The sequence below is a fragment of the Anser cygnoides genome, chromosome 2 (assembly GCF_040182565.1).
Source record: "Anser cygnoides isolate HZ-2024a breed goose chromosome 2, Taihu_goose_T2T_genome, whole genome shotgun sequence".
Lineage (NCBI taxonomy): Eukaryota > Metazoa > Chordata > Aves > Anseriformes > Anatidae > Anser > Anser cygnoides.
Genome location: NC_089874.1, coordinates 14,244,193 through 14,316,281, shown reverse-complemented (window position 1 = coordinate 14,316,281; position 72,089 = coordinate 14,244,193). Strand labels below are relative to the sequence as shown.

The window sequence follows — 72,089 nt, the reverse complement described above, 5'->3', positions numbered from 1 at the left end:
GAAACAGCCATGAGAATCCTTTTGTCTGTGTTGTTACTGGAGGTGAAAGAAAAGACAAAGAGCAATATAGTTTTGTTTCCTTAGAACATGAAATAAAGGTAGCTCTGAAAATCCAGAAGTAGGTCTTCAGTTAGAAGAAAGGGACATAATTTTTGTTTGCATCATGAATTATAATATTTTCCAAATTTTTCCATTAACTGTCTCTTCCCCCTCAAGTCATGAATGAACAGAACATGCATGGTAATTCTGCTGTCCTGCATAAGGTGTGATTCTTGTATTCATTTAACATTTGTCCTCTGCCTTAGGAAACACACAATATGAACAAGATCTGTACTCTTTTGTTCAGACAGGAATAGAACCATTCAAACTAGTATGCAAAGATAATAACATGAGTGAGGATCTTCAGCTACCTAATAATGAAAGAAGACATTTTATAAGACCAGAGAGAAGCAAAGGATTAACTTTTTTTAAAAAAAAAAACAAATTAAAAACCTTTCTGACCAAATCCAAGATTAATTTTTCAGGAAGAGCAATATCAAAGAGAGTACTGGAATCAAATGTTCTTTTTAATTCCTTAGTTTGTTTTTGTACAGAAACTAGGAATTGCCCTTATTTGCTGCCTCAGCTCCCATGTAGTACCAGAGGACCAGACTTTTTAGGCTCAGCAGGCCAGGAATCTGACAGTAGCAGTGATCATTAACAGTTTTCTTTTCCCTAAATTGCATTTCTGGAACTGGATTCCCCTGTGGAGCAGGAGTTGTGAGCTAGTGTCTATTTCCTGGCCTCCTCTGATGTAGGGAATAAAATGTTTCTTTGAATGTTTGTTCTTTGTTGAGTGCAGCATGGAGACATTTGAGAATCAACAGCTCCTTGTGTTTACAGAAGCAGTCACTTCCCCACTGCATGCTGTCCAGGAATTACCACGCTAGTCAATTTAGGGTAAATTTGCAAAGTGGTGCACAGGGAGTCACACAGTTAAATCCCATTGATGTTAATGGGAGTCGTGCAGCTAAATCCCTGCACATTGCTTTGTAATTTACCTCTTTGTGTTTCTCAAACCTGCTGGCTCATGACTAATTTGTGTCTCTAATAGAAAAGCTCTAACATGTTTTTGTCGTATATGGAATGAGCACGGTCTTTCTATTATTCACACTACATCTGCTGTATAAAGTAAATTTCAAAGTACAGACATTCTCTCTAGTAACTGATGTCTTCATGTATTTATCTATGTGGCTTTCCTATAAGTTATAGAATAGTGATAGTTAAACTAGCATCAGTCACCACAGTCCTCAGAACCTCAACTTTTTTTTTTTTTTTTTAAATTATATCACTACAATATATGGAAGCTAAATTAATCTTATTTATAATACAAAAAATAAAAGATTTGTTTTAGTGAAAACACAGTATCTTGAAAACTTGTTTGATAATCTTTGAAAATGTTTTAAAATTATTTGTTGGTCACCAGAAAAGTTTGGGGTAGACATTCTAAATTATTATTTATTTATTTTTTGGAAGACAAGTGCTTTTCAGTTTATTTGTGGGAAGGAACAATTGCAGAGTTAGACAGTGTTGCTGAAATGAAGTTAAAAGAATGAGGAGGTGGCAAGATACAGGCTTGAAAGTACTTTGCCACAGTGCACATGTATGTTTCACTTCACGTTATGTTGATGACTATCACTGAGCGTATTTCCACCACAGGAGTATGGTGCAAAGCTCCTCCAGTTAGCCGTGAGATGGTCAAAATATCCATGTGCGTAGCCATGCAGGTATCAAATGTATAAAAAGTTGTGTTGATACAATACTGCAACCATACTAATTAGCTCTAGCTTCAACAAAGTTAATTACCTCAGTTGCAGCACCCTGATGATGTGGCAATAAAGCTTCAAGATAATAAAGTTCAAGAGCTGGCTCAGGTAGCACTCTCCAAAGAGTCTACACCGCCCTTCATTGTACGGTGTAGACAAGCCAATAGAAAAGCTCATAAGACAATGAGTAACTTTATCTTCTGTGAAAAGTTTGGATTGTTCCTTGTAAAAGGGGCTTAAAACTTCACCATGAATGCTGAGAAGGGAAAGAAAATATTGCCTCATTTATATTGCTGATTCATCCACTGAATGGAAAGCAAGTTATGAAATTATATCATTCAAGAATATGTCATCAGACATATATGCAGAGTAGATAATTGAGGTGGAATAGGCAACCTGAATTAGAAATTCCATAACTGCCCTGTTGGTCACTGGAAAGTCTGAGAAATACATGTTAACAACACAAATGAGTCTGATAAACCTGCCATCATCAACAGATCTACCTGGAGGTTGCTATCATTTGGACCAGTCATCAAATGGAAGTAGGATGTATGTATACCAAGAGGTTTCCATGTAATTACTTACCAAACCAATATTTTTGGTTTAGTCTTGGGTTTAAGTCTTTGCTGCTTGGCAGGCAGCAACATTTAGTATCTGTCTTTTTGACTAAATCTTGAACCAATCCTGACTCACCACTCTGTTGTCTACTATCACTCCTTTGCTATGTAATTAACAACAGTCTTTCATCTTCAGCTCCACATGGCCTAGGCCACTTCGTGGCTACAACAGATGAAAGGCAGGAGCTTAGGGACAGGCTGCTTGCCTACAAGAGGCTCACATTAGTATCAGCAGATTGAATATCATTTGCAGGAGCATCTCTGCTTTTAATTGAAATCCTAGACTATCTGCTGCAGCACACAGAAAATAGAGCAGATTCTTATAATTTTCTTCTTCCAAGATTTAGAAAAACATTACTGAGTGTGTGACTATTGAATTTTTAGAAAGACTCAGCATGGACATGTTCTTATAGGCGTGGTAGATTTGGAGGGTTGACCTTTTTGGTCCCTCCTCATCTTGCAAAATTCCAGACATGGCTTCGAAGTGCAGAAACATAAAAATTTGTCAAGGAATTACTTGTGGAAATGTTCTCACGTGGGAAAAAGTACTTATTTGTCTCTTACCCTCATTTAAAGAAATTGGTATGTAGGTCTGGCTCAGACTATGTCCCTTTTCCCTCCCCCTGCCCTTCTTGATCTCCCTCCATTCCATGTACATCAGAATGGATGGTCCTAGCATGGAAAATACTGAGTGGTGTTATAAAGTTCAGGAAATTCATAAACAGCAAAAGAGGATTTTTTATAAAAGGAACTAAGGTAATTTGAAGCAACGTTATTGAAGCATTATTTGAATCAACTCTCCTTCAGATGGTTTTCTAATCAAACTGCAAACTAGTTAAAAAGAAGCTTAATACACAAAGTAGTCATAGCAGCTGGGAAAGTACTCTTGTGAGTTTGTATGTGCATGCAACCTAGACATCACCTGATCTAATACTTCAGCAGACTTTTTTGATTAAGGATTGGTTCACCTTTTTGAAGCCAGAATGAGGAGGAATGCTGACTTCTCTTACTGGATTGAGAAATTCTCTCTCTAGCTCTTTGCTATTTAAAATGGTGTCATGCTAGTCACTTGCAATTGCTAAAACAAATTACTCGTACAGAAGTTTGTAGTTCACACCGTGGTTGTGATGTCGATGGGAAAATATTACCTGTGTGACAGGAACCACTGTTAATAAGACAACTGCTCCATAATATTCTCTTCTCCACAGACATGTGTCTGGTAGAACTCACCCAACTTTGAAAGAGGCTTTATCTGAAGGCTAAAAGGCCTTTGGGAAAGCTGTGGAATGGAAGGAAACCACACAGAGAAGAGACTGAAGGTCATCTATATAGCTTTATTTTGTGTTATGGGTTATTCAGAGGGTAGCCAAGAACATGGAAAAAGAAAGGGAAAAAAATAGGATAAAAGTTGTGGAAAGTTGGAAAAGCAGGGTAGGGTTAACCTCAGCTAATGCTGAATGTGTTTGTCTATAAACAGATGTGTCTTTCTGAGTGAGTTACCCTAAGCTCTCTTTGTATACTCATTGGAAGCAAATATGATCTTTGACTTCCTTTTCAGAATAAACAGAAATACCCTCTAGAGGTGTTTGTCTGTCTCCATTGACTGAAGAATGAGTGAGTTGCTCACCTCATGGGTGTAGAATAATCTCACTCATCTTTTTTTTTTTTTTTTAAAAACTTTTAGTGTATTTTAAATTTCAAAAAATGCAGGGAGGTTAGAAAAGAGTGCATGTGCATTTTCATTCACCCTTGTAATACACAAGTCAGACAGTAGTCCTACACAGTAGAAAGAATTGCAGTCTCATTTTTATTTGGATTAGAAAATGAGCTATAAACCTTGGTATTCTTGGTATTTTCTGGCTTCAGAAAGGCTGCGGGCATATGGGACTAACCTTTCTGATGGTGTTTTGATTTTCCTGTCCAACAATGTGATTTACTGAGATATGGAAGAATTTGACATATCTGGGTCCCCCCAAGCATCTGGACAGAGTAGACACAGCTATTATGGTTCACTGAATCCTGGTTTCTGTATGTTATATCCTTCTACTTGGTTCTGAGGATTGCATCATGGGGTCTGGATTTGTTAGTCTCTGTGTGCATCAAATCTATTCATAACAAGTGTTTTTGATTGACATCTAAGCAGCAGTGATAAACTGAAAAAGAAAAACTGAAATGCAGACTGCTGACTGGCTGTGTTTCTCGGCATTGCACCAGCTTGTTATAACAGCAAAATCTGCTTTAAGAAAAATAAACAGTAGGAACTTTACAAACTTCTGGTTCAGTGTTCTGAAACGAAAGTTAATGTTCTGATATGGTGCAGTCATGGAAAAAAAAAAAGAGGGAAAAAGTTCTGGTTGAAAAATGAAAGTACAACAGGGTTGCAATATACAAGTAAGCAGGAAAGAGATGTAAAGCAGGAGACTAAGGGAGGCTTGGCAGCAAGAGTATATTGTTGCACTTTTTTTTTTTTTTTTTGTATTTTATGATTGCAATTACAGTTCAATTGTAGTTATGTGACCAATATAGGTAAGCTACAAATCCAGAGAGATAATCCTAGCCACAAAGGGCTTAAGTCAAAAGGGTGACAAAGACTCCAGGCAGCTTGGATCTTACACTAAATTGCAAAGGATTGGAGTTGCAAGACAGGTCCCTTCCCTGTCATTTATTTTGACTGGTGTATAACCTTCTGCTGTCACATCTGCATTTACTAGGGAGTCCCCAGCTTATCACTTCTGTGCCCACACAATAAGATATTCAGATCCAACAGCTCAAAATAGTTTAGTTTTGTGCACAGGTTATTAAAAACTGTTTAAGCTGATATTAATATATGATAATAAATATCACTGGAAAGGTAGACGACTAATCAGAGAAGCTCAAGTTATTGATGAAAACCTCTGACCAGAAGAGTTAAAATCAGTAAAGAATTTCTTAAATGTGTCAGGAACAAACAGCAGTTTAACAATTGCATAACTTTGACACTAGATAAGGGTAGTAATCACAACACAGAAAAGGAAGTGTTCAACAAATGTTTTTTTGATCTGTTCCTGAAGAAAAGCAGGATGATGTATTCCTATGATAAAGCATTAAGGAAATACTTTCTGTTGAGCCAGCAGATAGGGAGGACCATAAACATAAACAATATAAGTTAAATATTTTTCTGAAATGATCAGGACTGGCACCCTTGAATGCCAGAGTGAGAGACTGAACAGTTTGTTTCACTTATTTGCAGATCATGCAACTCTAGGAAACTTCAAGAATCCTTCAGAAATCTTTAACACGCTGTAATTTATAGACTGGTGATGTGAGCAAAGTTACTGATCTTTGTCAAAACTGTAGAAACACTAATCTGGAAAATAATAAATGTAAAGTTAAAAGATGGTATGAAAATAATGCAATTTGCAAGATTTTATGAAAAATAGGATATGTAAAACTTGGAATCTGTTTCGTCAGATTGCAGCTATACCTGATAAAAGTAAATATCTTGTCTAATGTAGGCATCTCACTTGCACATATGTTTTAATGAAGTTCTTGGTGAAGTCTGTGAGCACCTACATACATTCTCTATGTAACAGCAGAAGGATGTGGAATCCTTTGTAAGGCTCTAGTGGGAATTGCCATCCATCAGTGTAGGCACATACATCTAATTCATCTCTCAACTTTTATAAGCAATTTTATGTTTAATACAAAATAGTCATCTAGACTTCTACAGAGAGATATAGTTGCCTTCAGAAGACTACTAATCCCGTCCTAAAATCCAAATTAGAGTATCTAAAATCATCTGAAGGTGTACATCTCTCCTTCCTTGCCTGGGGAGCCTGGACAACTATTTTAGTCTAGATATCCAGTTTCAAAAGAGAAATTAGCCTGACATAGACAGTATCTCCCTTTCTTCATAGGTGCTGTTTCTACAATGATTACGAAGGTATTTTAGAAGCAGTGGTTACTAGGCAAAAGCTGAGATCATATATTAATTAGATTGGACATGCTTTGTGTTGATCGATAGTTCACATATCCTTGAGGGCTTTCTGATCTATTTTAAATCATGAAGTTTTGAGAAACTGCTCAAATATATATTAGCTACTTCTCCTCCCCAACATTTAAACAAAATAATAAGGTACATTGTGTCCTAAAATATTCAGCTACACCACACTCTATTTTTAGACTCATGGCTTTCAAACAGAAGTTATTTATAGGTTTATTCAGCCACAAAAGAAGGTGAAAGTGTTACAGACAGTATACAGAAGTATGGAAACCATCAAGAAGAAAAGAATGAATAACCTAATGTAGTACTCTGTAAATGAAATTAAAAAATGGCTTGCTGGTAGATCTCCAAATGTTACATATGGGAATCCATCATCCTGTGATGTGTTCCTAGGCCAAATATTATTTAATACTTCTGTCAGTGATATGAAAGAAAGTATAAAATAAATGGTTGTAAGACATATATATCACAAAGACTAGTAGAGAAGTTATTAATAGGATAAATAAATAATACACATCAGTGTGAACTATTTGACTAAGAAATACTAGAAATATTATTTTTGATGCTACTGAATAAATAGTCACACATCTGGGAAGAAAAAACACAGGCTAGTTTTACAATATGTCAGACGATGCTCTGGAAGGTAAGAAAGATCTTCTACCTTTGGGTAAAGACCTGTCTGAACATGAGATTTTACCATGATGCAACAAGGAAAGAATTATCCTTGGATAAGACTATGGAAAATTAAGCAGAAACAAGAAATGGTATTCTGCAAATGCAATATGCGTTATCCCTGGTGTAATATTAAGTCTCATTCTCATATCTATTAGAGAGATTAGCAAGATGGATAGAATTGGAAGAGTTACAGTGATGATCCTCTGCCTGATTAGGCTCATGATCCAGATCTGGTTTGCAGATTTAAAAGAAGTGGAAGACACAATTTGATTGCATCAACCAGTATCTTTGTAAGGAAGGTGAAACTGAATCATAAAAAATGGCTTAACCTGCCCCCAGTGGTGGGGAGAAAGCTAACAGTCAGAAGCTTTCATCAAATTTAGAGTGATGAAAGAACTAGGAGTGAGCTACAAATATTAGCAGTGAGAATAAGTAAACACTAGGCTAATATTGTGTGAGTTGCAACAGATTACCTATCACTAGGAATGTTGTAAAATTAAGAGTATGTGTCTTAATAAATGCTTTAATTCAGACAGACACCATAGAGTTGATGCAGAATTTACCAGATGACTGTCTGTTCCCTTGATACGCGTGTCAGATCACGTAATCACAACTGTTCGTCTAGGCTTCAAATCTAACAATATTTATAAACATCTTATAAAGGGTAATATATATCAAGTTACCTTCTCATTAAATGCTCTGTTCTCTGAGTTCTTTGCTTCTTGACCTGTACAATCCTTTGACAAGATAAAGTCATCATCTCAGTTCTTAGATGAAAATGTCTGTTTTTGCAGGCCTTTCATTGTTCATGTTCATTTCTGTGCACTTTTTTCTTCCTACTGTAATAAAAAGCACTGAATTTCTGGAGGGGTAATGAGATCTATTAATGTAGTTACAAAAACTTCTCCAGTATCAGTCCCACAATGAATTCCGTAACATGTTATTTGGGACTAAATTTAAGCACCTCATGCTTTCTTTTGTCCTTATTTCAGTGTCAGTTTAGCAAAAAAGCAGTCTCATAGAGGAAAAGGGCTCTACTGTACCTTTGTGTATAATACATTTAGAGCGAGGGATTTTAAAGGAAGGATTTATGCAGTTGTAGAAGAAAGAAAAAAAATTGAAAAAATGTGTTTCTGCTCTATGATATTAGATTAATGAACCTGCACAAGCTAATTCTCCTGAGACCAAGGTGAAATAGTTTCTTTAATGTCAGTCCCCATTACGAAAACAATGTGACTCAAAATATGATTAAATAAAGTTCTCGTTAGTAACAAGTCAATAAAAGTAGTAGCAAAAGCTCCAGCAGAAGAAGCATCAAGAGTGGTGACATAGATTATTGGATAAACGATAGTAAATAGCATTACTACAATTTAGAGAAAGTTGGGCAGGACTTCTTTTTTAAGCATGCAGTGTCTTGTTAAATTCAACAGCGCCTAATCTGTTTGTCTTTTTTTTTTTTTTTTTTTTTTTTTCTGCCAGTCAGCTCTGGAATGAGAGAAAAATACTAGTCTTTACAATAGGCTATGAAAGAGTTTCTCTGAATGTTAGTACGAATACCATGAGCACAAGAGGATGCTCAGGTTGTCTGCTCTGTCTTCTGCTCTGCTCTTTTTACATCCTCTGCAACTCCGAAGTTAAGTGCTGATAAATAGTGCAGTTGTTCACCTTTACACAGGCAGATTACTGGATGGCAAAAATGAAAGAAGCTCCTATCAAAGACCACGGGTCACTTAATTTGCTTGGGGTAAATTAAAGCAGAGAAATTGTAGTTGAATTTAATGAGTATGGCTCTCTCTGAAGCTCCATGCATTAATGCCACCTGGTATTGTTCATAGTTTGTGCCATGAGACAGGGTTCTGCTTAGCTCAGGGCTCTGCTGATGTGTACTCCACTTTACAGCACAGACTGGGGATGGGATTGCCACCTTAGGTCTCATCTGCAGCTTTAAAATGATTAAAATTTGGCAATTACTGTTAAATAGCTTTGCGGCGCTACTTTCTGAAGAACCTAAAACAGCTGCTGAAACAGAGCTGTTTGCATCACTCCTTGCTAGTCTTAGATTGTAAACTAAGTATTGAAAATGTTTCCATACTACCTAGCACAAATGGATGCTGGTCTGGGACTGTAGCTTCTAAGCACTACCATGCTGCAAATCTCATAGCTCCTGATCTGTAGCATGTCCTGGGAGAAACAAGCTAACTCCCAATAAAGAACTCTATAGCATTTTGAAAGGAAAGTAAAATGTGAGAATAATTTATTTATTTATTTATTTATTTATTTATTTTGGATACAGGAAGGCAATCCTTCCTTCTCACAAAACATTACATTTTTTCCATTTTTTCATGCATCTCTTTTTCTGGGTTGCAGCCAAGACTGAAAGCAGAAAATAAAAGTATGTTTACGAGAAAGCTTTACTTGTGATTTTCTATTCAAGTGTGTAACCACAACAACAGGAGTCAATTCAGCTCACCCTAACAGCTTGGAGAGTGCTGGTACTAAGCCTCTACATGTTACAAGGGATGCAAACTGCCAGGGAGAAGTGGTGACAGGAAGAAAAAATATGCAGGGTACAAGGTGTAAGAGCAACTGAAAGCAGATGAAAAAGAAGAAAGAAGCGAATGTTTTTTCTCTCTCCTTCTCTTTCTTTTGCTTAGGCAAAACACCTGTATTCTTAACTAGGCTTGAGTAAATAGAGTTGGAATCAAAAGAAGGAGTTTGTTCAATGTCTTGTTTGCTTGTTATACACTAAAATCTTTACATCCTGCTATTTGATGATAAGGAGCCATGATACAGGAGTATACTAGGGAGTCTAACTCAGACTCTTTCAGGAGACACTCTGAATCTCCACCATCACACAGATACTCTGCAGCTCCTTTGGGTTCCTCAGACAGTGCGGTGAGTCGTTGCTGGCCAGCAGGGATGTGTGATAGAGGAGCACTGCCATGCTGGTGACCTGGAAACTTCAGAGGCCTCTGGGGCAGCCACCAGAGCCACTGAGCAAGCTCTTCACTCCAGTCTCATGAGGGGTAAGAACCTGTGCATGGAGGAGCACTGATAAAGAAGAAACCAGGCAGAATGGACCAAGAGAATTAGTGTCATAAACACAGAACGGAGTGCCATGGCTGTGAAAGGCAGCATGAGTTTCAGAGGCAGTGATCAAGAGAAAGAAACTAAAACAAGCCTCAGGCATCAGTCCTTTGCAGTGCTGAAAATTTTTTAACAGTTTTGTATTGTTCAAAGGGTGGTGTAAGCATGAGGGGATGGGGAATTCCACCTTGCTGTGGCTGGAGCTGTGCGAGATGTGTAGGCACCACAAAACACCTGAGTTTTGCCTTTATGCCATTGTTTGTATGAAGTGGGAAGATACTTACACTTGGCTCCTGTTCACCTTCAGTAAGAAACATATTTCTGCAGGCAGCATTTGAAAAAAATGAGGCTCCATTAGATAGCGTTTGGTTTGGGGGAAGATGAGGATGGGGGATGAGGGAAGTGAACAGAATTCAGGGAGAGGCACAAAGGAAAAGCCAGCTGTGGAGACTCTTTATGTTTAATGCTAAAAGGTATTGTGTATTCAAAGCATTCAGACACAGTAAAGAATTTGATATCTCAGGAGAAAAAGTGCAGACAAAATGGATATTCAGTCACATCTAAGTGGAAACATATTTTTGTGAGCCATGGTGTTTGTGCACTTCAGTCTTCCTTAGTGACTTCCCTCTCACAGTACCAGCCCATTACCTATGAAAACATGTTCTTTCTTTCTTTCAGATACTTGGAAAATTGAAAGGCATGTGTCCAGAAAAATGAAACCTATTTCTAACATTTCTGGAGGTATGTGTGCCCTTATGAAAAGGAAATTGAAGACAAAAGAGAACATTGAATAATGCTTCGAGCATTGAAGAATATTGAACACTGAACATTTAAGATTAGAGCTCCATTTTGGGAAAGGGATTGAAAATTAGAAATTTGGCTCCACTCTGTATTGAAAAGATGTCAATTTTTAACCTAGATGGTCTAAAGGAGATCGGATAACTGTTGTTGAGTAAAGGCACATTTTTTTTTGCCATTTGCTATGGGGTGCAGGATTATAATGACTTTGCAGATTCAGACACCTGAATTTAGGTGCATATGTGTGTTCACCTGTAAATTGGGTTTATGAACCTCTGTTACAGAGGATGGAATTTCAGTCTGCAGTGCATGGGACTTTGTCACTTGTTTGTCTCACCACAAGGCAGATGTCTGCACCTCTGAAGCTGAATGGCCCTCACGTCTTCACTGACTGCAAGGGCTCAGGTTGGGTTTCAGACACCAGGCATTGGCCTCTCATGGCATGAAAAAAAGAAAATTATGTTTTGCTTGATTTCCAGGTGCTTCTCCAAAATTGAGGCTATTCCTCCTAAGGTCTTTGTCAAATCTTCCATACATGTCCGGAAATCTGCGTATCCTCTGCCATCTCAAACAGTCTTAGGTGTCTATCTTTCAATATCAAAGTCCACCTGAGAGCACCCACCACTCCCCAGACTGTCATGGTGGCTTAGGTGCACACATCTGAATCTGCAAGCTGAAACTGACCATAATAGCAATCTTGCTAGACACAAGCTTCAGTGCTGTTTCAGGCACCCTAAAGGTATCAGAGCCATAAAAGTGAGGCTGGCTGACATTGCAAAACATTTCTGGAAGAACTGTACTCTTCTGGACTGATCATGTCAGCCTGAATGGGATACTCTGCATGCTATATGCATACACTGTAGATATTGAAAATCAGGTGACATAAGTCTCACCCACACAAAAGTCTTGTAATAGGACAACTAAGTGAAGATGCAATGTCTTTAAAATTGTTATTGACAAAAGCATTCTGAGGAAGCTAGCTGTTTTTCAAGCTTAGGAAATACTGTGTATTGAAACTGAGCAAGTAGCTTAATGGAATAGAATGGGTTTAGTTTCCGTTTATTTTTAATTCTCCCAAATGTTTGTTTGCATATTCTGCAAGAGTGGAACCTGGGATCGTTGATACAAATCTTTATATGTACAAGTGAAAGGACCAGATAATTTCCATCTAGTAGAAAATATTATCTGCACCTCAATAACCAATTCAAGGACCTGACTTCTTTCTACCAGTACTAGGTACCATATCTGTTTTCATAACCTTTATGCTACAAAGTTCTCCTCTTCCAGGTTGAAATAAGAATGAATTGTCTGACTTTATACAGTATTTTTAATTAGCTTTCTTCAGCTTTCAGGCTTCTCTGTGTACATAACTGCATTCTCTTTCCTCCTTGCTCTTTCAGCCAAATGCTTGGTAGTGTAGTTTGTATAAGTTCACTTATGCCAGTGTAACTTTGCTGATTTACACTGGCTGAGGGTTCCCCTTGGTTTGGCAAGTTTAATCTCATTTCTGTGATTATTATTGAATTATAGCTTTCACTAAACTTTACAGTGTCATAATTTGGAAACACTGAAAAACAACACTTTAAAAGAATAATAATCAGCAATTCTGGCTTCGTCTTTTTTTCCACTTTAAGCCCTGGCCCATAAGTGTCCCATTGACAAGAATCTGTTGCAAGTGTTTTCATTGTTTTCTCTTTGCTTTGTGGTGAGCTAAGTGTTTCTGAATTTCCTGGGCGGATGCTTCAGACAGTGACATGCTGAATCTGGTTTTATCAGTTTTATTCTGTTTAAACTATTCTAAATGCAGCTTGAGGTATGTAGCCATATTATTATTATTATAATTATTATTATTACTATTACTATTAAGATTCCTGTCACTCTTTTTATAGCTGTTATTATCAGCATTTGGGAACTACTGAATGTCAGTTCTGTATTGAGCATAGCTTAGCATAACTCCAACCAGTGTAGCCAGGAGCAGCCTTGGTTTTGGTTTGGCTCTGGTTTGTAGGGCTGGTGGTGACACAAATAATGCAGAATTCCATCTGTTGCAGTATTCGGAGAGCTTTTTTTCCAGGGGACAGATATTTTAGTAACAAGACACATTGCTTTGTTAGTTGAACAAAACACAGAGAGGCTTTCACAACACCTACGTGTCCTTTCTTGTTCCAGAAACTCCTATGAGCCAGAAATATTTGTTGCAATGTGAAATGTTCTGTGAGATAATGATAACTTTGCAGAAATCTGGAAATGCATAGTGGGACAGGAGCTTTTCTTTTCACGAGCTTATGTTTATAGATGTGTTCAGCATTACTTAATAAAGAATATGATAGACTTTATGATTCCAGGTCTTACAGAGTTCCGTAATGGCCCCTTAGTTTAACAAATGGGAGAGGAAAAGTTTTGAAGTGCAAGAAGCACTAATTAAAGGAGCAAACATTGGATATGTTCTGCTGAAGGTTTAAAGCATGACCTAGGGAGCACTGTTTTGTTGGTTAGCATCACCCCATGTGGTTGCCCAAAGGAAAGGTACCACAACCCCACCTCTTCAGGCAGCTCAGTACAGAAGGCAGCACTGTGAGCTAGAAACTCTCCAGTCCTATTTGCACAGAGATGTACCTGTTCCTACTGCCATTCTGGGAAGATGTGCAGATTAGCTTGAGCATGTCTGTGTGGCTGAACATGGATCACATCAGGTTTGCACTCCTCCAGTGTGAGCTGCTGCAAGTGATAACTTTATCAAGGTTGTGTGATATAGGAGAGATTTGCAACGGTGTAATGCTAGGCAAACACAGCCATACACCTCTAGAGCACACAATGTTGCCTTGATGTTCCTGCCATTTACCATCAAAACCAGTGCTTTTAGAGACATTCCCCACTGTTGGTTGACAGAAGGCCTAAAAGAGCAGGCAGAATTTTAAAATACATTGCAGTTTTTAAAGGAGTATGTGTTTATATGTATTTAGTTGAGGAAAAAGATCAACTTATATTAAAGATTCCTTCCCAAGTGTCATAAATGGCACTTTTTCAAAGCACTTCTTCCATACCTTGCAAAAGGTATTCTGCAATCCTCTCAGTTTCTCAGTGCCTGTAAGTCTAACAATTGCTCATTTTTGCTGGGCTATTGGAAAAGCTAACTCATTATTACTTCACAATCCTCAGATATAAAGCACTGTGTAAACATGTGCTATTAACTACACCTATTTGTTATGCAAGGCAGGGCTGGGAATTGTTCCATAACCAAATCAATTGCACTCCACATTTTTGATTCTGTGATATGTAGCTATTGGTTTCAAGGCTACCTCAGGGCTTTCTAAATGGCCTTGGTCAAATATTTACATCAACTCCATTAATCTTTCTGTCTGTCTTTATAATTAATTGAAAAATTATTTCCCTATGTTGCAACCTGTTCTTGTCCCCAACAGTTTAGGTACTTGGCAGAACAGAATGATAATCAAAATCAGTTATCAACAAAAGTTACTTCCATCATCTTCTCTGTATTGCTGGCCAAGGTTAGAGCACTCAGCAATTGTAAAAGTGTTATGTTAGCTGTAAGCTCCAGAGCCAGATTAATGTGGGAGAATCGAATCAATATCTGTTTAAGATCCCTGCAGTTGTTCTTATGCTAATTCTTTTTGGGGTGAGAGAGTAAAGAATAGGGTGGTAATCATCAACAGGACCAGGACTTCCCAGGTTGTGGGCAGGTGTTACTGCAGCTCCTCTCGGCAGAGATGACACTGTGAGATTAAAATGCCAAACTTTAACAACAGAGACATAAACAGGCCAAAATTGTATCAAGATACCTGGTGTTTTTCTTAAAGATTCTGAGGTTGAAGTCACCATTGGCTTTGTGCTTAGTTTTGATAATTTAGATCATGCAATCAAGGAACTTGTGTGGTCTAACACTATGAATGAACTCTAATTTGGGTGAAACAATTCTAACATTCTTGTCTGCTTTTCAGACAGGCAGGAAAAGGAGCCCCTTTTTCCTTCATTATGAGATAACTAATTTGGCTACATAAGGTTGTAGAAGAGTGTGCTGTCTGTCTTAGCTAGCTCACCTGAATTTAGACTGTTCACCCTTGTGCATTATTATGGCACTTGTACACTCACCACTGAAGAGCTTTGGGAATGCTATCAATCCCATATGAAAGCCTATTCAATCTTCCCATGCACAGACTCAGCAACTCTGAATCTACAGCACATGCATGGCAATTGATCTCAGCATAAATAATTATTATAAAGCTCAGTACTGGGTACAAGATGAGAATCTGAACTGGAACGAAATTCTCTTTACCACTGATGTTTTGTTGGGCCGTGTTTATGACTGTGCTACAGAAACAAGTCTTGTTTATCATTCTTGGGTTATATAAGAATTTTTTAAAATTCATATTTGATATAATTTTCCATCTATATTATTGTTTTCATATCTAATATCTTAGCTGGACAAATAAATATATATTTAACTCTGCCTGAATTCTTCCTCTGACTGAAATCTTGAGATTGGATCAACTCTCAGAAACAGAATTCCTTGTATTGAAAAATTGACTTAGCATCTCCAGGTCATCTTTAATTGTTTTATGAGCTTATTGCTGGCTAGTTCAATTACTGACAACAGAAAGTTCCTAATTACTTAATCAGGAAGGCCAACATTCAAAATGAAAGATAAGAGTGCAAGGAAGATGATCTCTAAAAGCTGTTAATCAACTGTAGATATTGACATATGTGCTGCTGTGAACTTGGCAAGCTATGGTATGTGCACTGATGATCATAAAGATAATAAGGTTAGTTGCTTATTTAAGCCAAAATGACAAGAACAGACTTGATTCAACTGAAATAACTTAGCTATAAAACTCCAAGTATGTGAGAATGACTCCATAGAAATGATAGTTCTGAACGTGGTGTTCCTTTTTGTAAAGAATTGACAGATTCTGGTCACTTGCAGAACAACTTTATGTAGGTAGGGTTGCCAACTCATTTGATTTTTCTTGCCAGTTTCTGAGTAGTTTTTTTTTTTTTTTTAAATAACACCCTGTGATGAATGCTGAATTGTAGCTCTTGTTAGCAAAGACAGTTGCTAGCCATTCTCTTGTGGAGAAATTTTGAAGTATTCATCCAAATCCATGCCAGTAACTAAGAATACAGAACAGAAATAAAATGTCATTGCCATTAAACTACACCAAAATATGAATCTTTAATCATGTATTTTTGCAATTTCTTGATCAGCTATGATATTAAGCTTTTCTTCTGTAAGCATCTCAATGAGTCTCTCATTGGTTCTCAAGTCTGACTTTTTCTTCTCTTTCATGGCATTTTCTATGGGTGTCAATATTTACAAATCACACCAGAAAGCCCATATCTTTTATGTTGTTGTTGGTGTGCTGTTATATCCAAAGCATTGACATCAAAACATTTTTGAAGAAACATGGTTTAAGAAAAGACAAGAACAACAACAACAACAAAAGGTAGTTTCATGCCCCAGCTGTCCACCTTTATCATAATCTGTCTTCCCTTATAAATTTTGAAAGATGTAGGCCTCAGAAGTATGAGGTGATCACTGACAACATGACTCTCAGTAGTTTCAACTTTCAGTTAAGTAATCAAATACCTCTAGACATTGGATTACAATATAAATTATTAGACATTTGAAGACATGTAAAAATCCCTATCATTGACCCTTTTAGGAAGATTTAAAAATATTTATTACTTTGCTGATGAGGAAGAACAGCTTTAAATTCAGTATACTAAGCTCTTTGTAAAGTAAATTATACATTGAAATAAACCACACCACCTGTTCAGATACCTGCTGTGCTCTCTGGTATTTTTGTCAGATATTACATACGGCTTACCATACTTGAAGTCTCGTGTGATTGAGCTGTGACTGAAAAGTGCATTAACACAGAGGAATGGAGAGAAAAAGGTGCTGAAGTATTAGAAAAATCTCTTTTCTTTGTATTCATAATTGTAGCTGTCTGCTTTCCTGATTATATTTTTGCAAATTACTTAGCATAATTTAGAAAAAGGAAGATGAATTATCTTGTGACTTGCAGAAATTAATAATCAAAATCTCACTGCAAAGTCTTTGTTACTAGGGTCACTAGAGCAAAGGGGAACCAAAAAAGACTTTCAGGTTGAGGTTTCAGAATTTCCTCCTGTTGTTGGTTCTCTTGAGGCAGTGAAGTTATCATGCAACCAGTGCAGGTCAAGGTCTAAATGGCATATTGTTACCTCAGGCGTTCTTATGTACTAAAAGACTTAACCAAGCAAAAAACAAAAACAAAATGACTATCATAGGGAATCTGTCTAATCTGAATGGAAATGGAATTTGTTTCTTTAAAAGTGAAATAATCTGATCAGAAGCCAACATATCAAAAGAGTGAAAAAATTACTTTGTATAGATTGCTGAATTGTAAGTCGATATACTGAAATATAAATACATGAAAGGAAAACAATTCTGCCATTACAGTAGGCACCACAGAGCCTGTCAAAAAGATAAGACCAAAATAAGCTAAATATTTTTTCTTTAAGACTCAAAAAAAGGGTTTATTGCATTTTAATGTTTGTGATTAATGAGGTAGAAAGCAGATGCTCTATCAGTTAAGTAGAGATAATATCATCAGCATTCAGAGTTAGGAATAGTTTATTATTTCACAAAAGCTTCATGCCCTTCTGGCCTTGCTTAGGAACTTGGCAGGATATGAAATGAAGATGAATGATAGTTTAAATAGAGTTCACCCTTCCTCACAAGAGCTTATTAGTAAAATAGGAATACAAAACATAGGCTTGCATGATTACTAATGTGCAGCACCTCCTGTAATATACATTGTTTTTTTGAATAATTGATTAAGAACAAGTAGGGCAGATCTCATTATCAAGGTCTATTGATTTTTTAATTTTTTTTTATTTTTTTTTCTGCTCACAGGCTGTTGCTAAATCATTTTCCAATTATGTAATAATGTTGTGAGTATAGGACAGATCTGGATGGAAGTCTTAATAATTCAATGAACACAGCAGTTTTTTTCTAAGTGGAGGAAGACAAGAAGGTAATGTGGAACCAGCACAGGATGGCTGATGTAAGTAAGACTATGGACACGCAGCCTTTAAAAGGAAGAAACATGGAAATGTTTATGTTTTAAGGTGGAGTATTAAGCATCTATTTTTTGTTTATTCTTTTACTCTGAGAAGGTGCAGCACACAGATCCTCTCACTGAGAATTTTTAAGACCAGAAACACTGTTTTGTATTAATGGCCAGATAGTGTTACTGTCTGAACACTTGATGCTGTGGAAACAAACAAACAAACAAATAAAACACCCTTGCAGTTAATCAAATATACTAGAAAGGGAATAGCTTAATCTATAATTGCAGCCTAGAAACCTGGTTATTGATACTAACAGAGTATATAAAAAGTCCCTGAGCATCACTAATACTTCCATTGTATTTTGGCAACACCTTTTAGCCCAGAATCTCTAAACATCTGGAGAAAATGAAAGGATTTCACTGTTTAAATCTCAAGATTATTTTCACGTTGCTGAAGACAAACATTACACAGCAGGAGATGCAATTAATTTCATCTTAAGTTTGCTTTCCAAAAGTTTACAGTTTATTATCCAGTCTTCTCTGTGAGTGGAAGGTAATTTAGATAATCTGCTTTGGATCCCTTTCTTCAGATAGGTGAATCTCACTCCAGAGATGCATTTTGTGGTATTGACGGATCCTATCAAATAGCTTTAGACTGAATAGTGAACTTTCAAATTCCTGAAAAGAGGTGAAGCCAGGAGGAATATTCTTCTCTGCTGGTGAGGAACTTTTAATCTCATATTTTGTAGGCTATTCATCGTAAAAAGATTTTGGATATTAAAGAAGCAGAGTATCCATAATTGTAGATTTCAATAACCATGGAAAAACATTGAAAACAAACAAACAAACCCTTAGATGGGAAACTTTACTCATCATAGCTTCTAGAAGTGCAATAAAGTAGCTCAATAAAGACAGTCCTCAGAGTTTTTAGCTGTAGTTTTGTCTATGGATTGTGTAACAAACTTTTGAAAATTCTTTATTCTTTAATTCATAACAATCATTACTTATTTGTATTTAGTTAATTCAAATTCCACATTTATTTGCAGCCATTAGTAAGTTTTTTTTTGTATAACAGATCTTTATAGCTCTTCTCCATAAAAGGACATAACATCAAACTGGTGAAAAGTGTTTTGGATTAAATGAAACATTGACATTTTTCCCCATGCTTCTTTAACCCCATTAAAAATTCAGCTTAATAATGAAATGAAAAATAATTTCTAATATTGAAACTGAAAGATTTCATTTTGAAAATGCTGAAACAAAGTGCAGAGTAAAACAATAGCGGAAAAGAGTGGAATGGGTCTTTAGCTTTCTAGCTCTCAGACCTTTTTGCTATCTAACAACATAGCAAGCAGACTCTTTCATAGTGACTGTTCTAGTAGTGTAGCAGTTTGTGACAACTAGCTATTTCCTGTTCATTAGCATCTAAGTTCTGCAAGACAACTTGGAACAGCAAGTTTTAGATCTGACAGGATTCCTGGCTGCTCTGAGATTCCACAGTTTCTCTTGACTGTTTTTCCTCAGTTCCAAAATCCACAAACTAGTGAAAGTACACGCAGTGAAATGAAATGATTTTTGGAAGGTAGTTTGAAGTAAGAGCCTAAATAGATAATACAAGAATGTATTAGACGGACACTGTTGCATATTTAGATGGATAGTCAAATTCTTCTTACACCACCCACTGTCTCCTCACCATTCATTAGCTCTTGAAACGAAATAGTTATAAGCTCATTCATAGAAGAGCTTTGGCTTTATAATGTGAAGAACAAACAGGCCTGTAGCCCTCGGCCTAACAGAGAAAATCTTGTTGTAAAACATATGCGCAAATAACTAACAGCAACACTGTCTACCACTTGGGAAAACGCTCATAACTGAGAGATCATTTTTTCTGCACTTGAAGCAATGTGATTTTCAAATGACTCATCATTAAAGATAACTCCACAGAAGAGAGCAGAAATAAACCAAACCAAACCAAAATACAACACTTCCCCTGCCCACCCCGAAAGATACAATGTGCCAGCATAGGTAGTGCATTATTTAGACTGCATTATTATTATTTTTTTAAAGGGCTTCATTTTTTTTTTTCCTCATATTCCTTTCCTATCTCTAAGATGACACAGTAACTTGCTGCAGCTACACTTGAGTTTACTATTGAGTGACCTGACACCTGACAGGAGGAATTTATAGCAAAGACATTTAACTTCAATTTTTAAGACTGCAAGATACACAAGTCCACTAGGCTTATGACTAGACTAGTGTTAATTTTGACAATGTATTTTTTTTTCTCATTACTGTTCATAATATATATATATATATACATAGTAGGTTTTTTTTTTTTCCCCTGGGAAATACTTTGAGGAATAGAAGCTTTTTTTTTTTTTTTTTTTTCCCTGTTTTACAATAATCTTATAAACTGTGCATCATACAGAATCTATCTCCCTTGCAGTAATTATCTTGCTTGGATACTTGTAGCAGGTGTAGTGATCTGGGATTCAGGACAGGCAAATAGCTCAGAATAGTTACCCAGTTCTCAGGCAGCTTTTACAACCCTGCTGAGCACTGTATTGCTGCAATTATTTCTGTGCTAAAACCAAAGATAACTTAAATATCTGCATAGGTATGTAGCTGTTCTGAATGCACGATAGCATACACTAAGTAGTATAATGCAGAAATTAGTCTGCAGAAAGATTAAGTGACTTGAAGTCACCATTGTGTCTGAAAACCATGTTTTGTGAAACAAAAACACATCACAAACAGAACATGATGCAGAATGTGTATGAGTTAGTTTTCCTATCACTTCGTCACCGAAATAAGGATGTCGTAGCCACTGTGACCGTAGACCTTTAGCTGGTGGCAAGCATACCTTCAAATTTATGTCACTGTACCGTTGCTACAACACTGAGATAAGATTAAAACTGTCTCAAATCTGCCTGGATATTCTTCCTTTGCACCTCCAGCACTGGAGAACTGTCTAAATAATGATTAATCATACCTGACTGGGAACAGAAATCCTTTTGAGTCTCCTGTGTTCTATGTATTCAGTCTTGTCCAAAATTCTTCCTTCCCAGATGAGTCATGAATACTGGGATTCTGTATTTGGGGAAAAAGTAGAGCTGTGATGAGGAACTAGAGAACACCAGGTTGGTCTTTGAGGTGTGGAAGACATTTGGGTAGAGGTTCTCTGTGGGGAGAATAGGAAATGTAATATTGCAGTTGACAAGGAAGATAGTTACCTGAAATCACAGGTATGGGACTATCAGTGTGTGAAGGCAGGGGTCTTGGGGCTACGATTGTAAGAAGAATAAAAGTAGTACACTTGGCTGTGAGTTTGGAAGCCTTCTTCCAACATCTTCTAGCGTCTGTAGTAGTCTACATGCCTACCATTGTAAAAAAAAAAAAATAAATAGCAAGCAAATACTGAATAAAACATATCTTAAAACTGTGTGACTCTTTGAAATTGTGTATTTTATTTTAATGGCTTTTGGTCTGCTGAAGCTCTAACACAGGAGAAGGGCCCAAAATAAAGAACCGCATAGGCCACAAGATAGGCACAGTACTCATAGTGACACTTGTGAAAGGATACAAATACACAAAAATACTTACATACTCACAGTTATACTCAGATTATGGTGGCATCTGATCTCTTGGATAAATTAGGATAAAAGTGAATGAATAATGTACCTGAACAGGACAAGCCAGATGGTGTTTGTGATCTTAGTCTTTTTTGAAACTGGAATTTATTTCATTAAATACATTACAATTTTTTCATTTTGCTTAAACAAATAATTAGCATTTCAGCAACACAGATGAGTTACTTAAAATAACTGTAAAAATATTTACCGACATTTACATATTGTTTCCTTCTCTTTCTCTTACTTTTCAGGTAGCAGAATTTTCCCTATAAATACACACAAGAATCTTGGAACACAGAATTGTGTATATAAATATATACATACATATATGATACGGTCTAGAGATTTTTTTTTTATATAAAACATTCACAAGAAATATGTTTTTGTCAGATTTTTAATCAAACACTGTCACAAGGTTCATACCTTGCCCTACCCAGCAGCAAGAGCAGCTGTTTTTATTTATTTATTTATTTATTGCTTTATTATTATTATTATTATTATTTATTTTTTTGCTGGTAATACCAATTCTCCAAATCTACGTTGTTCTGGTTTGCTTTAAGCAAGGCAGCCTTATTATTTTATTTTTCAAGTGAGAACACATTTTAAAAAGTTCAGTAATAAGATTCTTTATTATTAATATTATTGTAGCTCTTATAAACTTCAGTCAGGTCTGATGCTGTGTGAATTGTGTTATTTCAGAAATATAGAACATGAGATAGGCTGTTACCTTAAGTTTGTAATTTTATTGATAAGGGGTTTCACCCCCCTGTATGTTACTTTTCAATGAAGATAGGCTCTCTCCTCCTATGAACTTTAATATCATGTTATCACATACTATAGTGGAATTTGCTATGTGTTCATAATTTGGCTGATCAACACTGTTATTGCTCCATGAATTTCAGTACTACCATATTCTAAGCTTGCCAAGGAGCATGACTTCATCTCCAACAGGGTGTGTTAACTGTTTGCACCAGGGTCCCAAGCAGACAATAGAAGACCTGAGGGAGAGCACAACACAATAAAAAATAAAGATGCATTTAGTCATTTTGGTCTGTTTAGTCATTTCAGTGTAGAGCTGAACAGGCTGACACATGTCTACATGTTAGGTGGGACAGAAATTAATGCAGAGGTTGTAAGGAAAATTCTTATTCTCTAAGGATAAAAAAGCAGGGCTGTGATTAGTTTTGTTTGTGGACTGGTCACATTAGGAGTTTTGTGGTGATGAAGGAGTTAAGTAAAAAAAAAAAAAAAAGGTGAAACTTCTTATCCAGTCCAGGTGTAGATACAGGAATATTTTAATGAGGCAGAGGGCAGAGAAAACTGAATATCTGTGGTGATTCTCTGTACCTCTTTTCCCCCTTTCCCTGTAACTTTTCCCCAAGACAGCTTATTTCAGAAAGTCCAAGAATCCTAGGCATTTTCGCCAGTACTGAAGAAGTCTCTAAATGAAGAAAAGCCTGGTTAATCCATAATAATGGCAGGCCTGTTTATTGATCTCATAAATTGCACTTTACTTGACCTGTCAAGAAGGCAGCATTCTCAGCATGTGCTTTCCTGCTCCTCTCTGAGCCTCTCTTTACCTCGGGCAGATTGCTTCCCCCAGCCTCTCCCCATCTGCTGGCAGCTGTTGTGAGCCCTGATCTAAATTCATTAACCTTCCTCCAAACAATCTATTTGAGTTCATCCTTGAGAAAGTACAGAAGGAATGCTCACTACTGATATTTCTCCCCTGCCTTTTGTAATGCACCCACGCCCAAACTGCATACCCATGTTTCTGAAAGGAGGAAAATTAAAACCAAAATCAATAGTAATCAAAATCATACCACAAATTAGGATTTCCTAATTTGTAATGCTCTGATTCTTAGGCAGTGTTAACACCTGTATAATACCAAGCAAAATCTGCAAACTGATCTGAGTGGTGGCAGGGTAATCAATGGCATATATTCATAAGAAACAATCAATGAGGAAGCCAGTGCTTAATAGAAAACACTATTTAGTATCAATTACTGATTATGCATTATCTCTACCTGAAAAATAACCCGAGGTGCAGCATCATTGTTGCCATGCAAATGCCATAAATGAATCTCCAAAGTGACTCTTGCGAAGACAGGAAGCTCCATTTTGGTTGAAATGGGTTACAGACAAGTACATACCTCAGATGTTGGTGTTTCTATACAAGGTTACTCCATTCTACCCAGAGCAATGCGTTCTTGCTCTTTGGAAGTGTATTGCTGGATACCTTTTAAGAGTACCTTTTAAGGGGATACCTTTTTTTCTTCAGAAAAGATGTGTCTTAGCTGTGCAGTGTCTGATATGAATATGTGAAAACTACAGTAAACAAAAAGTAATGAAATTTTAGAAGGAAACATTGGTATTTAAATGGCTGATTCTTTCTACCAACAAATAGAGCTAAGTCCCAGCTCACATTTACCTTTGTTGAGGTTGTTAATCACAGGTGTCTTGTGATGCACTGGAAACCTTCTCTGATTGTGTTGTCAAAGAAAGAATACAAGATCTGGAAGTGAAGTGTAAGCTTGAGGTAGAGTGACTGTGTCTTTTCACTGGAAACAAAGTGAGAAGAGATGCTTAGCTTAGGTGAAGCACCCAGTTTCTGAGTTGCTACAGATTGGCGTAACGAATCCCAGGTAAAAGGTGCTGAAGGGGCTGAACTGAAAATTTTGAAAAAGTAGTTTTGCTTTCACTTGAACAAACTTTAATTACATATTTCCAAATGCTGCCTTATATTAACAACAAGAACAAAAGTGCGGCTGACAAATTATCAAAAGCAAGTTCAGTTAAATGGCTATGCTAAGTAAGGCTCCAGGTCAGATGTGTGTTCTGCGAGCTCTGTAGGGTTGTAAGACCATCCTAAATGGCATTGTAATTTTTGAAAATAATTAATAAAAGAGGATCAGGTAACTCACTACTCTTTCTCTATATTTAATACTATTACTGTAAAAATATGCACATCTTACAAAATAACCTAAAAGTCTGTCTTGCATTTCAAGAGTTGGAGATTATCTTGTGCTTGATGTTCGTCTGGGCCATTAAAAATTTTTAGTCGACTGATGAGTAGAGGCATTGGAAAACCAAAAGTACAATAAAAATGCAGCTTATGTATTTTTTCCACAGCCTTAGTAATGTTGTTATTAATATATTCAAATTAGTGTCGAAACTTTCCCTGTCCCTGGATCTGAGAAAGCACTTTAGGACACAATGTCTCAAAGGCTGTGAAAATTTGAAGGCATGCCATTTGTATGAATGCCATCTTTATATTTTTCTCTGTGTAGAAGATGGTGGTGAATTACAGCATTTTGCTACAACAGACGATAGGAGATAGAATAGTTTTGAATTAGTTCAATTTGTATTGTGAACAGAATAGAAAAATTATTTCAGTGGGAGCGGGATCAGATCAAATGGCTCTGGCTTGCCCTCTCCTCCCCTTTCAGATGTCTCCTCATCTTCAGACGTCCTCTTCTGATGTCCCTTGGATCAGTGCATGGTTTTACGATATAGTAGTGGCAGGATGACAGTGGGGATATGGAAACAGGGTTCACTCAATTTTTCAGTTCCTGGCTGGTCTGCCATGCCTTTATCTCCAGGGGACTTTTTAAGACAGTCCAATCTGCAGTCTTGTGGACATGGATTCAATTCTTCCACTGCCAAAGGGCAGTAGTGCTAGAACATTAAAAGCCCAGTTCAATGCCTGTTCAATGCCTGGCATTTCTCTGGAGAAGCCAAGTGTGTACTAAGGAAGTTGTAAGAGGCAATGTGGTTGCTGGAGGACATAGACTTACCTTTCCAAAAAGCAGTCTCAGGCAATGTCAGTTGGCAGGTTCTCTGAGTTTGCTACAGGAGGGGGAGTTCTTGGCATACAAGTTCAAGGATCGATTTGAGTGACCCTAGGTTAGAATAGTTCAGAAATTGTTTGTGCTTACTGAAACTGTGCCTGAAAAATTCCCTTATTTCCAATAAATTACTGTACAAGGCCTGGTTTAATGGTCAGCTGGTATAAAGCAATATTATTGCAGTTAAAAACAACATATTGCTTTTCAGTGTTAGAAAAATAACCCCCCACTTCTTTCTTAGCTCATTTTTAATCTTTGGTGAACAGCACCTGATTGATAGGAATGTAATGATAATCCTGCTCCTCCACTTAACGAGCCAGAGAGAACATCCAGCTAAATCAGCCTGTGTTACTGACACCCAGAGAATGGGCTGGAATGCCTGCCAGAAGTTATTGAGCTGGAGAGAATTTTAAATGAATGAATTGGGCATGACTCATGTCTTTCCATAAAGCAACTGTGGGCGCTGGCTGCTGAAGTACTTGAGAAATCAACAAGGGCCCCTTTTGAGGGAGCCAGGGGGAGAATTTCATAACTGTCTTGGATCTGGAGTTCTGCTGTGCATCTGGGATAATAATACTGTACAACAGCAAAGATTATTTAAAGACAAGCAGCTTCAGTTTGTAAATAACTCAAATACCAACAAACTTGGGTGGTGAAGGGTGGCAGAGTGTTAATTGGTATGGAAGCAGTATAAATACTTTCTGCATTTATCTCACTTACAAATGTTCACTGGTGATATGTTATCAGTAATTTATGATGTGCCATGACAAACGCTTACATTTCTGACAAAAATAGCAATTAGTTAGAGGAATGAGGATTCTCCTTGAATGCTTTCAGCAAGTTGTAGGGGGGATTTCTTTCCTTCCATGCATGAAATGATAGTAAAAAACTTTCAAATTTGGCAGTTTACTCTGTTGCCTGAATCTGGTCTAGATTTTAAGCTATTCTAAAGACATTATGCTTGCTTATATAAAAATATTACTATAAATTATCTGCATATCAAGTGCATACATTAATATGCAATCATGGTGATAAGTACAAAAGAAACTTATCAGTTGGCTCATGCACTTTCTTAACCCTTGATGCAGACATTGTTGCTTATTTGGTCTTGTTTTCTTCTTCACAGACCTGGTAGTTGTTACCAAAGGATGTCTTCTGATGGAGGAGTAAAATGTGCTTCAAAATTATTAAGCGTGGTCTCGGTCACACCTCTGTCAGGGGAGTGCTCTATTGCCCCAAAACTTCATGCAAGGCCTGCCACCCCTAGGATGCCTCTCAGGCACAGGGAAGTGAGCAAAGTCCAATTTGTTACTGCATGACACTGCAGATAGGTACTGCACTATGTCTTCACTTTCATCCTCAGGGAAAAGGACTTGCTGACTAGAAGTGAGAAAAGTCAAATGCTTTCTGAAGCTGGTGAGTGCTACGGATACAGAAGACCCCTGTGATCTAAGTGGTTTGAGAGCTGGAATAGAAATACCATACTATCTAGGCATCTCTGACTCATTTTGATTTTCCTGCCAGCATCAACTGTCTATTGCATAAGTGGAGTGGTTTCAGTGTCATGTCTTTAAGTGCATTTTACTTGTGTGATTCAGTGAACTCCAGTAGTCTTTGTTTTGACAAAGAAGAGTTTAATTAATTCTTGATGATTTAGAAGATTCTGAATTCAGAGAGAACTGCAAAACAATGATGTTAAATTATGGTTGTATTCCCGGATCACTAAGAGACAGTGTTGATGAAGATTCAACTCAAAAGCAATTCAATTCCATACATTTCTTCTTGGTAAGAGAGCTGGAGAATAGAGTAACAAACTTTGTAAACAGCCACACATTCAAGGATGGTTGAAGCCAACCAAAAGGCATTACTTAAGCTAAGGAGTCTTGGGTAAATCCTGGAATTGTTGGATTTTAGTTATAGATTTAGTTATTTAATCATGATCATTCCCTTCCTTGTAGAACTACTTGTTTAAAATTCACATTTTTAAGCATCACCTGACACCTCAGTTCTCAGCTGTGGACTGAATCTGGAATCTGAGCACCAAGTGACCAAGTACTAGCAACCTCCAAGCTTACTTCACCATCTGGGGATTTTCCAGGTCACTGTGATTATGACAGAGTCCCTGGAACCAGTAGATTAAAAACACTATCAGATGGTACCTTGTAAACAACATGATGCCAGAGCAGTGAGTCTAATAAGGGATATGTGCAGACTGATATCAGAAAAATAGTGATACATAGAAAATGTAGGAGCTCTTTGAAGAAGGAAAGCATCTCCAGAGATAATGTCCCAGCAAAGCGATCAGGAGAAGGCAGGAGTGTATGAACTTTTGAGCACGAGATTGCCATTTATGGTGTTTACTTATCATCTAGTGCAAGCAGGCAACCTCTTTGGGGTGATACAATACTGGAGATAATCATAGAAGACAGAAAGCAGGCATCTTTCCTAGTTTGGAAGGAGTGGTATGATTCTAGGGCACTTTTGTATCTCTGTAGGCTTACTGTGCGAGGTAACTAAAGTCCCAAGTGATGGTGTTCATTCCCTGTGGCTCTGGGAAGGAAAGTGATTAGAATGACACTTCCACCAGGGAAGTATGAAGTAGGATTGTTTGGATCTGCTGGGCAATCCTTGGTGACTCTTCAGAAACACTGAAACTGAAATGGAACAATGTCACTTAACATTAAAGGGCAAGTAAGCCTTATACTCCAAGTGAAAGGGCAGAATTTGGTCAGAATGCCCAGTCAATGGAAACACAGACTGAATTCACTGATTGGTTATGGAAACAGTTCTGATTTTAGACAGATATTCTTTTTTAGTAGGAATATATTTTAGACTCTTATTGAAACCCCTTACTCATGATCTGCGTAATAATTCAGTCATACAATCTCCCATACTCACTGTGACATGTTTTCCGTTACACCCAGAAGGAATAGATCACACACAAATACCTGCAGATCAGATTGGGAACAATAATTGTAATGGATATATATTTTTTTAATTACTATTATTATTTTTTCCCCTGGATTTTTTCTCATTTCAAGAACTGAAGCTGTTTCTTTAGTTCTTAGAGAGTGGGTGACCGTCTTGTTTTGAAGGTGAAGAAAATATTGCAGGAATGCTGTGCTACAACAGTGTGAATTGCTGGGCTTTCCTCTTCTGGAACCATGATTGACTTGGAGAATTCTGCTTTTCTTTTGTGAAACTGCTGTTATCTCCCAACACCTGTCCTCAGACAGGTGAGCTGTAATGTCTTTGGCAGTGAATAAAAACGATCCATAGTTAACAAATAGGAAAATAACCTTCAATCTGAGGAGATGCAGCTAACAATTGAAAAATCATCACATCAAATTATCTAATTTTTCAGTTAAAATCATTAGTAAATTTATTTTGCTTCTGGAAAAAAACAAACCTCCCCCAGATCCTCTCTTTCTAAGATTTTGTGTGCAGGAACACAGTGTATGGTAGAAGAGATGGCCAATTCCTTTAGACCACTTTGGAACAGTAAATTTTGGTTCCCAGACCTGCTCAAATGTGGAAGCTCTGAGCCACAGAAAAGCCTTACACAGTTCATGGACCTGGACTGTCTGCTGGAAGAGCTGCCAGGAATGATAAAAATGATAATAAATTTGCTTTTACTGCTCCTCTCTGTTGTAATAAATTTGTCCCATATCTTTACACAAAAATGTGTACTGACCCTTTTTATAAACCCCTAAGGAGAAATTTGTGCACAAAAGTAACATTTTCTTTCTCTTCACTTCTGTTTGTGGTGTCTTTTTATAATTTGTGGAAGGTGTCCAACAGGTTGGAAAATGCATTGGAAATCTAATCCAGACATGTCAATGCAACACTGGTGTTAGTTTAAACAAAAACCAAGCAAGTTTTCCCCTTTGCAAAGCAATGTCTCCAAAAATACTTCTCTGATTCAGAGATTTATTCATTTTTGGTCCTGACTTAACTCCTTCTGTACCAGAAAACAAGTAAGGCTATTTTTACATGGCATAATACTTGCACTTATTCACACAAAAATATTTTATATTTCTCTAACATAAGGAGAAGTTTTGATCAGAAATGCAATAATTTCTAACATGTTTGGCCCAAATCTTTGACAGTATATAATGAAGTTAGCAGAATAACACTTGTTTCTAGTAGTGCAAAATTTGAACCATAGTTCATGAACCACGTCCAGTGGCAAAGGGAATGTTATCACTTCACTGTTTATTTTATTTTATTTTATTTTATTTTATTTTATTTTATTTTATTAGCCAGTTATAGGGAGCATGAGGTACTGTTGGAGAATTGTTTTGTAAATTTTTCCAGGAATTATTATATTGGTGTGTGTGTGATACGTTTGCCTCAGAACTTCTTGCTCTTTGAGTATTTTTTTGATAATTTGCGATTTTTGGAGAGTTTAGGTTCCATGTTTGGTTTTAGTAAAAGGAAGGTAGAATATGTAATCCACAGAAAATGCTGGATTTGGATTAAGAAAAATATCCATAATCCATGGCATGCTTTTATAAAAAAATCCATGTTCACATGCATACAATATTATATTTATATTGACCGATTTCAGTTTGGGTGGTCTGGCATGGCTGTATATGTTGAATATATGCTAAAAGAATTTAACTGACTCACTGAGAATCAATTCAAAGTGGAGCTGTCCCCCCCCCCCCCCAGCTCTGTCAGTGACACCATCGTCCATGTCACACAATGGACTTGAAGTCCAAACTGTTTTTTCCCTCTACTTTTCTTGAAGATATGTGTATTTACATGAGGAAAAACAACATCAACAAAAAGTTGATCAACATAATTCTTTCTATTCGTTTTTTTTTTTTTTTTTTTTTCCTCAGAATGTATTCCTGTTAAATGAAAATGCTGAGTATATTTTATTGCTGAAAAAAGAGAAGTGGGTTGGCAGGATGAAGCTATTGGTCAAGTGTTTGTCTTAAAAAAAAAAAAAAAAAGAGCATAGCATTTCCTCACTGAAACAGAATTTTGGATTTGTGGGTTGGGGGAAGGTATCATTTGCTTGTCATATCCTTTGCTGCAATTGAGACCCCACATGCAACACACCTTCCCACTCAGGGAGAGCAAATGAGCAACTGAAATATTAGCTCACTTAACGAGACAGTATTTTGCAGTTAAAAATGTGTAAATGTTAACTAATGGGTCCTTTCAGGAAGGGTTTCATGACATTATCAAACCTTGGGAAGGAGCTCATGCTAGAGGCAAGGTGCAGAAGTGCCCTGTGTGCCCTTTGCTCACAAAACAGACACCTTTGCTTTCCAAGCTTAGCCCTGCTGGTGAGCAGCACAGTCCTTCACCACTGAGGCCAAGGAGCACTTAAGCTGTGCAGCCCTTCATGGGAAATACCCGCAGCACCAGCTCCTTGTGAGCTCAGAAGCCTTAAATTTGTTGCCCTTGGTATTTTAACTCACCGCTAAGGAACAGCAACCTACTGCTTACAGGTCAGCTGAAACTGAAGCGCAGGAGGGTTTTGGTCCATGGTTTGTGTTGCTAGAGCAAGTACTCCCTAAATACTTCCTCAGCAGAGGGGTCACAGAGTTAATGAGCACAGAGACTGAACTTAACTGCTCTATCTAGAGGTGATCCTCTAAGAGCAGGGTTGCAAAACACTGTGGGGAAGCCTACGATCCCCCATGCCTTCCTGACTGTAGTCAAATGGAGAGCTTCCTCCTCTTGGTTTTTCTTTGTCACATCTACCGCAACACTCCACTGAAAAGATGAGAAAATGTGTCTTTAAAAAATAGCCATGCTTCTGGCATTACTACAGTCACAAGGTCAGGCAGCTTAGTCATTAGATAAGATTATTTTATTTTGCGATACTCCTCTAGCCAGAAAGAAGTGCTGTTAGCTTGCATGCACCCATTCATATAATAGGGGAAAGTCCAGATACACATTCAATGGAAAATGTGAGTAAGCAAAATATTTGTAATGAGGTGGTTTTAGTATTCGTGCCAAGACAAATCAGAGAAGGGAAAAAACACACATCTTGAGAATATTTCCTCTCATGACAAAGATGTGACCATATAAGCACATGGTTTGAAACAGGAACAGCACATCTGAACAAGCAGTGAATACCCTGCACCTTCACCCACCATTAGAGTTCAGGAGGTACCAGTACAGCAAGTTTTTTCCTATATTTACCCCCAGAAATCTGTCCAGATACAACCATAGGTTATTTGTCCCGTTTTCTTTTTTCATTCTTCCTGACCTGAAGCGGCTGTTCTTTCGAGTTTGTGAAGCAAGGTTGCAAGAACCTTTACCTGGACATACCTAAATGTGGAAAATGAAGATTCAAGCTCCTGATCCGGTGAGTATGAGGTGAATATTGTTTTAAGCAGTCAGGCAGGTGCTGAGCTTGGATGAATGAAATCAATGGTCACTTGTCTTAACCAATTAAGATTAACGTATTAACCTTAACCTATTATTTTCTTTTTTCATTGTGGAAATGCCACCTTTTCAATATTCAGTGTTGCTGCAGAAAAAAATCTGTTCTGATGAATCACCATTCTATGAAAAAAAGTTTCCCTGCAAAGTATGCAGCCAGCAGTACTACCATTACCACAAATTACTTTCTTTTAGGGTTCAATCTGGTTCCTTTAGAAGCCAGTGGAAAAACATCTGATTTCAATGAACATTGGTCAGGATTAGGCGGCTACTGTATCGTAGCTTTTAGGAGTGTTCTGAAACTAACACTGTAGTAGCTGGCTCCCAAAAGTCACTAAGAGGAAGAAACCCCATCCCTATTTTAGAATAATGGCTGACAAATTCAAGCTTTATCATGCCATAAAATCAGTACTAGGCCTAGATCTCTATGTGCTTTCATTTCTGTCTTCTTATCTGCACACTAAATTTTTTATCTTTCCTTCTCTTATCTCCATCTGATCTAATCCTCTGTGCCAAGTCATTGTGATATTGGTATTGCTGGCTCTGTACCAGATTGCTTCCTTTCAAAGTATTACAGGGATGATATGGAGAATCCTTTCTTAATACTCCTCTTTTTTTTTTTCTTTTCTCTTGTAAAAAAAAATAAATCCATTGTTGTCTTTTTCTTCTGTCACTTTGTTTCTTTCCTTTAGCTGTTTTTTTTTTCCCTCTACAATTATTTTACCACAGTTTAAAGACAGTCTTATAAAATCTATTTTAGTTTTCTTTTCTGATATCCAGATATTCTATTCCTGTCTGTCCCTTCCACTTTCTTCATCTCACATTTAATTGTTTCCTTGACACATTATAATTACTCCTTTTTAACTTATTTTCCCCTTAGAGTAGACCAGAACAAAAATGTGCATTAATAGTTCAAGCCTGTATGTATAACAGAGGTCCTCAGGTCTCTGTGAGATATAGCATCATGCTACAATCAATGTGAAATATAATCTGATGTCCTCTGATCTAGCAGTTAAAATTGCTGTTGTGGAACAACGAAGTGCAGGTGACCTACACGGAGCAGAACAGAGGAGACAAGGGGAGAGACGAGTGATGTAAATGTGAAGAGTTTAAAAGAACAGAGACCTGTGGACAGGACTGAAAGTGACTGGGGAGGAGTAGGGAGGTGAAGAAGAGAGCAAGGAGAATTAGAAAATAAAGGTACCAAACCAAAGAGAAGTAATAGTAAGGGAAGAAGGATAAACTTGAAGGGAGTGAAGGCACAGAAGTAGAGCAGCTTCCATCTTTGCATTGCTTCATGGAGATTTAAGAGCAAAGATCAAGGATAGCAGATATTGCAAATTTAGGACAGGGTGCATAATTGAGAAGCAAGATGGCACAGTCTTTAAATGTCTGAATTATTTTATTTTAAGACTTATGAACACCACACATTGCATTTCCTGAGTCTCTTGACATTTCTCCCCTCCCCTCCCCTCCCCTCCCCTCCCCTCCTCATAAAACCACGATTACTTCTTTCATAAAACCATGAGTGTTAGGGCAGAAATCTTTCTCCATCATTTGGAGAATCTGTGAAATGCAAGATGCAAAAAAGGTTCATTATGAGTAGATCTTGGGTGAGGAAGACCATCTAAAGATCCCAGCTGTCTTTCAGCTGACCAAGGTGAAAGGACATCCTGGCATTACAGGAAATGAATTTGAAACTCTCCTATCTCCCTTGCCTGCGAAGGGGCTCACCCCAATGGCTGTGTAGTGCCCTTTGGTTGCCAAGGCACCTGATCAGTACACAGGCTCTCATCTGAGGGCAATCTATTAACCCACACACTATATCCAGACAGGTACAGTCTATTTCTGAGTCCTTTTAGCTGCCCAATCCTCCGCGATGCACTTTTCCTTCAGCTGCAGAAATGGGGAGTCTTGTTATGTAAATATACTCTGTATTGAGCTGAATTTCAGAAGAAAAAGGGAGAAGAGTGAAGAGAACTTCTGATTGCTACCAAATGAATGGTAAGCAGCAGAGGACAGAGTTCCTCTCTGGTGATGCTCCTGGAAAACATAAGAGACAAGTATTTATTGAGAAAGAGTAAGAACAACCTATGCTCTTAAAGCTAGAGAAAGCATTTCCAGAGATCTTCCTGAAACAACAAAAATCTCCTGGTTTTGGTTACTCATCTGTCATCATTCTCTGCACTTATGGGGATTGCTTCTATTGTACTTTGAGAAACTGAAAAAATGACAAGTTCCCTGCCTCTTGTGTAACACAATCTCAGTACTGCCTTATAAAGAAATGAATAATTGGCATTTATTCTGTGTACGTTGGGTGAGTAGCCCAGTTCTATTGCCTGCAGGATGATCTTACCTGGGAGAGTTTCAGAGAGCTCAGGTTATTTCTAAGCAGTCACCTGGGTATGATGCCTGGCTCTCTGCCAGGGCTGAGCAACCATGGCTGCAGACAGGGAATCTCTCCCGCATAATCCTGAACCCAGGGTTATGATATGTGTGCAGGCAAAGCAGAGCGAGGGGACCTGGCCGCAAGCTTGTAAAGCAGGATCAGCCATTGCAGGGTGGGGGGTGTTAAATCCCAGCAGTTGTCTCATGTCTGTCAATGGGGGCTGCTGCACCAGCTGCAATGCCTCCTGCTCCGCGTTCTGCTCGTTCCTGCAGGGGATGACATAGGCACTCTGCAAAACAAATAGCAATTTGTTAAAGCCTGATGACAAACTCAAATGTTGGCTATGAGTGCACATGTAAGAGGCAGAAAAAGCAACTTCCAGCTGGACAATCTCACTGCACCTTCTATTAGCTTGAGTTGGCAAAAGCTGCCTTATATCTCATCTCATAGAGCTGTTTCCTAAGACCCTTGGTGTATTTTTTTCTGTCCCCATATAGGGAAACAATGAAATGCCATCAGCTGGGTGAAGATATTAATTGCATGGGTGATGTCTGCTTCATACCTCCATCAAACAGACTATCTAATGGCCTCACAACACACAAGTAGCTTTGTGTAGACTCTATCAGTGGGTGTAGGTGCAATAAATCTGACAAACAGAGCTAGTTTTAATAAAGAGCTTCTTAGAGTCAAAAAGAAAATAAACTCTTCTCTCATTGAATGTATTTCAAGATTGACCTGTAAAGCCCTCCCAGGTGGTATATAGCTTGCTGAATCTGCGTTTTCTGTCTTTTGGAACAAAGTCAGATTATTCTCACTGTGATGAGCTTTTACTTCTTTCCCAGATCAGACCTGGAGAATGTCTGCTTCTGTAGTGGTAGATGTGTGTCCCAAGGGACAAGCAACAGTCTTTTAGAACTGAACTTCTGCCAACCATTTTCACTCTTTAGCAGAACTGTTCTGGAAACACTCACCCTACCCATTTTATTTTTCAGTAAAATTCAAGCACACTACAAAATCCCATGTATTTTGATGAAACTTCAGCATTTTTGAGGGAAAATGTTCTGACATTTATGAAATAGGATGCTTCACCTTTCTATCAAATTTTATGTCAGTACATCCAAGAAACATTGCCTCATGGTATCAGTAATTCCTACAGATGTTTTACTGGAATTCTCTTCTCAGTTGCATTTCCCCTCTAAGTCAAGAAGGTATTACTAGCCACTACACAGAGATAGTAAGACGTGTCATGTTACAACGACATGGACAAAATAATTCATGGCACCTTCTCAGGTGATTTATGTCATCTTTGTAGAAAATCTGTATCTTGTGCTAAGCAAGGGTTTTCTTGTGCTAAGCAAGGATTTTCAGTGACTATCTGAAAGATATATATATATATTTTTCTTCCAAAATCAATATTCTTGCACAGGAAAAAAAAACAACACAGAATTCTCTGACTTTTCATATGAACAGGTTGCCATTTTCATTTGCTATGGAAAACTTTTATCAAGCAAGATGTAGACACATATTTTTTTCTTATTTCTTTTTCCAGGAAATTCATGTTTGCAAAAAAACATTTCCACTTTTAACTCTTCTCTTACTTGGACTTGTATTTATTTTCTCAATGTGAATTTGTGTGTGGGAGAGATGTACCTTTGGAGGCTGCTATGTCTTTTTTTTTTTTAATGTTTCAGAGAAAGATGATTAATATAAATACGAAAGGCAATCTCAAATGCTGCTACAGTTATCCATACCTCTGGAATTTCCAAACCTGAAAGTTGGTGCAAAATGTGTGAAAAAAGTTGTTTAAGAGTGGCAGCTGACGGGAACAAATTACGCTAATTCACTGATAAGTGGCTAGTTCCCTATTGGCTTCTGGGTGATTTGCCATTGATTTTTGAATTTGTATGTGATTTGGAGCCTTCCTAATTAAGAGGCTGCTTCTCTTTTTCATTTCTTCTTGACAGTAGAGGTCAGCTGACTTGACATTATTTTATTTGAGTGACTGGCTTTACTGCAATGACTGCACTGGGGATTTTCCTTGACACGATGTGGATTTTGTCTTCCATCAGGCCTGAGAGTGCTCCTGTTCAGGGAATCTCTATTTTCAAGAATTTTCTTCAGAAAGTACATGTACTTAATTCGTAGAAGATGGAACGTTAACTGATGTATTAGTTCCTAACCAATAAAAACTATTTTGGACATTGCAGAGGTGTTTAGGGAACTTGCAATTTACAAATTTTATAAAATTAGTAAAGTCAATAATATTGTAAAGGTAACCAACAAATACGTTTCTGGTGGAAATGTGTTTTTGAGGAAATATTAACTATCTATTACATAAAATTTTAACTTCTGTGACTATGTCAAGAGAAAGGTCCTACTTAAACTAGAATCATGCTTCTATCCCAAACAGTTTAATTCAGGAAGGAAAAGGAGGAAAAATGAACTTTTTTGAATGGACATTTGGTTTCTTTTTCAAACAACCTTTTGACTTTCCAAAGTCCTTTTAGTTACAGCTCTACTGGTTCTACATAAGAAATACAATGAAGACAAAAGTCCCCTCAAAACATGAAAAAGCAGGTACATAGAGTAACAAGAACTTCAAAAGTCTATATCGGTGTGCTATACAGTTTTTCTTCTGCACAGGACAAGATAAGGACAAGGACACTCAATAAATTCCTTATTAGCAGTCAGTAGTCTGATGGTCTCATTTTGAAGCCATAAGCACGGTAAATCTCTAAAGGGTTATTACCCCTTAAATATAAATCTGTTGAAAATGTATCCATATTGCCCCCAAATGCTTTAGCAGCTCTCTGAGTGAGTGATATCCATTTAAGCAGGCTATCACATTATATGACATACATTTTAGTTTGATCTGCTGAAAATAGATTAACTGTGTTCTTTTATTCATTGTGCTGGATGCACAACAAACCAGCTTACTTGGGTATTCATTTAATGTGTCTCCGTTGCATAGGATTTTGTCTGATGGAAGGAAAATCTTCTGCCTTAAGTGTACTGGTTGATTTCTTTAACAGCTATTCAGATTGCTGGTCTCCAACATCTAAAGTTAAGTTTTCTATTCTATCTTTAATAGGACTGAGTAGAAAAGGGTGAGAAATGGGGGGGAACTTCCATCACTTAATTAGAACAGATGGATTTTACATTTGACTATGAATCAACTTTATCCAGATATGACAAAAATAGAGTTTATGGTTCAGGGGAAACTTCAATATTTGGAAATTTTACTTCACACGTGTTTGGAAGACAGTTAAAATGAAGATACTTTTGATAAAGGCACTTTCAATGCCAGTGACCAATGTTGTTTGAGGCTGGCTCCTTAAGTTGCATTTGATTGTAGCAATATTGAATGAATCTTGCCCTTTTCACTTCTGCTCTAAACAATGCTAAAAATTGGACAGGATGAAGAATCAGCTGGCCAGGGAATATGAAAACTCTGTCTTGAGTTTGAAAGGGGCTGCCTGAATACTGTAACCTGCAAGCCTCAGCAGAGCCCCGGGAACCCTCAAGCCTTCCATTCATAGGCTGAATTTCATCCCTGGAGAGGTCTTTCTGTGATGTGTTTTGGGTCAGCCAGTCACCATTTCACTAAGAAATTCCTTTAGAATATGCAGAATTCCTTTTTTGCTTATTCAACCTCTAACAAAACGATGTGGGAGTTTAGTAGAGTTGTGGGGAAGGTGGGGAGAGGCAACGAAGAAACTTATACAAATGTTTTCTTGCTCCTTTGCATCCACTTGTTGGGGATGGATAGCTTTATTTTATTACTATTTTCCTGGTTTCCATTTTTTTTGTTTTTATTTTCTCCAAAATGCTGATATAAAGTCTCATTACTCAAGTGTTTTAGTCTTTTTAATTTTTATTTATTTATTTATTTATTCAGACAGTGAGGCAGAAACACAGTCTGGATAAGGATCTAAATTTTGAGCTGTTTATCTGAAGCAAGGCTGGGTGCCTGCCCATCACTGGCTGCAAAGCATGTAAGTGGCAGGTCTGTTCTCTGCCTTTGCATCCTTGCTGCTTCTGTTTGATTAACTCAGCAGCAGTTGGGCATTAGCTGGATGAAACCAGCACTCCAAATGAACATGTTTATTGAGAAACACAGGGTGAATAAAGAATTAAATTCTGAAGCTAAAAGGAATTGTGGTTTTCCTGCAGTGTTGGATAGTTGTTGAGTAAAAAACAAAATAAAACAAAACAATCACAAAAAGATGGCTTCTATGGTATCTATTCTATATTAACACTTTAGGGACTGAGATTCTTATAGGTGGTCATTCACCATGTCTCTGGGTAAAGAAACAATTACCAAGGAACATTTAGATAGGCATTGTGTGGACTGGATCAACCCAGGCACAGCAGATTGTTTAGACCGGGTGAACAGGGCTGCCTTGCTCTCTCTGCCTTGGCAGAAATGCAAAACTCTCCCAGAGGAGGAGGATTCTTATTTAGGTTGCACTTTGTACATAGCTTTTTAGTAACGGCACTGGCAGCTTTCCTTTCTGCTGTTGTCCTTTTAAAAATCCAGCAATAGAGACTCTCTCAGGGAATAACTCAGCCATGCATGACTGCTGCAAAAGCAAGTCACTTTCACAACAGGAAAAGGAAAAAGGTGGATTGAAGAGAGGGTGGAAGAGGACAGCATGAAATCAGCAGAGTGTGTTCAACAACAGGCAAGAGCTACAAGTGAAAATAATGTGATCAAGGGTTGTACGTGGAAGGAAGATTGCCATGTATCACGAACATGAGGACAGTAAGGAAGAGAAAGTAATTTTTTAATGAGGATTCAGGGTATAAAAGAGGGTAGGTACTCAGCTGGGACTCTCTTCTGCAGTCTCCATTTATTTGCAGTGGCACTGGCACAATCATTTTTTTCAGCGAAGCTTGTTGCAGAAACCACTGTGGTGTTTTTGTGAGCAAAGGTAAAACATTTCAGGCTTCATTATGAGGCAATGAACATACTGTCAACATCTACTAATGAATGAAAATTCAATATATAAAAATCAAAAAAATCATACAATCTTATTCTAACTCAGATTTGAAGGCTAATGGAGAACCCAACAATTAGTGGAATGGAGAAAGAAAAGTAGACTTTTTCAGAATAAGGAAAACAAGTTGATCTATTAGCACCTTGAGGATGATGGAAAAGTAGAGCGCTATGAGATTAAGATACAAATAGAAGTATATTTATATGTTGCATATCGTGGCAAATACAGAATTCCTTCTGTCTATCTGCACATAGCTCTAAACTCAGACAGGTAAAACAGAAACTCATAGGTAAATTCAACTCTAAAAGGGCTTGAAAACTCAGCAGAAACACTTTGGAAACCAGAATCAATTTGCTTAATATACTAAATTATCAAGTTTTGATATTGTTTTCTTAGGAGCTAGTGTAATATTTGTCCTCAGACTTAATGGGGAAATACAGTGACATTTAACTTAAAAGGACAGTTGAAGTTATTTTTATGGTAGACTGTTTTCAGGAGAAAAAAACCCCAACCATTTCACAAAGAAAACAGTTGTTGCAACTCATATTATTTTAGTTGATTTTCACATTTACTAATTGGCAGATTCTTTTCATTTATGGGAAATACATGGTAATACATAGTAACTGTATAGTAAAATATACACTACAACATATGGTAACTCTGGCTTTGCTCCCATTTGAAATCACAAGCAATGTTCCCATTGATTTGACTCAGTGAGGCAGATATTGTTGCCTGGAGGCTGAGTCAAATAACCTCTTATGAACCTCATTTGAGCAAATAACTACCATAAAGAGGAAATTACTTCCAAGTAAGCAGCAAGCGAGCAGGAGATCAGGCTATCCTGACCCTAATTTGATCTTTCTGCCATTCATTATAGTCATCTTTTGGTTAATGATTTGGCTCATGTGGTGAGACTGGTATGTGTCTCCCCACATTCATCCAGGCTGTGGCAGAAATGTGGACTCTTTTCTGACCTCCAGAGATGGTGAGCAGCTGCAGACCAGGCCAGAAAAGCTGCTGCTCTCCACATTTTTCAGGAAATTCATTTTCCTCATTGCCACTAAATGTTACTATTACACCATGCAGCTAAAAATGAAGATCACAGATCTCCAAAATACGCCCTTCCTTCGTGTCATGTGTGAGCTTCTGCTAGGCTTATAGGTGGTCTTTGACCTAGGCTAAATGGAAGTTTAATAATGCAGAGAGTTTTAGAACCAGGGAATTATTGCCTTCTATTTTCAGTACTCCGGGTGAAAACAATCTGTATTAAAGTCAGTAAAAGAAGAGGCTGCTTAGAGGAGAGTTAGCAGATTTGGTGTGTAATGACACTTCGTATACTAAAGAATGAAGCAATAAAATTTTCTCTGAGATCTGCTGAACCCATTCTCATAATCCAGTGTTATGGAAGGCTGAGCACTGTGGAAAAGACCTCCAGTACTAGCCTGGATTTAAGACTATGAATAAAGAAATTTTTATTTGGGCTAACTAATCCAAAGAGCAGAAAATTATTACAAACGTCCTTTGAATTATTCCTCATGGATCTTATTTTTATATTCATCTTGCTCATATTGAAAATTTGTTTCTCATTATTTTGTTCAAAGAAAAGCAGATTAACAATTGTTGATGCTATTTGAATTCTGCTCAATTTGTAGTCTTCTGCATGTTGCACCCAGGTGTACCAGCACACGGTCAGACTGGGGCTATGGTGGAGTCCAAGCTCTCAGTGAGCAAGGGCATCCAGGATTTATGTTTATCTTATGTATTTAAATACCCGAAATTCACAAAATCACCAAACAGAAAATTTCCATACAGGCAGACTAAAGAAATTTGCAACTGGAATGGCACATTTACACACACAGGACAGGACTGTTGTCTACTTGGATTAAGGGATCAGCCTACATTCCCAGGCGCTTGACGCTACGTGGTATATTGAGACAAATTATGGCCTGGGTGGAGCTGAGGGTACATGAAGGTTACAAGAGCAGCAGTGAGTAAAGGAAACTGTTGGCTGAGCAATGAGAGTAATGCTTTTTAATTCACAGACTAATAAAGTAAAGTAAGCTGAGGTGTGTGGGCTATGCAGTCTAGTAGGCTGGCAGAGAGGCAGTGCCTCACACACATCACAAGGTATTGAACAGCTGCCTGCGAGAGATAATATTTCATGGGGACTTTTGGAAGCATTTTCGTTACTGTCTGGCCCTTAACAGCTGCCCCTGCTCCTGCTTCTCTCCTGTTTTGGACCTACGACACTTGCATAAGCTGCTGCCTGGTAGTGGAAGGAAGGAAGGAAAAATCCTAAAAATGGCTGCCGTGCAGATGATTTACATTCTCTGGATTGCAACGAGGCAAGCCAGGGCACAGGTACTTATTTTCATCCTTGTTTCTCAGCTTCCTCTTTTCCTCTCTGTTCTCAGCTCACCAGAGAGGTGACACAAGCTCTTCCTGTTGAGTGCTGCATACCAACCCACACTCTTTGGAGGTATCTCCCAGCACATTGCTGAGGAAAAGCTGTTGTTCTGACTCAAAATCACAGCTGGCAGCTGTTATTTGACTACAGATTTTTCCCCTGTACAAGATGAAGTTTGGGACCAGTCATTACTCTGTACTAAAGTTGATTTTGTGTTATTATGTGCTTTTTTTTTTTTCAATGGTAAAAGTAGAAGAAAATTGGTGCTATTTTAATCCCAAGGATAATAAAAAGGAACAAGTTTCCTGATCTTAACCACTCTAAACACTTTTTTTTTTTTCTTCTCATTTTAGATGAGTTTAAAAGCCTGAACCATTGGAATTTCTTAGCAGCAGTATGATCCCTCTGCTTCGGCACTTGTAACCCCCTCTCAGGAGGAGCGGTGCTAACCCACTAGAGTGCCCAGACTGTAAAGGTCTTTTCATAACATAATTACTGGATCTCAAAATATATGAAGAATGAAACTGCCAGTTATCCAAATATCTTGGAGAAAGATAGACAGGGACATACAGTTTTGGAAAGGAAGCCCATTTGCCATGATTAGATTTAATAATATGTTCAGCAATATTCCATAATGTTGTATTTCTCGAGTAACATTCGTTATTAAGAAGGATAATAAATTAAGAGCCATGTAAAATATTCCTGTATAGTCAACTTAAGAAAATAAGGGAATAATTTGAAACATTCATTGCCTATTCTAAGGTTCTTGACTTACATGATTCTTGGCAAGACAGAAGGAAGTCTCCAGTCCTTGGGTTTGAACTTGAAAATATGACACTATTATTTCATTTGCATTGTTTACATGGAATAATATGTGTGTAAGGTAACCCAGAGGACCTTCCCTCTCCCCAGAAAATGTGCTTTTCTTTGGGAATACGCAGACTCAAACCATGATCTTACAAATAATCACACTAGCATTTAATGTGAGGAGTCCTATTGATTTCAGTGGGACCACACACAGTAGGAAAATAGAGCATGGGTAGAAACACTTTCAGATTCAGACCAAAGAATCTAGACTATATGGACAGACCCCATAAAATTAGATAGTTCTCTTCAGCTAGGGGACTAAATTTTTTAAAATACGAGAAAAGCTGACAATGCATTCTATAAAATATTTCAAATAATCAAAAATTTGATGCTGTTCCAAAAAATCAGTTCAACATTGGCATTTTATTATTATTAATATATTTAACAAGTTAGCTATTATAATTAAAAATAATGTTTGAAATAAGGCATTGCATCACTGAGGATTTCCTCCATTTTCACCACATTTTCTTTGCAAGAAAATTGCATATTCTTCCAAACTCCCTACTGTAGTTGCTCACAATAGTTGTGTGTACTGCACCAAATTACCATAAACAATTTTATAGGGAATATGCTTGTAAAGGACTGACAAACGATTGTGGTTTAAATTTTCAATGGGAATGTAAAAAAACCATATATGGAGTATAAACAGATGCCCGAGGGATGTATTTTAGATATAGGTATAAAAGGTAGTATTTAACCATTATAAACAAAAGCCAGAACTTGAGTCATGGTTACCCAGGTTGGGACATCCACTGAGTCCAGTGCTCTTGGGGCTGAGGACCCTTGGAGCCACCTAAGACAGCTATAGCCCTTCTAGGTCTGGCACTCATTGGGATGTCTGTGCACAACACTCTACTGAACAGTGAAGGTAAGTTCAGAAGCACCAGTGTCCCCTTTCAAAAAGAACCTGGATACTTGGAGACCTGTTTTCTAAAGGACCCTATTTAAACACTTGTGATTAAAGTGCAGATCCTTGTCAGCAGCTTGTTTCTTCTAAAGTGGAAAACTAAGTACTATCTTAGCTGTTTGCACATTACCATCCAGTTTCACTTCTGGTGTAGAGACCCATTTAAATTGTTGCAGTAGTACTTTGCTCCATGTAGCACATACTCAAATATATATTATTTTTCTAGCTGGGTAGACACACCCAATCCAGTTTCTAGCTTCCTACATGTTTTCTAGCATCTCTCACCTGCAGGATAGAGGCCTGGTTAGAGAACATAGCCCTCGAGAGTGGGGTGCATCCAACTTTGTTTCAGCTCCAGGTGTCCTACTTCTCAGGAACATGTCCTGTTTGGCAAGTTAGGGGGGGCTTTTTTCCTTCTGCTTTTTTCTTCACTTAATTTCTTGCTTTTCTGTCTTTACTCTTAAAGTGCAGACTACTTAATTAACAGAAAGGAAAAGATCTAAGGAACTGAGAAACATTGTCCCCAGATACTCTAAAGCAGATGCACAGAGAACCTTGGGCACAGATTCAGTTACGCAAAGAGTTATATGTATGTGGATCTTCAAAATAAATGTCATAATCAAATGTTATAATCATAACACTTTAAGAGAGGTTTTTTTTTGTTGTTTTTTTTTTTTTGTTTTTGTTTTTGAGTTCATGGCTTGTGAGTTAGAGCTCATGCACAAAATATCCTCTGGCTCTGCCTTGTAGAGCATTTTTCTTCTACATGGCTGCTTATTTGCTGGGGAGGTGTTTGTGTTATGCACTGATCCATGAATTGTACAAAGGAATTACACAAGTCAAGTTTTATGTCTGTGAAAGTCAAGAAGCCTGAACTTATAATGCTATGTATAACTTACAGAATTGACATATCTACAACTGAAAATGATTGCAGCAGTCAAAGAAATGCATCAATTTGAAGACAGACGAACCAATCTAACTGTAAAAGAGGAGACTAGCTATAACATTGCCATCTTTAGCATCAAATTCCTACTCAGGACTTCTGCTAGTCTTATACTGGCAGTAATGCTGCCTCTGCTACCAAAGACTGTGGCCTCCAGGGCCACCACCAGCTGGGAAAGAGCAGTGGGAACTCTGACTCTCAGAATAGAAATTCTCCAAAACAACTTGTGAATCTTGTCCCAGGAGGCCAAGGCTTTCTGAAAATCAGTAGTGTTGGCTCCTAAATCTCTCAGAGGCTTTTGAAAATATTCTTAAGTCACAAGATGTGAGATTCTGTAAGGTTTTGACTGTTGTGTTAACATCTGCTGTAGAATAAAGGCTAAAGCAGATGTGGGAAGTGGGAGGGTAATGAATAAGGCAGTTTTGAAAGGGCTTAAAAGCAACTGAAGGAGCCTGCAATTTCATGGACCTAGTGTTTTTATTCTACCAAAAGGAAACTGTTGAGACACCTTCCCAGGTAAATTTGTTTTATCCAGCTCTAGTGGTAATTGTGTCTTTGAATATGGTCTGTCCAGCATTTGCTTTTCTCAACACTTTTAGTGTTTTTTTTTCCTTTGAGGAAAATTTCCTTTGAGTTGCTATTCTGAGCAACTTTAATAATTGGAAGCTTACAGTTGTGGAAATGCAATTCATAGTAGCTATTTTTCTCAGGCAGGACAAGAACACCTTAAAAAAAAAAAAAAAAGGATAAATCTTTTCTTTTACAATTGCCCCTTTAATAAACTGTTTGTTTAAACCACAGTTTTTGTCCTCCACAGCAGTGAGGCTTGTTCCTTATTTAAGGCAGGATGACAGGGTTCTTCCCGTTTGGAAAGGCAGTGAAGCTGGTGCTCCAGAACAGAGCCACCCATTCTTCTTCTGGGAGCTAATTGATTAGCCTCAGAGCTACGGACATGTACCAAGGGACTCAAATAAGAAGACTTCATTTTTCTTTTTGAATGAGTTATTTCCCGGGGCTGTCTGTAGTAGACAGATGTCCAGGTGGTCTCAAATTATTTACAACTACAGGAACCTCTGTGGTCATAGGATTATCTGCATGGGGAAGCACATTTGAAAGTCAGTATTTCCCTTCTCAGAAAACAGGACAACCTTTGTTAGTGCATGTTCTTATTTGGAATACCTTTATACTAAGCTAAGAGAACCTAAGCATATAGATCTCACTTTCCAGTCTCTTGTGAGTACTGATTTCCTTTAAAAGAAGAACATGAGAGAGAGAGAGAGAGGGAGGGAGAGAGAGGGAGAGAGAGGGAGAGAGAGAGAAACCTTAAATGTGTTCCATACTTTTATTACGTTTCTGATGATGTACATCTACACAGTAAGTGGAGGAATCGAATACTATGTCTTCTGATCAGCCTACTCATTAAAGGTCAGTTCAAGTGTTGGACTTTATTTGTACAAGTTTGAATTGTGTATTTATAAACAATATACTACAAGGACTTTCCTACAACACTTACCTCTTCTCCTGATCCCCTACTGAGGAGAAGAATAACCTTTTAAAGAACTCTTAGTGCCTAAAATTCATTCTACAGCAGAACTACTCACAAATGGGGCCCAGCCTTCCTGCTGTTCCTGTTTTTGTTGTTGATTTTTTTTTTATTGACATTGCCTTCATTTTCACAATGAAACTAGATTTTTAGCCCATGGCAATCAATATAATCGACTTTTTTAGTTTTAACAATTATTTCTTTTCAGACTGTTTTCAGGGTTATTCTTAGGCTGCTGGCATCTGTTCAGCCTGGCAGCCAGATGAATGTTTTAAGAGGAAATCTGACAGTCTGCATATATCTCCTGTAGTACTAGTGCCAAGAGAGTCTCTATTTTAAATACCTATAGAAATGTGTATATACACTTTTATAAAATATGGTAGCCAGGTTATAGACCTGATTTAGTTTTTAGTTTCAGAGTTTGTTTTTGTTGAATCATAGAATCATATAAATTAGGGATGGAAAAGTTGTATTAGGTCATTTAATCTATCCCACTGCCAAAGTGGGATTGTTCCCTGCAGTATATTTTCCAATGTTTTATCCAGTACTTTTCCATTCTCTGTGTTGGGCTTACACTTCACTTCAGCTTTTCATTCAGTCAGGCTTATGTTTTGACTTTTTAAGTGTTTTCCTTCGGAATTCATTGAATTCTGTTACCACCATGTGGTGATAACAACAGTGATGCCTGTTGCTGCTTTTCAGCTATATGAGAAACTAACTAAAGTTATTAACTTATGGCTATGTTAGAAATGTATCTTTCTCTCATCTAACCATGAGAGATATTGTAAATTTACCCTTCAATGGGTAGAGTTGGGGGTTGTATTTCTGTATTGCTAACAGCACATATGCTGCTTGTTTGCTGTTTTCTTCTGTCTGGTGTGAGTTTCTTCTCTTCCTCGGTTATGGGTAATACATTAAGCATGTATTTCCTCAGGTCTCTCTTTAACGTTTCTTAGTCACTCATTACTTAAGCAACACTTCATTAATATCAATCAATAATCTTTGAAGAACAGGCAAAGTTTTACTATCTTCACTTATACTAAACGTGAAAACTTTTTTTCTCTGACAGTGATAAATTGAAAATGTTGTCAAGAGAGGTCCTAAGCTGGTAGGATCAATACAAAGAAGTTCATGTTCAGTAATTACTAACGCAGAGATCATTTCTACAAGCCAGATCCACACTTGGCAGCAGGACTCAGGCTGTGTTGGTGCTGTGGTATCTCTGTCTCATGCACTCGAGGAATTTCCATAGCATTTATCCCTGCTGGTGCTCAGTGCCTGTGCCTGGGTTCCTGGAACAGGATGGAGTTGTGTCCACGGGAGATCGAACAGTGCATCCTCACAGTCACTGCAAGCAGGCTTGATGCTTCCTGGAACCAACCAGCAAGTGCAACAGCTCTGCCATAAGACAGAGCATGCCAGTGAGATGACCTGATGTACAGGCATGCTCCCTCCAGCTTTGTCACGCAGCATGTAGGGTCTCAGGCACAGATCTGCAGAAAAAGGAAAAGTCTGCAGAACCATGTAAATTTAGGTCAAAATGAGAGTGTAACTGTGTTGATTAGCTGTTCTCCAGCTTTTCTGACAAAGACCTTTGAATATAACATTCCCCTGTACTGATTTCCAGCATGAGTAAGTATCAAAAATCTTTATATAGCAGCCTTATAGCAACCAACCTCCCTGTTAATGAGATGTTAACCCTCATTGCTTTTAAATGTGGTGGTTTCTGAACAGAGAGGCTCTGTGGGATTTAATTAGAGTGATTTAACCTTTTCCCACTGAAATGCTGGCCCTACATGCTTTTCATTTTGAGCTTGCTTGTTGCATCTCCCTCTCAAACAAACCTGACTGATGCATTAGTTAACGTTTGAAAAATTCTGTGAGGATGTAAGGGACTAGGAAGCAGAGTATTGTCATTAATACACAGAACTGCTAGTCAGGAGACCTGGGTTCCCTCCCAGCTGTATTGCTGATTTCCTGTAGCTGTATGTGAAGATGTAGTCATGCCAATAAAGTCCAAATGAACTGTGCATGACCTGGCCATGTCAGCTACAGCCAGCCAAACTATTCAGAACTGCTTGCTAAAGTTTTAGTCACCTCAGTTGAGCAGAACAATTTGAAAACTTTGTGTTACTTTCCTATTACACTGTTTCTGATAAAATTTTCTCATGATTTATAGCACCAGAATTGGCACCAGGATTGAGTTTCTATTTCCCTCTGTTTCTTGATCTATGAAATCAGAGTGATGAATGCTTTTGTGTCTTACCAGGATTAAAAAACAGTTAATCTTATTTCTTTAATGCCTTTGAAACAAAAAGTGCTGGGAAAGTGCAAAGCAAACTCTAAAATGCCGTGTTTCTCCCTTCTCACTCTGTCTCTCATGCACATCCTGTACATTCATGAAGATGAAATGCACCTCTGTAAGACACTGTGGCTCTGCTTGTTTAACACATTTCCTGGCTTAGGCTGGAAAAATGACTTGTGAATAGGGTTAGACTTCACCCACTGAAATTTCTTTGGCAGGTGACAACATATGAGATCATTTTACACAGCTCTAATCACCATTAAATCCTTCACCAATACTAGTCTAGTGAGTCAAGACAGAGCCTATTTGACCCAATGCAAAGAAAACCACTAGTAAACCTACTGGCTGTCTCAGTTAAAAACTCCCCTCCCCAGATCATTCTGTGCCAGGACATTTACAGAGAAGAGCAATTATTTATATATAATATATATTTTTTTTTTCCGAGCTTACTATGTATAATTTCTCCAGAAGAGATTTATCAATTCTTTTCAAATTTTCTGGAGTAAAAGCTGTGGAGCCTAAAGGGTTTATGTCAGCCCCAACATGACTTGACTGAACTGTCTTAATCTGTGGACCAATTTGCTCTACAGCCCCCTAAGGAAGGAACTTGTTGATTTTGGCAGTGTTTACCTTTCCTACAAACAAATACATAGTTTTCCAGACCGGCTGGCTCTTAAAAGTCACTTGAGAGCTGAGGAAAAAAAAAATCTGCCGCAGGCTGCATCAGTATTCTTTTTCCTGTGTTCTAGGGAAAGCTTTTGTGTTCTCCATAGCTGCTTGAGGATAATCCGTAGAGTCAAGATTATTCACAGAGTCAATAGAAATGCCTGTAAAATTCTCTGAGTTGAGTTTCCTTCGGTGAGGGGAGAGAAAGATTCTGTCACACATACACACACACACACACACGGATTACTGAGTAATTTGACTGTATTTTCAGCTACACTGGTGAAAAGACAAAATAAAGAAATAGTTTGAACCTTGTTGCCTTTCACTTGTGGGAGCAACATGTTGACATGTTGTTCTTAATTTTCTCAATTTATGTAGATCACACAACAATAATTTTTAGTGTGACTGATGAGTATTTGCTTTTAGATATTATATAACAGAAATCAAATCCTTGTTTCTAATCCAAACACAGCAGCCTCAAGTTTTTAATTATTCACACATATATCACATAAAGTGATGAGAGCCATGTAATTTACTGCAGAGCCATATCATTCACCTTTGACTGCATTGCACTTTCTTACTAGTTTGTCTGCACCAGAACAATTCACTTAGCAGACAGATTTTTTATTCTCTTCTAATACATTATTATTAAACAAACAAACAAACAAACACACTTCTAAGAAAAACTGCTCCATCTTCTTCCAGTGACTAGGGGTTGAGATATTCTCCTAAATTGTGTGCGCTCTAATCATTTAGTCTAAAGATATTGACCCTCACCACTTACATGGAAATAGCAATCAGCAGACTTTAAAATATTTTTCTGCTTCCATTAGAAGTTAAAAAAAAAAAGAAGAAAAAAGAAAAAAGAAAAGAGTAACCTCACACTGTTCCTTCAAAGAAGAAATACTAGGTTTAGAAGAGGATGGTGGGCTTTGCATCTGATGAGGACAGAAATCAACCCCTCAACCTGCCCTGGAGAGAGCAGCTCGTTTGCTCCCCACCGAGCTGGCTGTTTTGGGTCCTGTTTTGAGGTGCTAATTCTCCCTTTTGGGGAACACAAGCACCTAAATCAGACCTGCAGTTTCCGTACTGGAGATCTTAACACTTCTGGGACCCTAACTCTGTCATTGGATATAGCCCAAAGTCATTAAATCAAAGCTATTAAGTCATGTTTAGAGGTTATTAGTATTTATTAGCTGAAGCTTTATTACCCCTTCAATGTTGATATAGTTAGACTCAATGAACCCAAGTACCTAGTTTTACTTTCTTTAGCATGCAGGCTGAATTTTCCTATTTTTTTTTCCTAATAATACCTCTCATCAAGGAGCCTGATGGTTATGAGACCAGTATGTGTTAGTGGGGAGAGGACACTCCTGCTAAACCTGCCAAAATTAAAATAGGGGGAATATATGAACTTTGTGTATAAGACCTCAAGGAGGTGAAAACTAAGAGAGAAAGATAGGCCTTGCACTTCCTCGCCCCCATGCTCATAAGAAAAGGATTTTGTGAGAATGATGAATATATGGAGTTTGCTTCTATGAGTTAAGCAACTGCACCTAGATGTAAACATCAGCGTTTTCTGGTGAGTCCTGTCCACAGATCATATGCTGCAGAAAACACAACTGCACTTTGGCCACCCCAGTGTACAGCCTGGTGTACAGTGCAGACTTATTGCTAGAAATATATTAATGCTAACATGGTAGGCTGAAGGGTGGCTTTCGTTTGCCATAGGCAAAAATCCTCCATGGTGATGTGGAGGGTAGATTGAGGGGTGTGTGAGCAGATGGACTTGATAGGGTTTTAAACCATCCCAGCACAGCCCCCCAAACTGGTGTCTGTCAGCACTTGAAGAACCTGGTACTGATCTCTCTTTCTGCAGCTTTACTCTCTGATGTATTTATAGACATCAGCCATATTCTCCCTCGGCAGTAATTTCTGCTAATTTAATTGTAATCTTAGGTTTGCTGTTTCTTGCTACATTTCTTTCACTTTTATTTATTTTTATTTATTTATTTAGTAATCTCTCTGAAAGTAACACATTCGGATAGCAGCTGAGTGTTTGCTTGTTTGATATAAATTATTCTTCCTTCAAAGAGCTGAAATACATTCAGATGTAAGAAATTAGGGAGACCTCAACCAAAATGTTGAACAACTGATAAGGTGTGAAAGGGTGAATGGGAGAGTCTGGTTCAAAATCTACTGCTTTGTGATCTGCAAAGACAGAAATTCTCCCTAAATCCACAGAATACTTGTTTTAGAAAGAAGGTGACTAATACATTGCTGCTCTATGCCTGGACCAGTGACTTATGCTGATGGTTGACAGCACGGCCTGTCTCAAGGAGGAATGGCTATGCTTACAAAAGCCAGAGATGCAGCAGATAGAAATAATGCTAGGAAGAATGTCACCCTCACCCTCTCAAAAGGTGTTAGCATTTTAAATTCCTTAATGGATTGTATCATATATCACACACAGTTTGGGTGGCTTCACACTACCTCTGCTTATCTGACAACCATCATGCTGGAGTATGTACGCAGTTATACTCATTTATGGAATCTCATCCAGCTGCCCAGATTTTTGATCCTTTTCTGCTTGCCCAATCCATTGTTAATGTCTAGTGTCCATTGCTAAAGTATTCTCAAAGAACATTACAAAAGCCAGGTCTCTGTTTATCTTATTCAGGAAAACAGTGTGAAAACTCAGTGGAACCACTGGCAGTCAGAGTTAGGAGGAGTTTATGGATGTTGCCCACATTACTATCACTACTCATGTATGAGTGCATATAGACCCTCAAGAACTTCAAAGCTTGCAGTCCTGTTCATGTGCATCTTTTGTCTAGCCTATGATCCCATTTCTGAAAATGATCTGTGTGAATGCTTAAATAAGATTACAGGAAGGATGGCGTACATAACGTGATCCTTCCTTTTTCTTGTTCTTCTGGATGATCTATTAGGATTTCTGGAGTACTCTTTTCTATCTGCATATGCATTCCCTTCCAGAAAAACATATTAGTGAAAGCATTTATGATTCAATTGCACGTGCTTCTGCTTTGAGCACTGCCACAAAGAAAATTGTCCTTGGCAAACCTGATGTAGCCATCTGGCTGTGGTTCTGACCAGTACTGTGCAGCCACACCTCACTAAGTAGGCATAGCTGGGTATCTGTTGAGTGATGCTATTTCTGGTCAGACACATGCCATTGTGTGCTGTCATTTACACCAAATAATAGCATTACTGCCCTCATTATCTTATTATTTCTGGAATATGTTAGCTTTTTCCAAACTAGAAGGTGAACGTCTTTTGTGAACACTTCTGAAATAGTTTCAGTCAAAATGAGTCCAGCCAGCAAAGATCTTTTACTTAAACAGTTCTTTAGTCATTTTGACCAAGGTAGGTCAGGGTGTGATCAGACAGTCATTTCAGCTAGCAGTTCTGTATGTCTGATGAGCAGTTGTGGGGTGGAGTTGGAGACAGTATAACCTCTGGGTCAGCATACTGTAAGCTAGAGGAGGATCAGGTAGATAGATCAGGTTTGCTTAATCACTGTTTCCACAGAGCTTCTACTTCTGTAAATCTGCTGTGATTTCTCCCTTCTCTGACTTCTCTCTATTAGCTAAGACTATAATTTTCCATGAATTAAATGGTTTCACTAGTTTATGTTTTTTCATCCTCCATTCTTCAGATTTCCTTACTGCACTCCTAGAAAACCGCTAGCCTGTCTATTTTAAACCTATTCTCCAAATGGTGCTTTCCTTCCATATTTGTGGGATTAATGCTATTTGGCATATACTAGACACTGGGCTGATTCACCACCACCACTCACCACAAACAAACAGGTATTACCACACACCAGCCAGCCCTAATCAATGACAATTCCATATAACCACAATTAAATTGCCCAGCCATTCCCAGGAGGAATCACAGGTCATCAAGACTATTTTGAAATTGAGTGGTTTTAAATATTTCCATAATGATGTGCAGCTATTTATCAGTGTGGTTGCAGACCTCTCCAGCTGCAGTCCAACATGTTGTTCCAACTACAGCTCAGCTGCCTTCAGGCCTTGAAGTCTCCACGTTTCTAAAGCTTCACCCTTTCCGTACCTGCGCATACTGACCCTCTGGCCCTGCCAGTATGTTTGCTTTCTAAGCTGGTTCTGTAAATAGCGCAATGACTTTTGCCTAAGCAAGATCATTTTGGGAGGTTAGGAAGTGACTGCACAGGGAGGTTTGGCTTCCCTCAGCGTGCTGGGGCAGACTGGCAGCAGAAGCAGTAACCTCTTCAAGCATCTCAGCTGCAGCTTGAAGTGTGCACCACACACCATCAGTAACTGCTCTGTAGTCTATAGGGCCCCGTGACGACATGTGACACGGGCTTGAGGCATAACTCTGCTTGTGCCTATCTGGGATTTGTAGGAGGATGGGAAAAGAGCTAAAATTGAGTGTATCTGCTTTCTCAAACCAGCAGTAATCTGTTTGCTGTAAGGGCTAACCCCTTCTGCAGAAACACTATGGCTGCTCTTGGATAGGTAGGCAGCTATTAGTAGCTGCCCACAGAACATTTTTAAAAAGTCAGGTGTTAGATAATTGTGGAAGAGTTTTAGTACTACTTGAATATATGTGTACCACTTGAATATACAAAAAAAGGTGGCAAATTAAGTTTAAATTAATTCCAGAATATTTACAGAGTCAAAGACACATATGCACAGACATCAGCACTGTCCATGCACAGCCTGTCATAACTTGTTTTCACCTCTATATTGTTTTGCCTTTCTTGTAGGAAAAACTGCCTTCAGGACTCAGCATGCTTAAAATTTTCCACTATTCAGTGGTCTAGAATTTCAAATCATCACATGTGTTTTAATAAGTTTGGAATTAGTTTTCTAGAGGTGATGACATAAAATAGCCACAAGATGTTTATTAAATAAATAAAGCTTTCATCTGAAATAAGAAAAGATTATATTAGAGTGGTTTCCCAAATTATTAAATTGTCTACTATGAAGTAAGATTTTTTCCTAATATTTAAATATAAAGTCTTCCATGATACTTTTAATTTTGTATCAGAAACCAGCCCATAATATTGAGCAAATGTAAACACAAATCACTTTACTAATAATAGGATAACCATTTTATACAAAATTAGTTTTTCCTTTAACCAAATAAGAAAATTAAAATGTCTACCAATAAACTGTTTGGATCAACCCAAACAAATGGATTGATCAGGGTCAAACAAATTTTCAGGTCTATTTTTAAGCATCTGTTGTAGATTTAAATTGAGAAAGAGACTGAAATCTAAGGACTGAACATAGGTTTTTGAGAAACATTCTTAAAGTGTTTCAAAAGAGTTCCAAGAAATGGAGACAGCCTCTTCACTTCTGAAAGCTTCTTTTCACTTCTGGTTTATAGCCTCTGGCGAGGAACTCAGGAATCTGCATCAAGGCTCTTTCAAAGAAGTCCTAGTGATAGTGCTGGCAATACATGGGCAGAACTGTATGCCTAAAAGAGAGCTATGGGCATAGACACTTAATTTAGTAACAGAAACAGTAATGAGTGAAGTGTTTTACATACCAGTGTGCCCTCTCCCCAAATTTTAGGACTTTTGCTGAGAACTATGAAGAAATGTCTTCCCTCATGAAGAATTCACAGCTAAGAAGTTTCTCCTACAGGCCAGCATCTGTAAATTTTCTTTTTAAAATGCAACTGAAATCCTGCTTTTCCTTCTTAATAATAGAATAAAGGAGGTAGGAATCATTGATCCATTTGTCCTATAGTTAAACTTCAGGAGGCTTAGTCCCTCTGCATACTCAGCTCACTGAGGGTAAGTAGATGAAGACCCCCTTCTCCCAGGGAAACAGGTCAGATGGTGGCAATAGCTTATAGTGGTGAATGGTTGACTACAGAATCACTGGGAAAGGGAGTACTGATTCTCCAGGGAGTTACAGACTGATTTTCAAGAGGGAACTGTGCTGCCCAGTCTCTGCATTAGGTACTGCTTCTGTATTTTATCCCATGACAGTTTAATACATAAAGAGACTTTATGAAAGAACCAGGACTTCCGTTTCCCTGTTGCAAGCTGAATGTTGTAATCACAGGCTCAGGATCATTTTATATTTCTATATTTTTTTTTTATTTTTTTTTTTTAATATTTATAATTTTCCCACTTCTCCAGGAGGAAATACTTTAATACCTTTATGGAAAATAGAAAACCTTCAGTGGGAGGGCTTTAAGTGTGCTGTTCTTTGCCTGCATAGATTTAAAGTTAGGATAGCCTCTTGGAAGAGGATGTGTTGAGCTGAGTATCCTCAGGCAAACTGAAGCTGCTTTTCAGTGATAAGTGCTCTTACCCTCAAAATAGTGAATAGGGAAGGCATGTGTATGCTCTTACCATGGCCATGTTTTAAAAAAGAAAAAGACATTTGTAGCATTATTTTCAGAAGGTGCTTCAGTGTGTTTAGGTGATAAGTAGAGAAACCTCTAGTTTGTGGATTTAAAGCTTTGTCAGGACTCTGACTTTGGCTTCTTTGGCTGTGAGGGCTTAGGAGACTGTATGCCCATAGAGATTCAGAATTTAAGGTATCTAGGGAATTTTTATGGTAAAAGGATACATGCCTCCTGATTTAAGTACAGCAAAACTCAAGGAGCTGTGACAACTTTACTGTTGGACACAGCATCTTGGATTTCATGGAAGTCATGCTCAAATTCCTTGTTTGGATCTCAGCCATAGAGTATGTGGTATCTCAAGCTGTGTGTGTATATATATATATATATTATTTTATTTTATTTTTTCTGGAGTGTGTGCATCTTTCTTAGGTCATGACCTAAGAAAGTAGCTCTTTAGCTACAACTGATCATTTTGGCACTTTTAAGTGAAATTGTTTCAATTTGGAATAGAAGATGGCCTTCTCCAATGGTACCCAACAGCAAATAGCTGGACTCTATTTCTGAGGAACAGGATGAGAAAGGTTAGCCACACAAGTCAGCAGGCAGAAGTACACAATAAAGATGCAAAAAAAGCAAGCAAATTGGCCATGGAATTCTGAAAGGGGGAAAGTGGCTACAGATAACATTAAGCTACCTGGCTGTAGTTATACATCAATGGACACAACACCTTTTCTGTATTTTCAGTGAGTAAAATGGCTAAATAGATGTAAACAAGGCACTGAGACTTGGTTCTTATTCTCTTCTCAGACAGACTTACTATCTTGTGCATAATTGTGCAATAGCTTTCTGTTTGTTTGTTTTGTTTTGTTTTGCAGCTGGTTTGTGTTTGGCTAGGTAATACAGATGCAAACCTGTTTGCAGAAGCTCATATATACACTGACTATACTCACAAAAGTGTAAATAGGGGGTTATGAACAGATAAAGCCAGATAACAAAAAGAGCTTAATCAGGACAGGTTACCGCTTATTAGCTATAGTAATTCATTTTGGCTTCATCTTATATAAAGACTTTGAAGAGAAGAGCTGCTCAAGCCAACTTGTTTGGGCTATACAAAGATCCTAAGGAGAGTGGCTCATTCAACCATGTGGCCAGCTGCTGTGATTTTATTTGTGAGCCTTACAGTATTTGATGATTTTCCTAATACATCATATTCTGGGGTAATGTGGTTGAGTGAGAATCAGTGTGTTCACTTTTAAAGAATTCAAAGTCATCAAGTCCTCACAGTGACAGAGGAGAAATTGGAAATAAATAATAATAATAAAAACATACGAACGAAGCCTATTTTCATGATCTTTTTAGAGTTTTACTCGTGAGACGTGAATGACAACTGCTGGTAATACTGCAGCTGGGCAAGACTTCTAAGTGGCCATTTATGTCATCTTTTTGTCCCTGAAAGAGACCTTTTCTTACAGTGAATACGTGTATGTGAGGAAGCTTTTACTATGTGGCTGTAGGAGCCCCACCTGATGTCAATTTAAAGAGACAGGTGATTTCTTCAAGTTGGAGACTAATGTGAGGTTATTCCCCAAGGTATAAATTAATACAAAATATATGTCTAATAATATAAGGTACTAGACACAGAGAGCTCAGCCTGAGCAGTGGACCTGTAGCATTGAGTTCTTCTGTAATCAAAATATGCAGGCACCTCGAGGGAATGTCTCAAGCTGGCTGATTACCCATTAAAATCTCAAATCTTTGATATAGGCCTATAGAATGGTTCACCTCACATGAAGAAAGCGCACTGTTTTGAATTTCCATTGTATCTATGGGTTTTGGTTTGGCGTGGGGTGGGAAGGGGAAGCCCCATGACCTTCAGGCTCAGTGGGTTTGGTTGTCTTTCACTAGTCATGAATAAACAGGGAAGAGTATTTTCTGAATTATTTTTGTTTACTCAGAACCCTTTTGATATTTTTGTCTTGCTTATAATTCTCTCTAGTTCAATATACTGTTATTTATAAACATCATGATATCTCATACTGTTTGATTTCCACACAACTGAGAGCATTTGGCCTTGCATCTTCCAAATGTGTTCCTGTTATTGCAGAATAAACTCTGCCAGTTAGAGCCATATGTTATTTGGTTTAGCTGAAATAAAACCTTATAGAGCGAACTAAACTGTAGCACTGTTAGGCATGCAGTTTTAGGGAGATTAGGTGCATTGGCACTTATAAGACCCTCTCCTTGCTCCTGTTCTCCCATAGGTTTTTTTTTTTTCATTCATTATTTTGCCTCTCTATGCCTTCAGTTCAATGCATGACTAATTATTCTTATTATTTGCAGATCTTTCAGGCAAGGATTGTCCCTCAGTTATACTTGTTCAGTGTCCAGCTTCATGAGGGAGGTGTGAATGTGCATCCACTGAGATACAGCTGTGCAGCTAATGATTGGTGTTGGGCTAGTAGCTGAAACTATAAAGGTAAATAAGAGTTGAGATGAAATCAAGTTTACAGGTTTTCATTTTCTACACTGAAACAAAATACAGAAAAAAAAATATTTAGCAGGATGCTTCCATTTACTGAAATAGGAACATATTTAGTGAAAGGAGTAATGAAGGGAAAAGAAGTGCAGATAGACTCGCAGAACTGGAAGCACAGCCAAGACGATCTGAACAGAAGCTCAGCGACCTAAGGACGCAGCCAAGGTAAGCCGGGTTCCTTAGTGTCCTATGTTGGTGATCCACATTTGCTACATTCTTCAGAGGAAAGGTCATATACTCTCATTGCCACACTTTGTAGGTTAGACACCACCATTTTGTGGTGTCTATAAAATTGCAGCTGAAGTTTTTCTATGCATGGAACATTTACAGCCACTTTCTCCTATGCAGATTTTTCAGTGTCTAATATTTAAGTCCTGTAGTATATTAGTAGACTCTTTTTATCTAGCTACCTATTTCTGGGAAACATGTTTCTTTGAGATTGTTATCCCATGGTTGACTAATGGGTTAAAAAGTCATTAAACAGACATTCATATGCAGGCAGTGTAATTATAGAAGCCTCTTTTCCTCAGGATCCCAGAATAAAATCAACTACAATGAAGATAATGCAAGAGATTAAAGGCTTGTTTGTTCAGGGTAGATTTGTCTCTTAAATGGATTTTCCTGTTAGTGACTGAGTAACTTTAGAAGTGTGACAACCTCTTGTATGCAATATTACCTGTAAGATTGCTGGTGAGGAGGGATAAACTTCTCATCGCTTTCAACAGAGACTGTGTATTTTTGTAAAAGATCAGATCAACTCAACTCTGAGTTACTGAGGGAAAGGCCAAAATTCCTGGGTGAAATTGTATGGGTTGTGTTATACTTGAGGTCAAATAGGATGATCACATCTGAATTTACACCTATGAATGTGACTTCATTAAACAATAGTGGTCATCTCTAGACAGGCAGCTTTTTCTAGTAGCTTCTCTCTCTCTCTTTCTTTAAAATTAATTTTCTTCATGCTCATTTTTCCCAGGCAACTTTTAATTAAGTTTTAGCTGCATCCTGAGACCTGCCTAATCCCAAGATCGCAGTCGCTGTATGCTCATTTGCAGCCACTAGATCTGGAAACTAAAATTGTTCCTGCTTGAAGTCAGAGCCATATTACTACAGTTGAAAGCCAAGAATGTCTAGGTACTCTATTAATCCTTTATACAGTGAAAGAAAGAACATAGAAGCTCTTGCCTAGTAATAAAATAATGTCCAATATAGAAGACAGGGAAGTGTTCCTGTTGGAAAACACCAACATGCCATTTTCTGTGCTTATGAAAATCTACTCTGACAGATCTAAGCCTGAAGAAAATGGCAGAAATGGGCTGGGCCTCAATTTTGAATCACAGTTTTAAAAATAATTATAGGGTACTACGTCTTGGCAAAATATACCTAAAATTTTACCTCAAAGCAAAGACAGCTTTAATCTTACAGGATGTAGTCTGTAAGAACAGTAGATTTATCAGAAATTATATTTATTTTATCTGAAATTAGACCTACCAAATATATATTGTTTCTGAAGTACACTGCATTTGTACACACTTATAAGTCCTCCTGATTTCCTATCTTCAGTACCCTTATGAGTAGATCGGGTATAGAAAAAAAGAAAGGACCTTTCTGTAAGGAGTAGGGCAATACATTTTTGCATATGCATACATTTTACAATGTTCCCACCTGCAAGAAGATGACACAAGGAATAGGTCTCCTCCTTAGTGTTTCTGGTATAGAATAACAGGTTAAAGGGCCCGCGGCAAAACTGAAGGGCATGTTATTGAATATTTCCTTAATAAAACACAAAGTGAAAATGAAATATTCTTACAGGAATTGACTATCTAGCTCAATGATAAATATTTAATTTCAAGCGCTTGAAAGAATAACAAAGGGAAAAAAATGCCATAATTCCAATAGAGGAACAGATGCTCTTGCTCTACTGGTGAACCAGGGCTTGATTAGCACTAGGATAGAGGATTCAGCTCTGCTAAGGTCTGTTTAAACTCACATCTCCTAGGAAAGTGTTATGACCTTTAGCATCTTTGGTGCAAGACTAGTAAATGCTGTTCTGTTCCTAAGGCATCATACTTTTACTGAGGTTTAGGATATCATCACACAGGAAGTCGGAAAGTCACACAAAAAAAGTGATTTTAAAGGAGTGAAAGTTATCTATTCTTTGAGTATTTTATTGAAATGGTTCCACCTAGAAACACTGTAGAAAATCTGCTTCAGAACAGCATAGACAGAGTGCCTGGGGAAGTAGGATGTTCCATAAATAAAATAGGTCTGATAAGAAGATGCCGTTGAAGTGAGGACTAATGGCTAGGATTTACCGGGAGTGTTTATGGTAGTGCCATGAATGGAAGAAGTCTTGTTTCACATCATTCATTGAAGATGAACAGCCATTCATTGTAGCTGGGCCTCCTGCACTTCTAGGCCTCTTTCTTTCACTCATATCAGGTCTTGAAAAGAAAATGTATCTATCACGATCCTGTGTTTTAGGAAAAATATTCATAAGTTTATTTTTTTTTGTTTTGTTTTTAAACTCTAATGTGGGAGACATAAAAATATTATGCTTCATATTTGCTACAAATAGAATTGCCATCCTGCATTCAGATCTTTTTTTTTTTTCTAATGTCCTCTCATTTCTTAGTGTTTTTAGGAGCCATATTTCTAAATTGCCATCATCATCCTTTTTCCCCAGGCATCTGAACCAAACAAAGGTGGAAGGAAGTGGAAAGAATACCACCTGGGAAACTTAGGGTTTAGAGACCACAGATTTCCCAGATGCATACAAAACCTCAAGTTGTATCCATGAACTGTTGTAAGCATGGCCTGAGGGTCAGGAACATATCAAATCAAGGGTTTATTCAAGTGGTTTTGAGGTTTGAGGTGAATGTTGCACTCCTCTGGTAGCATCCTGAGGGGTGCAGTGTGGGTAAACTGAGTAGGATTTATTTGCTCTAAGTGCACTGGTCTGTTCCTGAACAGGGAAATGATTATAGGGCAACTTTACAGTAGGAATAAATGTTTTGCTATCTTATAAATGCATATGTCAATGGAATATTTGTTGTTGTTAGCATTGAGGCATAGAAAGTAATAAGAAAAGAAGGAAAATATCATATTATTGGTTTCTATTTTCCTCTGACCTAGCATAAATAAAATGTCATGATTTATTTGCATAGCAAACAAAGACTTGTAAAGGCATAGAGAGAAATGAGTTAATTCACTACTCACATAATTTAAACTGTATTATCTAGAGCTAATTTGAGACCACCCATTTTTTAATTGTGTTTTAGAGGGATTAAAAAATCTTAAGGAATTGAGTTTAAACAACCCAATAATCATTCGGTTTTGGCCCTTGTATTTATTTTTGTATAAGAACTCTCACTGATAGCCTCCTGTCTCTGCTAATCAGAATAATTTAGTTTTAAAAGTCAAGTCATGGCTGGGTGAGTGAATACCTGTAAGTAGTAGATTGGTATGACACTAATAGATTTTCCCTATAGAAGACTTATCATTGAAGTGCATTATTTGTATGGCTGTCACAACTTTGTTTTATGATTCATATGGTGTTTTAATAACAGCAGCAAGAAAAAATATATTTAGAGCAGATAATTCTGTTATCTAGATATTTATTTGTTTTCTATATTACCTTCATATGTACCTAGGAGCTACACAGAAGAGGTTGAAAATTTTCTAAAGCAAAATTTCCAAGTAGAAAATGAGATTTAGTTGGAAAAATATGGTTTAGAATTTGATTTTAAAAAATATGCTCAAATTAAAATTTTGAAATGAAATGTTTAACCTACTCAGTTTCACGTGGAAATTTTAAAGTACTTCTGGTTTCAAAAGTTACAGAGTGACATTACCTCTCCAAAAACATCTTGATGGATATATCCTATTAGCATGCCTTTTTTTTTTTTTTTTTTCCAGGATGAGAAGACTAGATTATTTTATTGCATTATAGCGCTTCTGCAAGCAAGACATGCATCCAAATCTCTTTCTCTGCCTCTTATTTCTAGCTGATTGCTCCAGGTTTTTCTTTTTTTCTGTGATTTTTTTTTTCAAATGTAAAAAATATATTGAGATCCGCAAATGAATGTTTTTATGTAAAAGAAAAAAAATATTGTTACCAAGACGTTACTAGATTAAACAGAAGTTATTTCCTTTTTGATAATCTCTTCCTTCCTTCCTGAATACAGTTTTTATGGTATCAAAAATAGGCCTGGAGGTCACAGTCTGAATAATCCAAGACTAGGACTTTGAACTGTTTTTGAAAACTAATAAGCTGTGTAGCTTTTTAACACCTCCCTATTTTTTCACATGCCCCAGCACATCTTAGCTTTGGAGCTATGCAGTGAAGAACCCTCTTAATGAACTTTGGAACTTATATCTAAGCAGTTCTTTTCCTTTCATTTTTTTTTTTTTTTCTGCCAGAAGTCTAATCTTATCATGCTAACGGCATGGGATGTTCTACAGTTTTTTACAACACACCTACAAATATGATCAGATCTCAATACCCTTGTTCTCTGCACCGACAGTCTTTTCTTCTGCTCTTCCCCCCAGCTGAGCACCCCGCACAGCCCCCGGCTTGCTGTTGACGTCACCTGTGCTCAGATCACACCTGGGACGCTCTTACCGACCCCTTTCAAGATTTCTGGGGAGAGATGAAAACACATTTGTCCCTTGAGTGAAACAGGAAGTTCAGCAAGTCAAAACATTGCCTCTACGGATCTGGTTGGGTTATCCATTTGACAGAAGTGCATGTTTTTACCTGTATCAACATTAAGGTAGGCAGGAGGTCTGATGCATCCAACCACAGTGTTGTGATAAAGGAAGGAAAGCGGAACTTGCCAGCAGCATACCTCAGCCAGGAGATGAAACAGTGAACAGCCGCACACAGGAGCAGGTATGCTAGCTAGGGCTGTGCAACATTTAACGCTTTCAGGGTAGAAGCAGAAAGATATGTTTTCAATGGCAGGGAAATAATGGCAGGACTAAAGAACAAAATGGCTGACCATGTTGGGAGCTGTCTTCAAGTTTGCTGAAGGTAATTTTGCCTACCAAAACTCTCATGGCTGGTTTTCATTTCTTTCCCCTACCTATTCTGCTGTTGACGCTTACTGACAGACTGGAGCAAAGTATGGTACTATGAAATGTAATTTATTTTAAGACAGAATATTTATCCATGTATGTATAAAAATGAACAAAGAAACCAAATATAAGCCTTGCAGTCCATAGGGATGTAACTTTGGGCTAGGACTGAGTATTTTGGCATAAACACTAAAAATCTTTAAAAAAGTAATATCCTGTGGCTTTTGCACTTCCATTATATTAAACTGATTTTCTTTACTCACAGTGGGATTTCAAATTAATTTGTAATTATACACACCGTGAGGGGATGAGAAAGAAATGACCTAATTATAGACCAAAAGGATGCCCTACAGCTATCATCCAATTACTCCAGCCATCTGAGCTCTTAAGCAAAATGATGGGCTTAATCCTCTCTTGGTCATATCTCGTTGTAATTTGCCATTGAATACCATAATTTCACTTTAAATATTCATTCACATAATATAAAAATCTTCGAATGGAAACATATAATGAGAATGGGTCATAATCACAGTCCTTCTAGACTTTGGTCTCCCATATGCACTCTGTGACCATGTGGTGAGGAAGGAAATCATTGCTTCTCTCCTATGTCCCCTAAATGGTACTAATTAGCTATAATTAGGCAGATATAAAGCCTTAGAAATAATGGAAAACTCCAAAATGCCCACTAACTCTTGGGCATGTCAACTTTACCTTTCAGCAAGAGATGAAGAGTTCATAAAGAGGCACTTGGTAACCTCAGTTAACATGTGAGTTAAGAAGCAGCTTTCTAATGGAACAAATCTTCACCTCTGCTCTTTGTGCAATATTCTGGAATAAAATTTTAGAATAGAATAGGAAAAATAATTATAATAAAGAAAGCAGCATGATACACAAGACGTCAGATCTCTATAAATATCTGTTGTTTTTTTTTCAATTCATTGACAATTGTATAAAGTATTTACACGCTAACCCAAAATATCTTTTATTCTCAGGTTTCTTTCAATATCTGTGTAAGTTGTAACACTCTTTAGAAATGAAAATACCATAGAATAAAACCGAGTAACCTCTTGGACAGCTGATTTTTTGAGCTACTGTACATACACTATCCTTTTTCTTCATTATTTGTATGAGAAGGATCAACTTCAGTGGATGAGATACAGAAAAATTTACTCTTGAAAACAGCATAGTATGAGGATGAAAGAAGTGGGGGTAGCTTCAATGTTCATCTTAGTGAAATACATTGGGCTTTGGACTGCTGAGTGTGTGGCTCTGGAAATATACCAAATGAAAAGAGGCAACCACCTTTTCTGTCCTGAAAAAGTATGTTAAAAACACCAAAATGTGTCACTTGATAGCTTCAGTTTTTAAATTTTGTTTTACTTCAGGCACTTCTTAGTGAGAAATGCTTTACATGATTTTTTTGACCAGCTTTATATGTGCACAAGCTGTTGCTGTAGGTTTTGAACATGCAGTCACCCTTTACAGATAACTGACTTGCTAACCAGTTGAAAAGCGGAATGCCAATTTTGTTTGCCCTTTTAATATTTTGTTTCCTTCTCTTCAGATGAGTCTGCAGGAAGAGGTTTTGTTTTTGTTTTTTTTTTTTTTTTTAATTGGGAAATGCTTTTAATAATCATAAAAGCTGCTTAATAATTCTTCCTCTGAATATTGCTTGTTTGTTTGTAGATACACATTGTTTGTAGGTAGATGTACATTGTACTTATCACTGTTGTATTTCATTGACTAGAAACACATATTTTTGGTATCTCAGTAGACAGAGGACACAGAGTAATGTTAAGGGATTTATTTGCTTTGCATGCATTGTATTGGTAAGTTATTTTGCTCAGCACCAAGGATTTAATAACTGTCAGGTTAAAACTGATCCATAGGCTAGTAGACCCTATGTATACTTAATGTGTTAGTGGTGGTTTTTAGTCACTGCTTTATCCTTTGTTTTCTGACTGCTCTTGATGCAATTGTCTGGTTAAAGGTTTGGAAATTTGGGTTATTTCTCTGGTGGAAAGATTAATGGTGGAGTCAATCTGCCTCACTGAAGCGAAAGTATTTATAAGAAAGTTCAAAGATCTGTTTCTCTGAACAGAGGTGAAAGCAAGCAGCCCGAGCCAGTTTCTCACCTCCTAGAACACAGGTACTTTCCAGACGGCACCTTTACTGTCTCTCCATAGATGCAGAGAGAAGCATCCAGCCAACATGACTGTCCTCTCCCCAGAGAAGACTAGGATATTCAGGCAACAAGTGGAAAGCAAACATGACTCTCCTGGAATGTCTTCAGCCAGAGGGCAAAACTTTTTAGGGAATATATGGAGAGAGAGAGAAATAGCTTTGCCACAGGAAGGTCTACAGCTAGAAAAAAAAAAAGAAAAAAAAAAAGGTTTAGCCATGCAAATTCTTCTTCAGCAATATATTCATCCTATAAACCCTATAGGCCATTGTGGCTTCAACCACATCCATTTTACACATACTCTCATGGCCAAAACAATACTTAGTGAAAAGAATTAAAATTGATGCTGGCTCTGGCTTTGTTTTGGCTGAAAATACATCTGTGTTTTGAAATTTTTAGACTGAAGTTACTGAACTGTATATGTAGTTAAAAATATGTCAGAGGGTTACCTTTAGCATACAATGGTGGTTACTTGTAAGAATTTAAACTTGAACCCAAGCTACAAGAGTTCATCACTTTTTGTTCAGAGCTGAAACTTCTGGTTTTCATTAGATGAATTTCTCACTCTCACTGCAATAGCTATTGCACCATAATTTGCTGAATTTAACTCCGTTCTTTTGTTTTAGTAATATATCACTCTTACGACTATGAATTTCTATGTTTGGTCTTGAATAAAATTATTTTCCTGAGTAGAAGGTTTCACTAAAGCATGCCAGAAACACACGGTATTTCTCTGAGTTGAACCCAGTCCTTCATTCTTCAGAGGCACGCATTCAGAGGCATGGTTTCATGGGGCCCTTCCTTACACAGCTCCCTCCTGCAAACGTTCTATTAGTTTTTCTTTAAATTCACTAAAACTTCTTTTTCTCTGTAGTCCCAGTGTTGTCACTCATGTGAGCAGCCCAGCTGACTTCAAAGCACATTCTGCAAAAGTTATCTGAATGGTGAAGTGATGTAACTTACTCTTGTGAAGAGTGATGCTGTTTTTGTCCCTTTCTGTGAATTCTGAAGTGCATATGCTTTAACACTGAGGAACTATTTCATCTGATACATGCTAAGATTGTCATCTGTAATATTTCAGAAACAGTATTTGTTTACTTTGGTATTTTTTCCTTCTACTGCCTCAGGAAAGGTACATCTATGTGTACATACATACATACATACATCTATGTGTACAGCTCTGCCAACAGACTATATTTTTTCTTTCTGAGCAGCTATGTGACGAATTTGTTTAAATTTTCCAACATTTTTGCCTCATATCTTAAAAACGATCCTCTTTAGTCCTTACTCTGTTCTTCAGTGACCTTTTGTTTTTATGCCTGCTTGAAAGGTTTTGCTCTAATTTCATACTCTTTTGTAAAACCTTTCTCTATTTTGCTCTCGTTTTTTAACTTTGTTTTATCTGTTTTTTGTTTGCTTTAATCCTCTAGGATTCCTTTTTGATTTTCTTGTATTTCCTTTTGCATCACTGTTAACCATTTACTATTCTTGAACACTTAGAATTAGGTGCGATGAAGTCCTGAATGTACTTGACACATGCTCAACATGTATTTTTACATCACTTTATTTTGTCTCTTTACTATAGTACATATTGCTATGCTACAGCTTAGCTTCAGTTGCAAACTCTTAGCTGTACCCAGATCAAAACCAAACTCTGCTTTTATTTTTGCTATCTTTTCAATCCTAAGTATAGATTGTATGATGATAAATAAAAACTTGTTAAATGCTTTGTTTTATATATCTATGTCCTTGTAGAAAAGCAAAAACAAACACACAACAACAACAAAAAACAAATTCACGAGTCTGAGGGTCAGTTTATTCTCTTAATTCTCTACTTGAACACCATACTTGTGTTTTTCAATTCCTGCGCAAAGAAGTTTTACACATTGTGTTTATTTATTCTAAAAGTCAGTGACTATATCTGATGCTATTCTTTGGCTTTTCCCAACCACACCTAGAATCTGAAATTGTCTTTGATTCAAACAGTTGTAGACATCTTCCTAGTGCAGACAAAATCAAGTAGTTCATAAAGTTCATTGAAAAGGATTGTGGGCTCCTTGTCCTTTATACATATCCAGATTCCATGCACGGTACATGCAACGCTTCCAATGTATTTTGTATGCTGGTGTTCTGGGTTTACGTGGCAAGGGTTTAGTGTGGGGGGAGGGGGGGGGGTATGCAGGGGTGGCTTCTATGAGCAAAGCCCAGCAGCTGCCCCATGTCAGATCAGTCAGCACCAGATGGCTCCAAAAGGGACCTGCCACTGGCCATTGCTGAACTATGTGCACCGCTGTTTGGGCCTCTGCGAAAGCAGGTTGAAGGAAGGGAAAAAAACTGCTGTGCAGAACCAGCCCTGCAGCCCCCAAGGTCAGTGCAGGTGGGCAGGAGGTGCTCCAGGCATGGAGCAGAAGTTCCCCTGCGGCCTGTGAAGAGGCCCCTGGTGGAGCAGGCTGTCCCCCTGCAGCCCATGGGTCCCACACGGAGCAGATCTCCACGCTGCAGCCCGTGGAGGAGCCCCCGGTGGAGCAGGTGGATGTGGCCTGGAGGAGGCTGCGGCCCATGGAGAGCCCCCGCAGGAGCAGGCCCCGGGCCGGAGCTGCAGCCCGTGGAGAGGAGCCCCCGCAGGAGCAGGGGGTCTGGGGGGAGCTGCCGCCCGTGGGGGACCCGTGCTGGAGCAGTTTGCTCCTGGGGGATGGACCCCGTGGTACGGAGCCGTGTGGGAGCAGTTCTTGAAGAGCTGCTGCCTGTGGGCAGCCCCCGCAGGCTCAGTTCGGGAAGGACGGCATCCCGTGGGAGGGACCCCGCGTGGAGCAGGGGCAGAGAGGGACCGTGAAGGAACAGCAGGGACGAAGCGTCAGAGACTGGCCACAGTCCCCATTCCCTGTTCCCCTGCGCCGCCTGGGGGGGGAGTAGTAGAAGAGGGTGGGTGGGTGGAAGGAGGGGAAGAAGTATTTTTAGTTTGCTTTTTGTTTCTCACTGCTCTAGTCTGTTAGTCATAGGCAACAAATTACACGAATCTCCCTTCACTGAGTCTGTTTGGCCTATGATGTTCACTGGTGAGCAATCTCCCAGTCCTCATCTCAAATCTTGAGCCCTTTTTCATCATATTTTCTCCCCCTGTTCCTTTGAGAAGCGGGAGTGAGAGAGCAGCGTGGTGGAGTTCAGCTGCCCATCAGTGTGAAACCACCACAGCTGTCAGTAGGGACACTTCAAATTTGGACACACACCCATCCTTTAAGATGGAATCAACACCGGCAAAGAGAATGATTCTAGCTGTGACATAACAATGAGGAATGAATGAAAGAACGCAGAAGGGAAATCAAGTGTCCTTAAAACATTTGAAACTGGGGACTTCCATGGAAACAGCTGATATGATAAAAAATTGTTCAGTTCTGAAAATGTGGGAGACAAAAATACTGCAAATCTAACTTACACAGACAGATTAGAGAAAATAAATATTGTTAAAGTAGATCTTGATTTTATGATGGAATACGATAAGTGAGAGGAATTTCTATAGTGGGTTCATAATTATTATTTTTTAAAAAATCTACTAAGCTTTTTTTTTTTTTAAAGAAACTGCAATGTTTTTGTCAAACTTCAAATCTTTCAGGGTCTTACGAGTATTTGAGGGTTATTATTTTTACTGTTTCGTCTCTCCAACCTTTTTTTTCTTGGTATATATTCTTAAAATAGAAGTGGAAAATAAGCACAAGCCAATATTTCAAAATATGTTTATTTTCAACCATTTCTATCTATGAAAGACTTTAAAACAGTGAAAAAAATATATTCCATTACTGGTATTTTATTTTAATTGAATGGTCTGACTTGTCATTTATCACATAAACAGCTTCATAGATTAAATAGGAAAAGAAAGCAGAAAAAGGCAGCATCTTATGCAAGAAGAAAGTTGATTGTTACTACTGTTAGAATAGTGGATTATTTTTTCAGTCCACTGAAATAATATAGAAATAATAATACAGAAAACATATTGCCAGGTGCCCAAAAGTCTGAACAAACCCTGAAAAATGTTGCACTACCATTTGTTTTATCACTTCCAGAAGTGATAAAACTGTTAAGGAAGAAAAAAATATCTTTCATGTAGGAAAATATTTTACCAGCAAAATAAGTCCCACCACCCTTTGCTAGGTTGGCTCCCTGCTGTTTACAGAAAAGGTTCACACATCTCCCATCACATTGCTGCAGTTTCCTCAGAAGCTCACAGTGTTATTTCAAAACCTCTTCTGAGAAAGCATTGTATTGACTCTGAGCTCCGCAGAAATGACAGAATTACTTCTTGAGTCCTGTAGTCATTCAGCAACTTCTTTTGTCTCCCCATGCTTCCAGGAGCACAGCCCTGCAGAGAAGCAGATCTTCTGAACCACTGAGGTTGGAATGAAGTGACTCTGCTAACTGGAGTTAATGGACATTAACTCATGAATGCTGTAAGTGGTTTGTAGGTTACTTCCAGTTAAAATTCTTATGCTTGTTGGTTAGGAAAAAATATTTGACAGAAGCTCCTAGGAAGTAAATATTTCCCTGAGGAACAATATTTTATCACAAGAAGGAAAACCTACCTTAAGATTATTGGAGGGGCTGATTAAAAGCAGCTTCTTTTTTTTTTTTTTTTTTTTTATCATGATGCTTTTGACAAGAATTGCGCTAGTTTATCAGCTCTTCTTTAGGAGTTAAGAGGATGAGAATTATAAATAGGAGTTTGTTTTCTTAAGATCTGCAATTTTGCTAAAGTATCTGACGTGGCAGGTTTAATCATCTTTCTGCCAATTAAGAGACAGACTTTCCCAAAGGCAGTGTCTTAATTTTACCTTAATCTTCTAATTATATAGTGTGTATGCGTCTCTGTGTAAATTTTTACTCTCAAGCTAACTTCTTGAGTACTCTGTTCCTTGAGAGAATGATGTAATGCCTTGGGGGTCTTGATATCTAATTACTGAGAACTTTCCCATCTATGCATTGTCTAGACTGCAGTTAGACACAAAGCTGCACTTACACTGAAAACCCTGGAGGTCTCTAGATAAATACACTACTTTAACTAACCTAGTTTGGAGGAAGAATTATATTTTACTACAGAGTAGTGGGCCTTCTTTGGTCCTCCCATGTTTCAAGTCATATGATGTGAAAGAGGACATGAGACTGAGATTCATCTGACTAGACACAAAAGTCTGGGTGTGCAAACCTCTGATAACACAGGTTCATGTGAGCTCAGGTTCTGAATGTCTTAGACTCTCTTCACACCCGGCAAAAGCAATGCTGTGATTCATTCTGTTCTGAGTTAGCAATCTAAAATAAACCAATTGGGCTTTAAGCATTGAGAGATGCACTGAATGATCAGTAGAATCTGAATGACAGTTGAAATAAATCTCATCCTGAATTTTAATGTAGTAAGGATACTGTGTTGCACTATGAAAACCCAACATAAATTGCAAAAGAAAAGGAGGCAGAGCTCATAATATACTTCAGTTTTAGTGGGTTATATTTGCTATATGCTGAAACTTTGTTGTGGTTTAACCCGGCTGGCAGCTAAACACCACACAGCCGTTCGCTCACCCTCCCCCCTCCCTCTCTGGGATGGGGGAGAGAAACAGGAAAGTGAAGCCGGTGAGTTGAGATAAAGACAGTTTATTAAGACAGGAAAATAATAATAACAATAATAATAATAATAGTGATAATGGTAATAGTATTAACAATAATAATGTGTAAGAAAACAAGTGATGCACAATGCAATTGCTCACCACCCGCTGACCGATGCCCAGCCTATTCCCGAGCAGCCGGCCCCCCCACCCCGGCCAGCCACCCCTATATATTGTTTAGCATGACGTTAGATGGTATGGAATACCCCTTTGGCCAGTTTGGGTCAGCTGTCCTGGGTCTGTCCCCTCCCAGCTCCTGCTGCACCCCCAGCCTGCTCGCTGGCAGGACAGAGCGAGAAGCCGAAAAGTCCTTGGCCTGATGTAAACACTGCTCTGCAACAATTAAAACATCAGCATGTTATCAGCGCTCTTCTCATCCTAATCCAAAACATAGCACCCTACCAGCTACTATGAGGGAAAATTAACTCTGTCCTAACTGGAACCAGGACAAACTTATGGAAAAGTGGGAAATATTTTTACTATTATGAGTTTTTTATTTCTATAAAATTTCATTGTATTATTTTTAGCATTGGCGTTGTGAACTTAACTAAATTTAAAATGATCAACTTTTAAAGCAAAGGATTCAACAGCCAAAATGAAAGCAGAAATGAAAGGTTTTGGTATTGGAGGGAGTTCAGAGAGGACTAACATGCATGATTATGGGGGATAGAGAAATTGATTTATGAAGAAAGATTAAAGGAGTAAAATATGTACATTGTAGGTTAATTAAGTGACTCATAAGGAGCATAACTGTTTTCAAATATTTGATGCATGTAAACACCTAGGACAGAGAGGAAATGAATATCTGGGTAAATTTAAATGAGGAAATATTCTGTCATTAAAGTCTGATATTGTTTCACTTCAGTGTTGTGTAATCTTTTGAACCATCCTATAGAACTCAGCAGAACAATATGATGCACTTGGCATTAAATTGATAAGGAATTCAAGTTTTCATTAAAGATTTTATTTTCCCACAATAAAATAAAATAAAACATTATGAAAAATTCTGGCAGATGGAGTGATCAACTGGTTGACCTAAGAGGACAAACTGGTTCCTTTTCATGTATAAATTGGATGCTCTGCAAACATCCTATTAAATGCTGGCCCGAGAAAAAACAGTTTATGCAGACTGCTACATGCCTTGACAGATTATGCAGCTTTTCATAAATAAGCAAAAGGAAGTTCTGTATCAAGAATGCTGCAATCATATAGGAAATGTGTATGTTACAACACTGTACGTAGGCTCCATTCATATGGCCATGAGTAGTATTTTTGTTGTCCAATAACCCTGCTGGTGAACTATCAGGAAATTAT

At 37.9% G+C, this 72,089-nt stretch overlaps 2 long non-coding RNA genes across 5 annotated transcripts; one reads left to right on the top strand and one right to left on the bottom strand.

Moving 5' to 3' along the window:
- Positions 1-31,355: 31,355 nt before the first annotated feature.
- On the top strand, positions 31,356-66,865 carry LOC125184384 (uncharacterized). 4 transcript variants are annotated; one of them, XR_007168317.2, is made up of 4 exons: positions 31,356-31,652; positions 31,759-31,851; positions 57,671-57,806; positions 61,785-66,865. It is a non-coding gene; the product is annotated as an uncharacterized lncRNA (long non-coding RNA). The 4 variants fall into 4 exon arrangements; XR_007168319.2 differs by lacking the exon at positions 31,356-31,652 and having other exon boundaries at positions 31,662-31,851; positions 61,785-62,760; positions 65,132-66,865; XR_007168318.2 differs by lacking the exon at positions 31,356-31,652 and having other exon boundaries at positions 31,662-31,851; positions 61,785-62,760; positions 65,047-66,865.
- On the bottom strand, positions 33,472-35,136 carry LOC136790010 (uncharacterized). Its single transcript, XR_010829078.1, has 3 exons — positions 34,719-35,136; positions 34,285-34,606; positions 33,472-33,971 (listed from the first exon to the last, which is right to left on the bottom strand). It is a non-coding gene; the product is annotated as an uncharacterized lncRNA (long non-coding RNA).
- Positions 66,866-72,089: the final 5,224 nt, after the last annotated feature.